This window comes from Tachysurus fulvidraco, chromosome 20, assembly GCF_022655615.1.
Source record: "Tachysurus fulvidraco isolate hzauxx_2018 chromosome 20, HZAU_PFXX_2.0, whole genome shotgun sequence".
Lineage (NCBI taxonomy): Eukaryota > Metazoa > Chordata > Actinopteri > Siluriformes > Bagridae > Tachysurus > Tachysurus fulvidraco.
In genome coordinates, this window is record NC_062537.1 from 6,760,329 (window position 1) to 6,821,276 (window position 60,948).

The window sequence follows — 60,948 nt, forward strand, 5'->3', positions numbered from 1 at the left end:
AATATGTTTTCACACTGGATTGTTATAATAAAGCAAACAAAATATATTTGGTATGGTTAAACTAAAGCTATGGGGATACAACAAGGTCTATACATTCTTGAACAGTGACACTGACTTTTCAACCTACACTAGACTCATATTCCTTAGATTTGAAATGAATGAATGTGTATAACTTATGTGGAAAATGTTATTTTTATTTACTGGCTGTTTACATATCTCTCAGTTTAGTTGTAGAGGTATTGCTATACAAAATACAGTAGTTCTAGCAGATCGAGCAGATAGAATTACAGCTTCTATGTCAACACAGGTATAGTTTTATATTCATGCAGACCAAACTTTCTTATGTGCAAGTACTTACTGAGCAGGTCTTGTAGAATTCACTGGAGTCGTCACCGAGTAAAATGGGAATGCCTTTGAGGACAACAGAGCGAAGTACTCTCATGTCTGGTGTCTAATGATACACAGAGAGAGAAAAGACCAGTTAAGAGAGTAATTTGCAATGCACAAGCAGACAGGAAATAAAATCGGTTGGTCTGGATCGGCTCGTTTAGAACTTGATTGATGAACCATCATACAGATTAGGGCTGCACGATTTGGGGAAATGTCATATTGCGATTATTGAGATATATTTTTTGTGATTATATTTATTGCGATATAATAAACAAATGGTATCATGAGTCAACTTGCTTGGTTCTCAAGGAAAATGCACACAGATTACTGATAATGCTGAAACTTGTATTTCTAAACTCAAACTAGCAACAACAACAAACAAATGCAAAATGTTTTCAAATTAAAATATAAAATAACACATTAATGCTGATTAATGAAAAGCCTAAGATCAAAACTGTAGGTGTACAGTATGTGTGTGTATGTATACTGTATATATAAAGTAAATTGCCAACTTAATGCAAGTTATACATGATATTGCACACACCATTATTGATAATATTTGGAGCAATATTACATGTAATTATTAAACTTGATTCCCATACATATACATTTGCTTTTAAGCCTAATTATTAATTTTGATTATGATGCGATTGTGATAGGGGAGGAGGTTTCAGGTTGGGGGTAAAGAGTTTCTGTCACCACTTTTGAATAAGAAAATATCAAGGCTATAAAACTTGTCAAAACTCCGCGAATCACAAAAGTATCAGTGAGAAGTTGAGAACACTCGTTTAAACAGTACATACACTTGAACTTGATGCACAACACATGTTTTTACTTCACTGATACTGCTTTTAATCGTAATGTAAAGACCGGTCATCGGGACATAAGCTGTCATGTACAATAAAAGCACCTGCGCAGCGACAGGAAATATCATTTAACACAAAAAGCCGCCTAGACGGTGGACTTGCGCTCAGGACTTTTTTTTTTTTAGCGGCGTGTGGACAAATTTTTCCTACGCACACACTATTTTATTTCTTGATAACAGACCGCTGCTAACTAACACACCGTTGAAATGTAAAACAGAGGGTTGCCATGGACACACAGGGTTCAAACAGTAGAGACGGAGCGCACTATGTTCTTTAGCGGAAGCAATACAATTAGGTGTATACAAACAGGCGTATGAGACCTGTAACGAGCAACAGCATGAAGCCGCGAACTCGTTCTGAATATTTTAAAGGCGTAACAGCAACAATTGTATGCAACAATAAAAACAGAAACAATTGTAGACGAAAATGAAGAGATTTTATCTTAGTTTGTATTTTATACAAAACATTTTCGTCTCGTCTTTTTTCGTCAACAATAATGCATGTTAATTTAGTCTTAGTCAGCGTTTTTGGACAGTGGTGCAGTCTTGTCATCGTCTCGTCTTAGTCATGAAAAAAAAGGTTATTGAACATATTTCGTCTCATCTGATTAAATTAACACTACATTATAACAGAGGTAGCATTTTTTCTGACCACCAGTTCAGTGTCCGTCTGCTCGACATCCATCTTCACCCGTTCTGCGCTGCACCCCGGAAAAAGTCACATGACCATACGCGCCACACGTGCCACTGCCTAAACTGAAACTCACTAGTTTAGCGGATTAGCAGTGTAGCGGATAGCGGTGTAGTGGATGAAATAGGCAAACAGCTTTCAGAGAGAATGGGTTGTCATGTCCACACATGACAACCCATTTATTTCATAAAATCACAGCATTTTGCGTCATATAATCGCACAGGCTTGATATCGCGATTGCGGTTGCGATATGATATGCAGCACTAATACAGATCAAAAGCAGAATGAACCTACTTACCATCCAGCTCATGTGCTGCATCAGCTCCCTGAGTTTCTGGCCAACAGTTCCCTTTTTAGTTTTGAAAAGTTAGACGAAACGTGGGGCATACTGTTCCAGAGCCTCAAAGAAGTCTCCCTCAAGATTCTTACTGGATTCTATTAAACTCAGCAAACACCTGAAAAAGTAGGGAGGGGTGAGTAAGGATGGAGAGGTGGCAGAGGTATTAACATTCCAACAAGTGTTTGGATTTCTAGCCACACACCTTGAATTTATTTTTGATTTGCATTATTTTATTGGTTGAGAATCAAAATAGCTTACCTGTCTCTCTGTAAAGAGTGCTGGCCATCGTTCAACCATGGTCTGTACAGCAGGCTCCTTTTTTACAATTTCTTGTCTGCGTAGTGGGAATGATTGGTCCATCATTTGTGAAATGAGAGTACCATTTGGTTGTTTTTTCTTCATTGCTTTTGCAACACTGCTGAAGTCATCATCTTCAGGGTAAGCCTTGAAACGGTACATCGTCTCATGAAGCATGACATAATAGAAAAGCTTGCTATCTCGTGGTAGAGTCATACGTGTTTCATCTTTCATAAAGGCAAGATCTGCTTGTCTGAGCCTATACTCAACATCTACTGAGAAATTGGGTATGTCAAATAAGTCTGGCCACTGTTGTCTTAGCGATGGTGATGCTTCTACAGTCGACAGGATCTCAGTGTCTGCTGTGCTGCACTCAGTGTCTGATGTGGTGGGTGATGACAATGCTGTTAAATGGAGACTCACAAGAGGGATGATATTGACTGTAGCTCTTTCAGGTAAATCAGTTATTTCAATCAAATTGCAGAGGGCATTATTGAAGTCTTGATCTTCATACTGCAGTGACAGTTTATCCACATGTTGCACACTGAATTCTTCAATGGACTGTGGTCTCTTATTTAAAGTCAACTTCCTTATATCATCTTCAGCGATGATGACTCTCAGCAACAACCTCTGGTCCATTTTGATAACTGTTGACTCACTCAGCATAATATGTGCCTTTTAAGTGTGACTAGCTGCTTGTCTCCAACTCTGTAAAGTGAAATCGGGAAAACATCATTTAGTTCAGACAACCGAGTGACAGAACGTGGACAAATGGCTACTACAGAGCTCGTATGCTCCAAGATGCTCATTATACCATGATGTCATGAGTCTGCTGACAAATATTATGTATGTATTGATCACCACAATCTTTGCTATTTGTCTGAAATCTGGGAGCCCTGAGCAAGATCCAACGGAAATAACCATATTAGCACTATACTTAATGCCATCTATGCAAACAGAAGCTGCTACAAGGAATGTGTTCTGTTAGTTATTCATGAGATAGAGACAGTTCTTCACATTTTCAGGAAATGAAGCAACAATTACAGACTTCACTTTGTTAATTTCAACAGATGGCTTGAAAAAGGAGGTAGCAGCTAAATGGAAGGCTATCATATGCTGGTGTCTGACAGCTAAAGTAAGGGGTATGTTCTTGAAGTTGTGAATGTGATGCACAACTTTCTTGAAGAACTTGTGTCTGCCTTCAAAACGCATTGTCCACACATCACACAATGGTCCAAAAGTTTGAATTAGTTGAGTGTAGTGCTCTATGTAGTGGTGCTTCGGTCGTAGCTTCTCATTCAGGAAAACCTTCTGAAATATATCTCTATGTTCTGAAATCTTGCAGTCAAGAAAGCACACTGACTCCTCTGAGAAGTTTGCAGACACTGACAATTCCACTACATCTTTTAAGTTCATTAAAACCTCCCAGGTTTCATCCCCCTCAGGAATGTGATGACCTATCAGTAGTGGCAGAAGGCGAAGGAGTGTCCAATTTTCATGACCATTTCCTCCAATTGTTGCTTTGGAAGCGAAGTTCTTTGCGATGAGCTGGGGTTGGTTTGTTCTGTCTGAAAATGTATATGGAAACTTTTTAATAGCCACATTCAGGATTTCAAGTGAGAAGTATCCCTTTGATATTAGTGCCTTCAAGCACAATGCCAGTTCAGCCGGAACAACACCCTCCAGAAGATCATGCAAAAGATCTGGAGGATAACCTTTGACAACATGATAATGTTCCAAGCTTTCACCAAGTGGGCAGCTTCTTTTCACACCATATTGTTGAGCCATGGTAGGATCCTGCAATACATCTTGCACCTGTCCATCATGATTTTCTTTTGTTCTTGGTTAAAATGAGCCTGTCCGCACTTCCTTGTGTTGTATTTCCTCCCGTGTGGCCATACAGAATCGGCACATCTGACTTACTGTGAAGCTTTCAAAGAACCCTCCCAAAGAATGGGCAGCTAAATTATCTGCTGCAACAAATAATACTGTGCCTTTTATGCTGGCTCCTAACTGTTCAACATATACACCATGTTGCTCAAGAAAAACAAGGTCTTGAATGAGTGGGCGGAGAATTTCACCATAACCATGGTCTTTGAGACTGCTGACCTTAAAAAGTACAGCAAGCTGGATGGTAATGGCAATTCCCCCCCCCGTGAAGTGAATTTCAGGAATAAATTATTCTCAGTAAATACTTTAGCCATCTCACTCACTAAAGAGTCCTCAACATCTCCACAATGTTGATTTAGTATTTTTCCAACAGATGTATGTAACAATGGCTGTGAAAACACATGAATTTGGTTTTCTCTGCTCTATAACTTCTTGCAGGGCATTTTCAGAGATGTTAAGAATTGATGACATTTTCAGAAAAAGAGCAGCTACGTTATGTTCCAACTGACTCTCCAAGTTCTCCACATCTTCACTGAGCTCAGTAACCTCAACCTCACCAGTTTCATGGGCACTATCCTCAGGTTGAATATTTATATGAGGTTCCTCAAGTTCATAATGTGACACAATTTCAGGTTTGAATGCCATCTTATTGTGGTCTTGATGTTCTTTGCTTTTATGTGCATTAAAAGTTGAATAAACATTGCTCTGAAAGTTACAACCTTGATACGGACAAGAAACCTTTTGCTTCAGCTTCAAATGTATTCGTAAATGGGTAAAAAAAGTAAGCTTCAGTGCAAGGCTCCTCGAAGTCACACAGCTGACAATGTAAAGCAGTTTCACCCACGTCCCCTAGGTCCTTTTGAGTGTGCCATGTTGATAAATGGACTTTGAGTGCATTGAAAGATTTAAATGTGCACAGGCATTCCTTATGAAGGCATGGTAGTGGTGATATTTGAGTGTGGCACCGATGTTTTAAGCGGTAATGCTTAAGTAAGTAGCCCCTCTTTTCAGCACAAAATGTGCAGTACTTACACGTCCACTGCATATGAAACGGTTTGTCTCTTTGAGAAATCTGAAAAGAAAGAAAAGATCATTTTAGCATCAAGCCTAGCAACATAAAAAGACAAAAACACTAACATGCAGTATCAGACTTGAAATACCTTAGCTATAGGAAAAACTAAAACCTTGCAAAAATCTAATTATCAAGCTTTTAATAATTGAACTTCTTCAAGACAAGTGAACACAGCAGTACAAAAGGTAAATGATAAATGGTAAATGACTCACTTATGTGATTAGGCATCAAGGGAACTGTAGTCCTGGGTATGATGGACACACAGTATCTATACAGACAGTCCAGAAATACTAATTACATAAAATATGACATTCAAAATATGCACAAAATATTCTGTATGATGAAATATACTATAATGATGAATTAATTTTAACACACAAGAAAGATTTAATTTGCTCTGATGTAGGCATAACTTTTACTTTAGCATGCAATAATAATAACAGTTATTATTTGAAAATACCTTTTATTGCTGGGACAATGAAATGTGTGCATTGATCACCATCTGCTTGAGCCTGGAAGGGGACAGTTAAAAAATACAACAATTTAACAACAGTTATAAAGCTCAGGAAACTCACAAACCGCCGGGATCAGTCTGCCATCATGCTAGTCAGTACTCGACAAAAGTTACTGGCATGGCAGGTGGGCGTGGGCACGTTTGCATGACGAGCACTCCCGCGACCGTTACACTAGAGTTTTTCCTCAATTTTAACGTGACAAGTCTTTAAAGTTACCTATTTTCAACACCGAGGGAGTTACGTATTGAAATAATATTGACCAAGTTTCATCAAAATACGTTATGTCCACAAAACACTGGCGCTGACTTAACGTACAGAAACAAAACGGTCTGCACAAGGGTAAAATATTTACTTACCAAATGAGTGTGCCAAGCACAAGAATCGATGTTATGATGATGATAAACACAAGTGCCGTTGAAGAGATGTTTAGGTCCAGCTCCACCTGGTCAGCGGGCATGATGTAACGTCTGCAAATTTACGAATTACGCCGACCCGCCCTACGAAGCAGCTTGATTGGTTGGGGTTAAGCATTTCACCTGGAGTGGTTAAGGGTATCAGGAGATATGATCTGTACAAATCAGTTTACGTTGACTCGTGTAAGCAATAGGCCAATAGTAGCTATTGAAGGGCGGGGCCATAGTGGGGAACAAAATATCGCCGTCTAGGGTAGAGAGGACTGATCTGCGCATGCCCACAGGTCATAAACTTACTTTTTCTAAATTAATCCAACTCAAGTAGACTGAGCTGGTAAGATTTTTCAACCTCAAAGTACAAGTAACTTACTAAAAGCGAGTGTTAATAGCAGGTTGATAAAAACTGATTAAGGTCAAATTAATAGTTTTGATTAAATACCATGTTTGCATTTACAGTGTAGGTATATAGAACGGCTTTTTAAAGAGACACGTATAATTAAACAAGCAAGGCTCAATTAATAGCCAACACATATTTTATAAGGAGCTCCTACATGCATTTACAGTGTATAAATAATTATGAGATTAATTTAAAAAATTACAGAAATATGAAACTATAAAAAAAATTAATTACACTTTTTAAAAAAGTTCCTAATAGAAGGCCGCAATGTACTGTTTTTTTTTTTTAGTTTATTAAATCTGTTCAAAACAGCTGATTCGTTCATTCAGAACGAAATAAACCGTTTTTATGAATGAGTCATTGAATCACAAATAGAACCGGGTTGTCGTCCAAATCGCCTTAACCCAGTGCTATTTGTTTGTGCTGTATAACACCATATATAACTTATTTATTCCCTTCATAAGGAAATTATAAAATGTCTGGAGGAGACGTGACCCCACGCAAGCCGTTCTATATACCTTTTGTTTAAATATGGTCACGCATTTTTTGTGCTTGCGCGATACTGTTTGCCGTGTTTTTCCCCATTTTAACTGTGGAGTTTAGCATTTTAGATCTGTGCTTGAAATTGTCAGATAATGTATTTCGTAATGTTTTCTTTCTTAGATAATCTCCAATGCACTGTGATCTTACATCTTACCTGGATTGTACTGTAACTTCTCTGTCTGTACTAATATTGTAAGAGGACTGATGGATTTTGTCCAATAAAAACGCGGAAAAATATAATTGTGTATTGTCTTAAGTTTTCTGAATGCTTTTAACAGTCAATAGACATTTAACATGTTTCTGGCCCCTTAAAAACATTTATTTACCTTAAGCACTGCATAGTGGGAAAACAAAACAGGGAAAAAAAACTTCTGGCAGAGGAACAAGGTAAGCATGTGCTCTTAGATTTTTATTTTATGTAAAATGTACTTCAAAGCATGTGTGCACATGGGCGTACATTTCATTTAACAGTAGGGCGGGGCAATAAATATAAAATTTCTCATGAGCAATTTTTGAAGGGGGGGGGGACACAAATAATAGTCTAATTGTACTTATAAAGATCACTGTGTCCCCACAGTGAAAAACTTTGCTTTTATCATTATTATTGTAGCATGGAGACTGTCATTATGGTTATTTTCAAAGTTTTTCTTCAATGAAAGTAAAACTATCATAAAAAATAATCACAACAATAAAAACAATGAATAAAAAAAAGGTTTAAAGTTTTATTTAAAATTAAGACACTTAACAACAGAAATTGATTATACAAAAAAATACCGTGGGGTCAGTTCGGACGTAGCACAGTGCTCATTTATTAAAAGCACAGCTAAACAATATGCTAATTGTGGCCGTGTGTTACGTTAACAAAGTCGTCCCAAATGAAACAATGCATGGGAAACGCATTGGCGTGTTAGTTACAGTGTACTATGCAACAAGGTATTTTTAAACAAGCTAACGTTAACCAAATAAGTAATATTTTAATCGCTTATATAGCAGATTCATGGAAAATTACATCGGTAATCAGCATTTTTGCCGCAACTAATTTATGAATGAATCTGCATCAACTACATTAAAGAGAATCGCTTTATTTAAAGTAAATAAAATCTCCTACTTAATGGAGTTCAGCATTAATTCAGCCGCAGCCATACACCTGACTCTTGTGTGCAGAGTAGGTAGGAAAGCAGACAGTCGGTCAAACCACTGTGAGGAGGGTGAGGGGGAATTCAACTGTTTCTAAATGCATTTTTTGCGGTTTTTTCTCCTACTTACATAATTATTTAGGTATACATACATATATTTTTCACAATAGAGAGTGCGATATTTTGAAAATAATTTTTTTGGGTGGACAACACTCGGATGGGGGGTGGGGGAGGGGTAGACATGTCTCCTCCCCCGGGATTTATGCCCATGTGTGTGCAGCACAATATAATGTTTATTTTAGTGGCGCGAACCGGCACAAATCGAGCACAAACGAATGCCACCGGTTTGGAGAGATTTGGACGGCACGGGGTGGAGAGTGACGTCACAGCTCCAAATTGTTTTTGTTATTTCTAAGAAGGGGAAATATACTTGACGTTCATTTCAACGGCACAAATCGAGCACAAACAAATGACCCCAGTTTTGTGTGATTTAGACGAACTGGGGTGGAGAGTGACGTCACAGTTCCCGTAAATATTTTGGTTATATCTCGGGAAGGAAAACAGATACAGTGTTTGTTTTAACGGCACAAATGGGCACAAATCGAGCACAAACGAACTAAGCCGGTTTTGAGCGATTTGGGCGATGTGGGGTGGAAAGTGACGTCACACGGTCAAAAAAATAATGTTTAATACCTCAAATACGAAACAAGCACAAACATTCGATTTTGCGGCACAAATCAGCACAAACGTAGCACAAACGAATGTCATACTTTTGGTGATTATTTCTTACTTCTTACTTCACAGAGGTGTCACCTGGCCATTTCAGACCTGCAGCAATGTTTCTGGTGGGTTCCAGGGCCCCTACTGCTGGTTACCTTCATTCCCCACCAGTTTCTCACCAACCATGGATGCACATTTCCCTAAACTTTATTAGAGGTGTACCTCCTCAGCCAGAAGCACCCCCATACTCAGAAGTACCCCCCAACAGTTCTCCAGGATGGTTCACTATGCCTCTACCTAAGTTAACATCTGCCAAGGATAGTCTTGCTCCAGCAGGTTCTTTGGCTAAATGGGATTCCTCACAACATAGTTTCAGACCGTGGCCCCCATATCACCTCTTTTGGCAACAAGTTCTGTCAGCTCTTGGGTGTCTCCATCAACCTATCGCCTGGTTTCATCCCCAGTCCAATGGCCAAACCAAGCAGTTAAACCAGAAGCTCGAGACTAGCCTCCCTATTCTGTGAGCCGATAACCGTCCAATCTGGAAGACAGTGGCAGTGTGTACACTAAAGTGCTTTGGATCCACCCCACCTTCTATCTTTTTAGGACTCAAGCACATTTAAGCTTGCTCAATAGTCAGCTGTCAGCTCATGCTGTCAGCTCGCACTAGTCATGCTTTCATGTCTGTGATGTCAGTTACAGGTGTATGACATCAATTCCAGGTCAGTGATCATCTTGGGAGGACCATCGTCCTAGACTTTTAAAGGTGGGAATCGTGGTGACAGAGGCTGCAATTGTCGTGGCTCCGATGCGGAAGGAGGGGGGCGTGTAGAGCTCCAGTGAGAGGCTGCCGGATTAGCTGGCCGTACGTAGACGTCCGGCAAACCAGGATCTTGATGTGGCTTTGCTCTCCTCGGTTAAGAACAGCGGTTCGTCAGGGCGTGCGTGAGGACAAAGGCCCAGATACTGGGAAGTGGAAAAGAAAGGGCAGAAATCAGTATTAGTGCAAGCGATTGTGACAGGAATACCTTTAAAATCTTTGGACTTTGAGTGCTTTAGAAAAATGGAAAAATCATCGAGGGTGATATCAGACACCGTGAGGTCACGGGTGTCGTCGAATGTATTGTTGCATGTCTTACCCGCCTAGGGAAAACATAAAAGCACACAGAAACACCACTTCCGGGAGAAGATCCTGATAAGAGCTAAAGCACCCCTGTCTCGGTTTAGTAACCAGTTTTTTGGTGAGAGGAAGTCGCTTGTCTGCGCCTTTTGATGTTCCTTTCCTGATGCCAACGAGGAGCAGGTGGATAGATGGATGTCCCAGCAGACTGCAGACAGGCAGGTCCAAGCATCTTAGGTGGAATTTGATGCCTGAGACTTGGCTTTTAATGGAGGAGAGTTGCATTTTTTGAGCTTGGAGATATATGTATATGTATGATATAGCGCTCACGAAAGCGGCAAAACGGGGGCTGAAAAGATAGCGCTAAGCTGTCAAAGTGAACCGTACGGAGTCGTAGGCCTTTTAAAATCGATTTGGCTATACTTGATCTCACGTACTGTGAAGCCGCAGAAAGGTAGGATTGCAGAGTGGAGCTTCGTCGAGGATGGTCGGGGCAAATGCTGGGCAAGGCAGGCCTGGAGGAGAGGCATCTGGGCTTTTATATATATATATATATATATATATATATATATATATATATATATATATATATATAGTGCAGCAGGGGAAGCTTCGCCCTGAGCTGAGCGGATGGCGGCATATTTGCAACGAGCATGTTGTACATCCACTCGGGTATAGAGTAGCAGGGGAAGCATCACCCTGAGCTGAGCGGATGGTGGCATATATATTCGACGCATGTTGCTGTAGTAAGTTGAGAAGCTATCCCTCATTCGGCTAGTGCGGGATCGGACGCTGCGGAGACGTCATCCTGAGGGAGTAGAGAGAGCAGTCTGTGGGACGGGTGGCTGGAGTCATTGATGATCCTCCGGCTTTCCTTATACATTGCCTGGTGCAGATGTCCTGGAGGGAGGGAAGCTCACCTCCGACGATGAGGCCAGCGGTTCACCCAACCCTACCAGAGCTTTACGTTTGCCAGCGTTCTGTTTCCAAACCGGGCAGTGGTGCAGCCCCTCAGGATGCGCTTTATAGTGCAGGTATAGAATGTTCTGGGGATGCGAGGGCTCATTCCTTTCTACCTCGCCGTCTTGGGAGAAAGAGGCATTGATGTGCCTTCTTCGGCGCTGCGTCAGTGTGTAGGGTCCAGGTGAGATCCTAGCTGATGTAGACACAGGGAACTTAAAAGCTGCTCCTCGCTTCGCAGGTATCTTGTCGATGGTGGTGGGTTTGTGTCTCTGCTCTGTCTCCTGAAGCTCCTTTTGGCGACAATTTTTTTATTTTTTTTTTTTAAGGCATCTGCAAGTCGGCCTTGCTCATCCATGCCGCTTTTCGACTGTTTTAATGAACGGTAGCACATCGACCGAAGCATAAAACAGGAAAATTGTGGAGATGAGGTAACTTAGTATGATATAGCATAACATGACGTAACATACGTGCCTAACATGATGTAACTTAACGTAACAGAACATAGCGTAACGTAACGTGAAGGTGACGTAACATACGGCCAAGTATGGGAGCCATACTCAGAATTAGTTCTCTGCAGTTAACCCGTCCAAAGTGCACGTATCCTAGCAGGACATGGCATAACCTAACATCGGGCCTAGCGAGGCATGGCGTAACGTAACGTAACAGCCTAGCGAGGCATAGCATAACATAACATGGCCTAGCAGGCATAGAATAATGTAGCATAATATAGCCTAACATGACGTGGCGTAACATAGCATAGCGAGGCGTGGCATAAAGCTAGAGTGACATGACATGACCTAGCAAGGCATAACCTGGCGTAGCAAGGAACAGTGAGGCATAGCATTACCTAGCATAACGTGACATAGCAAGGCAAGCATTGTATGGCATGACCCATCGTGACATGTATGGCAAAACGTAGCATGACATAGCATGACGTGGCTTGACGGCACGAGGCATACCATAGCCTAGCATGACGTAGCATGCCTAGCATAAAATTGCGTAGCCTATCATGACATAACAGCGTAAAATAAAGTGATGTAACCTAGCATGCATGATAGCATAGCATGGCGAAGCATAGCATAACGTGGCGTGGCATTAACAGACTGTACAACACGCCAGCCCTAAGGTCGCTTCCGGTTCAAAAACGCGCCATGAAAACACAAACAAGTGCGCCGTATCGATTAACCGTAAGATTAAAGCATATTCAAACTTTCCTTTCGGCTCGGGTATCCGGTGGTAAACGCGACCGCTTATAGTTCTATATCGAGAACAAGAAGGGAGACGGCTTGCGGTTGAGACTCTGAAGGGCCGCCGAGTTTAAGTCGCGGCAGCAGTGAAGCGCCGTTTAAATCGCGGCAGCAGTGAAGCGCCGTTTAAATCGCAGCAGCAGCGAAGCGCCGTTTAAATAGCAGCAGCAGCAAAGCGACGTTTAAATCGCAGCAGCAGCGAAGCGACGTTTAAATCGTGGCAACAGTGAAGCCGGTTGGATCGCAGCAGCGGCGATGCATAGGTGCGCTCGAAGGCGAGGATTTAAAGGAGGGAAGTCGTGCTGGATTGGTGCGCCTTGTGGACAGCTGAATAGCAGCTGATGCAGCTTACTGCGTGGCCTGCCTGAACTAATGCGATGCTTGATTAGTGCAGTTTCTGTGCTGTGTAGTGCTTTAAAACCAGACTGAAATACTTCATGAATACTATGTACATCTTAGTTTGGATAGAAATGGGAGTTTTGAGATAGGTTTATAATGAGCAAAAACTGATGGATCCAAATTAGGTTTCTTGACTACTGGAGAAAACACAACGAAAAAAACACAACGAACATCCAAACAACCAGGAGCAGTAGACGGCCGGCCAAATACTGGCACCATCTTGGACCCAAACTCATGACTGTGCAGCAATGCACAGATCAAACCATATCATCAAGTTTGTCGATGACACGACCGTGGTGGTTCACATCAGCAAGAACGACAATTCAGCATACAGAGAGGAGGTGCAACAGCTAACCTACTGATGTACAGTAGAGCCAACAACCTGTCTCTGAATGTTGATAAAACTAAAGAGATGGTTGTTGACTTCAGGAGAGCACAGAGCGACCACTATCCGCTGAACATTGATAGATCATCTGTAGAGATCGTCAAGAGCACCAAATTTCAAAGTTCATCCAGTGGAGAACTTCACCTGGTCACTCAACACCAGCTCCAACAGCATTGTGGATGATCCCACACACCCCTCACACACTCCACCCTCCTGCCGACTGGAAAAAGGTACCGAAGCATTCGGGCCCTCATGACCAGACTGTGTAACAATTTTTTTCCACAAGCCATCAGACTCCTTAATATCTGAACTGAACTGTGCTGGGCACAACATTCACACACACACACACACACACACACACACACACATCAACTGTATGGACTGCACAGACCTACACCAAATAAACACTCTTCCAATATACATCCATCAAACTGTTTTGCACACTGTTTTTGCTCTTTGGACATGCTGTCTCACATATCAGTTGATTACTGTTTTGCACAATACTTTACAATACTTTATGTAAGTGCTGCTATAATACTGTGTTCATTCCAGTATTTCTGCACATGCAATATTGATTGAACATACAGTATTTAAACTGGTCGGTGCTGTTGTTTTTTGTCTTTTGTGTATTGTCTTTTGTGTAATGTCTTGTATTTTTTTATTTGCACTGTCTTTTGTCCTGCACTGTCTTATTGACTCGTCTTGTTTGCACCAGGTAGCACAGATGCACTTTATATGGCTAGGACTACTTAAGTCGTTAACTCAAGTCAAGTCAAGTCAAGTCAAGTCAAGTCACCTTTATTGTCACATCACCACGGCACATGTGCCTTGGTGAGTGAAATTCTTGGGAGCGAGCTCCAGACATTGCAGAACCATTTACATACAGTAGTAACATAACATAAACATAAATAGAACAGTTTACAGACAGGTTAGAAAAAATGTGCAAAATGCTCATCATCATTGAAATGTGCAAATGTGGAAAATGTGGAAAGGGTGCAATGTGTTCATACATAGTCAGTACACACAGTGTACTGCTAGACATATATATAACCATACATATATGTATGTATAAGTATAAATATAAATATATATATATATATATATATATATATATATATATATATATATATATATATATATATATATATAAAGTATTATATACATGTAATATTATGTAACATGTTAAGGTGCAATGGACTGTACAGATACAGAAATGTCCTGTGGTACCGATAGCTTATTGTCAGATAGATTGTTATTTTAGATTAGATGCAGTGTGTGTGTATGGACCCATGTGTATTGATGCAGTACGAATACCGTGTGCGTGTGTGCATGTGTGTATAGTCCGGTGTTGAACTGTTGAATATGCTGTGTGCTGTGTTATTTATGGCTGTTAATTAGTCTAATGGCCTGAGGGAAAAAGCTATCCCTCAGTCGACTAGTGCGGGATCGGATGCTGCGGAGACGTCTTCCTGAGGGGAGCAGAGAGAGCAGTCTGTGGGATGGGTGGCTGGAGTCATTAATGATCCTCCGAGCTTTCCTTATGCACCGCCTGTTGTAGATGTCCTGGAGGGAGGGAAGCTCACCTCCAACAATGTGGCTGGCAGTTCGCACGACCCTTTCCAGAGGCTTACGGTTGCCAACGGTGCTGTTTCCAAACCAAGCGGTGATGCAGCCCATTAGGATGCTCTCTATAGTGCAGGTGTAGAATGTTCTGAGGATGCAGGGGCTCATTCCAAACTTCCTCAGCCGTCTCAGGAAGAAGAGGCGTTGATGTGCCTTCTTCAGCACTGTGTCGGTGTGTGTGGACCAGGTGAGATCCTCACTGATGTTGACACCCAGAAACTTAAAGCTGCTCACACGCTCCACAGGTGTCTTGTCGATGGAGATGGGTCTGTGTTCTCTGCTCTGTCTCCTGAAATCCACCACCAGCTCCTTGGTCTTGTCAATGTTTAGTGAGAGGTGGTTCTTCTGACACCATTTGGTCAGAGTGCTCACCTCTTCTCTGTAGGCCGTCTCATCGTTGTCGGTGATCAGGCCTATCACCGTTGTATCATCAGCAAATTTGACGATGACGTTGGAGCTGTGTGTAGCTGTACAGTCGTGTGTATACAGGGAATACAGGAGTGGGCTGAGGACACAGCCCTGAGGAGCACCGGTGTTGAGGATCAGAGGGGATGAAATATTGCTGCCCATTCTCACCACCTGACTTCTGCCTGTCAGGAAGTCCAGAATCCAGTTGCACAGAGATCTGTTTAGTCCCAGAGTCTGAAGCTTCGCTACAAGTGTGGCAGGCACTATTGTGTTAAATGCTGAGCTGTAGTCCACAAACAGCATTCTCACATAGGTGTTCTTATTTTCCAGGTGGGAGAGAGCAGTGTGTAGGGTGAAAGCAATAGCATCATCTGTGGAACGGTTGCTGCGGTATGCGAACTGTAGCGGATCAAGTGAGGCAGGCAGCACAGAGCAGATGTATTCTCTGATGAGTCTCTCAAAGCACTTACTGAAGATGGGTGTGAGAGCAACTGGCCTCCAGTCATTTAGGAATGTGATTTTATTTTTCTTTGGTATGGGTACTATGGTGGATTTTTTGAAACATGATGGAACCACAGACAGACACAGGGAGAGGTTGAAAATGTCTGTGAACACACCGGCCAGTTGGGATGCGCATGCTCGGAGCACACGACCTGGGATGCCATCAGGACCCGCAGCCTTGCGGATGTTTACTCGTCGGAAGGATCGGGTTACATCCGCGACAGAGACGGAGAGCGCACTCAAATCTTCTGCAGCAGCCGCAGGAGCGCTCTCTGTGTGGGCGGGGTTGTGAGCCTCGAAACGAGCATAAAAGTTATTTAGCTCGTCCGGTACAGAGGCGGCAATGTTCACAGTCGCTGGTTTGTTCCCTTTAAAGTCTGTGATGTTGTTGATGCCCTGCCACATGCTTCTTGCGTTGTTGGTGTTGAAATGTTCTTCAGCTTTGTTTTTGTATTGTCTTTTTGCGGCTTTGATGGTTTTCCTGAGATCGTAGCTGGCTTGTTTGCGATCGTCAGGATTCCCGGATTTAAAAGCAGACGTCCGCGCTGACAAGGCCGCTCAAACATCGCTATTAATCCACGGTTTTTGGTTGGGGTAGACGCGGATTGTTTTTGTCGGCACAACATCTTCTACACATGAAGATGAAACACGTGACAGAATCTGAGTACGCCTCTATGTCGTCATCAGACGCTGCCCGGAACATGTCCCAGTCCACGTGATCAAAACAGTCCTGTAGTATAGCATCTGATTGGTCCGACCAGCATTGGATTGTCCTGAGGGCGGGTGCTTCCCGTTTCAGTTTCTGCCTATAAGCAGGCAGGAGCAGAATGGACGAGTGGTCCGATTTGCCGAGAGGTGGGCGGGGGAGGGATTTGTAAGCATCCCGGAAGGGAGAGTAGCTGTGGTCCAGTATACGGTCACCATGCGTGTTGATGGTGATGTGTTGGAGGTATTTTGGAGCTATTGTTCTGAAGTTGGCTTTGTTAAAGTCCCCTGTTACAATAAACGCTGCATCTGGGTGAGCGGTTTCCTGCTCACTTATATACCCATACAGTTCCTTGAGTGCCTGGTCTGTGTTAGCTTGAGGAGGAATATAAACAGCTGTGCTAATGACCGCTGTAAATTCCCTCGGTAGCCAGAATGGTCGACACAGAAGCATAAGAAATTCCAGATCAGGGGAGTAGAAGGATTTAATAGAGTGTAGATTCCTTTCATCACACCACGAGTTGTTGATAAAGAAACAAACACCTCCGCCTCTGCTTTTCCCTGTGAGCTCTTTCATCCTGTCCGAGCGGTGCACGGAGAACCCCGTGAGCTCGCTGGCTGAGTCTGGAACCTCCGCAGACATCCAGGTTTCTGTGAGGCAAATAATGCAGCAGTCCCTCGTTTCTCGTTGGTAGGAGATACGTGCCCGTAGTTCACAGAGTTTGTTGTCTAGTGACTGAACATTAGCCAGCAAAATGGTTGGGAGAGGAGGTCGGAGGGGACGACGTCTGAGTCTAACAAGTACACCGGCTCTCTTCCCTCTTTTCCGTCGGCGTTTCCTCGGTCACGTTTGTGCGGCCCAGACAAAGGGCTCCGATGCGGTGTTGGTAAACAAACCGCCAGCGTTCAGGAACTCAAAGTCCGGTTTGCGTTTCGCGACATAGGAACCTATATTTAGAAGCGTGTGTCTGTCATAGGCAGTTATGCAGACAACTTCCAACACGCAGGACAGCAGGATAACTAGTAAGATAAATGAAAAACTGCAAAGTTTCCTCGGAGCTCGCAACACGGCTGCCATGCTCGGCGCCATCTTGCATTGCCTGTCTTTGTTTTATGTAGCACCATGGTCCCGGAGAAATGTTGTCTCATTTCACTGTGTGCTGCAACAGCTATATATGGTTGAAAGGACAATAAAAGCTTCTTGACTTGACTTGACTTGACTTAAGATGGTCTTCTTAGTTTGCCTTGCACTCCTGTTAAGTCATCTGGGATCCGTTCCTGTTTCTGTTCTGCTTGGATTGACTGTTTGAGGTTCTGGACTTTGTTTACACTGTCACGTTTCTGCCTGTTTTTGACTCTGCCTGCTCCCCTCCTGCATGCCTGGTTTGACCCTGCCTGTTTCTACACTTATTATCTCTGCTTGCCCTACTGCACATTGCTCTGCCTGCCTCTGATTAACATTAATTGACCTTGAATTCTGCCTGCCCTGTGTTGCTCTGTCTGCCTGTGATTTTGATTATTGGACTTTGTATGACTTTGATTTCTGTCTTCTCTGCATTGCCCTACCTGTGATTTGGATTATTTGACTGTTTGCTATATTGGTCTCTGCCTTCCCTGTACTTTGCCTGTGCCCATTAAAGACTTTGAACATCTGTCTGAGTTCTGCATTTGGTTCCTCACCTGCCAGTTCTGACACAGAGTGCGCAATATGGAATCCATATTCAGAGTTTAATAAAGATAAGCAAACACTCCAAAGTGGTTATGGAAAGGGAAACGAAGAGGAAAAATGGCCAGGGGCACAGTTACAAATATAAAACTGGTTTTATATAGTGCATCTCTCAGAGTACGTCTTTTTATTAACTTTTTTATAAATATTTTTCCAAGAAAGATCAACTTTGGAATATTTGCACAAAAAGAAGGAAAGCAGTAATAATATATAACAATAATATAGCAGATAACCTGCACAATTTCTATTATGCCAAATTAATATTCATAATGTGTTTCTCAGATATGGCAAGGATAAAAGCAGACCAAAACGCACAGGTTATTAACAAAAACAAAGAAACAGACAGGGAAAATAAATACACGATCACTAGAAACAAGAACCGGCAAACCATGAAACAAAAAACAACACACAAAAGACCAGGACTCAATGCCAAATCTTGTGGCAATTAGGGAAAAGTCAAACATCCAGTGTTATGTTAAAATTTAAACATGTTTTGCTTTGTCAAATGACAGATGTAACAAAATACAAAAATCCAATAAGCCATTTGATGTTTAACAAAAGACTTTAGTTATGTTATAAGTATTTATATTCATAAATCCAGATGAAAATATAATAAAAGGATCAGCTATATAAACAGTAATATCATTGACACTTGAGAGTATTTAACATTATTGGATGATAGATGCAAATGTAATCAATACTTCAAAACAGGAATGATATTTGCTTGGATTTTATCTAAATGACAAGTTACTTTGTGGCGTAAAGCAGTAGTTTGACTCTGTCATTATTTTGCACCTCTAGAGGGAGCTCTCTCTCTCTATTGAGGAAGTAGTTGAAACATTGAAACCTCCATTTGAATCAGTAAAAAATAAGTGAACTTCTTTATTTCATTACTTTCCTTTTCCTTTGTTTTATTTAATTACTTTCATTACATCCTATTTATACACATCTATTTTCTGCCTACAGTGTCTCCTTTTTAAGAAAAACAGTGAGGGGGAGCAATTAATCTTAGCGATACACCAATATAGGATTTTAATATCAGTAGATCAACTAAATTGTTACGTTGTTATGTTTGTTCACTAAATAAATACCAGGATACTTAGAAATATACTTAGAAGTATACTTTAATGTATTTTAAGTGCACAGATTAATTTTAATTTTATTTTACTTACAATGATTTTAAAATTGCCATTTTACCATAGTGTTTATTACCAAAAATGTTGTAACAAAATTTATGGAACACAAAATCTATTACATAAGTGCTTCTGTTATAGCTTTCAACTCCTTATCTGGTGTCTCCCCACTCTCACTGTGTTGTTTGGGAAATATAGCATTCTGTCCTTAAATTTCTATTATCTTGATCTACCCTCATTTCACATAAAGAAGGTGCTGTTCTTTGGGGTGAAATTTTATTTTCCATTTTGCTCCTTTCAGCATGCTGTAAGCCTTAAAATGTGTTAACTTTAAATTGTTTTTACATTCAGCTTGTTTAACTGGTTTAATGTGTTGAGTACAGGATATTTAGTCATTCTATCTGTCAATAGTCATTAGTACTTTTATTTGTGAGTATTTTAGTCCTCTGTCAGAGCAGATCTTTGATATCCAAACATTAGAGGGGATAGTGATAGTGATAGCAGTGTAGTTTATATAGGGGAAAGTCTGTGTCAAAAAATTGTGCATTAGACCAAACCACTACAGAGTGTATGAATGTACGTGATGGCGTTATACAGTATGGAGGCTTAATTAGAAATACACACATGCAAGGGCCTCTGTTTAAGCTTCTGTTAATTAAATGAGTTAGAGATTCACTACCTGCCTGTTTTCACGGTCCACTGTACATACTACTGTAAAATAAAATGGCATAGACATGGGACTTGGCACAGGAGCCAAGCGGTTTAATTAAAACAAGTGCTTATGACCTCACAGGTCCGTAGCCAGCCTATTGAAAGGCGGGTTCTTTTATCAAAAAAGTGTAACTTTTTACAGTTTTTCTTCTCCTTTTGTATTTAATTATGAGTGTTACGTCCCATATTATTATTTGTTTCTGGGAATGGTATTTTGTTTTTCTTCCCTTTGCTCTTTCTGTGTCGGCTTTGTTTTAAGATGCCCTGCAACACTTCATTACTTTTGTGGTAATGTCTGAAGTTTATCATGGACTCTAACATTTTTTGTGGAAAAAACGTCTTGGTTACCTTGTTTCAAGCCATTCTAGTGTGGTATAGAAAGCCTGCAGGAAGACGATTTGCGCCAGTTCTCATTAATATTCAATGAGCTATGCTGCTTGGCACCGATTGGCTAACCGCTAGGATATGAGAGCATGACTATTCATTCAGCCAGTGCAATAAGTAGTCTAGGCTAGAGGAACTTTGTTTACAATCACCTGGAATTGCGGCAGAATGGCTTCTTCAGGTATATTGACGTTCAGCCATCCTTGCTGTATAGGAAATTCACTGAGGTACACGAATTCTGTGGGCGCGGTCTCACGTGGGAGAGCTCATGAATAGTAATGAGCTCAATCAATTCCACTGCACACTGAGCAGCTTTTCTTATTGATCTGATTTCTCCACTTATTTCTTTTCAGTGGCTAGAATTGACAGGGGAGGTAGCAGTTCATTTTCACATTCCCGACACAACACAAACACATAGGACCTAACACATATCAAAAAATACAAGTACAACGGTTTTGTATGGAAGGGCACCTTTTAGCAGGGTGATGCGGGTACCCGCGTAGTCAATTTGTGTCTGCCAATCATCAATCAGTGTCGCGTGGTGACGACATCGCGCGGATTCACCAATAAGGGCACCCTGCTGGTGATTAAAGGGCGCACCTGTGCAGGAGGCGGAAGCTCTCTGGCACGCCACATTAATTTGTTGTTTGGTGGTTGACTCGCGTGTTTGTTTTGCCTTGTACCATCCTTGTGTTAATTTTCGTTAGTCAAGTCTGTGTGAATCATCCCTGATGAATCATTGTTAATGGCCCAGTTGATCTCTCTGGTGTTTCCTGTAGTGATGGCGAAGTGAAGCAGTGAAGCTTTCAACGCAATTGTATCGGAAAAAGGTTCATTACTCGAATCTTTTCAAATCAGAGCTCGATGAGGACCTCTGCTGGTGAAAGCGCTATCACTGAATGTTCCACAACCAAACAACGTATTAATTTTAGAAGCAAAAATTAATGGATTGACAAATTAAGGATAGATTAATACATAAATGAATCAATATTAAATACAAGAATGTACGTTCTTATTGTATTTCTATAATTTACTATTTTACTTTTAATTATGAACAATGTACTTTGAATGTAACTTTTTGTACTATTTGTATGCAGCACAGCTGCAAATGCTTTGGTAATACAAACGTACAGTTTTTGTCATGCCAATAAAGCACACTTAAATTGGGAGGGGGAGAGAGAGAAAGATAGAGAGACTATTTTGACAATAATAAAATAACAGCAGCACTTTTAAAGCACTTAATTATTCAAATAATTAAAACTGAAACAAGTGAATAAAATTAAAAGTAGGCTTTAACCTTCCTGCAGACCTCGTCTGAATTCCTATACAAATTAGGAACACCGAGCCCCTCTCTCTCTCTCTCTCTCTCACACACACACACACGGCATAATTTCTTGTGAATAAAACTTCCTTTACACATCTTATGCTTTTTATTATATTTAATTTATAAACCATAAACCTCATGAAATTTTGCCATGTTTTTGAGTAAAATAAGCATAAATTATTAAATATTATAAACATCCCCAGATCAAAGCTGACTGATGCAACTAAATTCATAAATAAGAGAGAGGAAACAAATATGATTTGAATATGAAAACACAACATATTTGTGTGTGTGTGTGTGTGTGTGTGTTTGTGTGTGTAAAGCTTGTTGGTAGAAGAAGATATTGTCCCCAGCTGGAAATATGTGAAAAGTGTGAAATATTTACAAATGAGTAGCTTTTGTTTTTTTGGAGGCCTGATGAATTGCAATTCCCAATGCTTGTGTGTGTGTATGTGTGTGGGTGTGTAATTGTGTGTGTGAGTGTAGCATCATTTCGGTATATCATATTCTGCCCTCTGTTAGGCAAAGGCATATCAAAAGTGTGAAATATTTACAAATGTGTAGCCTTTTATTTCCTGGAGGCCTAATGAAATGCAATGCCCAATTTGTGTGTGTGTTTGTGTGTGCATGTGTGTGTGTGTGGACATTTTATGTGTGCATTTTTGTGTCTGTATGTATGTTCATTGCGCTGAAAAGGACAAAAGAGCTATTGCCCCACTACATGTGGCAGAGTCAAAATGACTCGGGAGGACTTGAGGAGGAATGTGTGTTTTTTAGGAACACATAGAACAAAATTAATTTTACTTGCAAAGTTCATAATTTGGAACAATCCTGATAAATTTCAGGTAAATATGCGGAAGAAAACCCAGGTTATGACACATTAAACTTTCCAGATGAGTCAAATAGACCCCAGGTCTGCACAAGGGTTAACCTTGGCTGTTGGCTACATCTTGGCCAGAGGACCTGGCTCTGTCATGCTTTGCACGAAAATGCCTCAACATGGATGATGTATTATTATTATTATTATTATTATTATTATTATAGACCAGCTGCTGGGAGCAAATCAAACATTGGATCTAAAAACTGATTAAGGATAGACCTTGTCTCAAAAGTATAAAGTGTGAACCATTTAAAAAAAGATCATGCTATTAATCGGTGCACAAAAGGCTTTTCTTGCATTCCTTTTCACTTATTACTACTATCCAATAAATATATATATGACAAAATATACAACATGAAATGTTACATTGAATCGTATAATTGCCCAATGATGAATGAGATTTAAGTTACAAATATAGGCTTCACAACAAAACCATATATATCCACCTTATTGGGCAAAATCAAATGAAAGTGTTCCCACATTTCAGAACGCGATCTTTTTGTAACAGGCTCCACTGACAACTCGCAACAATTAGCTCTCCTAAATCCGTTACAAAGTAATAGATTCCATGTAATACCACCTATCACCATCTGGCCCCTGATCAGGTGACTAAATATTCAGAGTTTACATTCCGCTACATTTTATATGTAGCTCCTTTTACAGTAAAATAATTAGTGACCTTGCACCCTAGCACCCTGATATAACATTCACACATGCACATTAAAACTGATCACAACACAGCCATCTTTTGCTCAGGTTCTGTCTGAGGAGTCTTTGCAGGTATTGCTACTGTTCAAACCAAAATGCTAAACATTTGAACAATATGCTAAACAACCCAAGGGCTATTTTTGAGCATATTGCTTGAAAATTGAAAGCTCAATATAAAATAAGTATATATCAAAAACTACAAGATGTATTTGAATTATTCTTAAGAGTAAGAGAAAACTGAATAATTGCCATGCTTGGTGTTGGAATTAAGTTTTGTTTCTGTCTAAAACTATAGCTGAGCTTCTTCCCATACTTCTGGTTTGCTTCATGTGTAGATACATTCAGGCTTTGTATGCTTAAGAAAGGACTTTGTTGCTGGTATGCAAATGCGAGTTTTGACATAACAAACCCTATTCATTTGAAATAAGCAGGAGAATGCGTATAATAACAGACCTCCTGCACATTCTTATACAATTCCATCAAGAAATTTGAGTGTTTGTATTCTCATTCTGTAACAAGGAACGGAGCACTCAAAATATATTGAATATTTGAAAAATAGACAAAAGCATACATACAACACACCTTTATTTTGTTTATGTCAAATAGGAATGCTAAAATGTCATCAGATGTTTCACATCTAGGCCATATATGTAAATGTCCTGCTTTAATCTACAAATTGATTTTTAAATAATGTCTCAGAAACATGAAGGAAATTAGATGTCATCAAACAGGTCATCGGGATCTGGACTTCCTTGTGTAGGCTGTTGAAATGGAACTTTACTCACTTCTGCATTGGTTTCTTCAAGCACATCATTCCTATAATTAGAATTAATAAGTACAGTCACAATACTAATTTTAACATTTGCCTTAATTCTTATTAATTATTAATTAATAATAATTAATTCTACAATTAATACTGTGACACAGAGGTTTTGGACAACTTGTAGAATCTTTATTTTTACAACTAAATTTTTCCTTCAATTTTCAGCACATGGTTCTGTACTGCTCAACACTCTCTTACACTGTGTGTTTCTCTCCACTTTATCACAATTCTGTGCACAATTCTGTGCACAATTCTGTGCACAATCATTAGTTTTTATTATATTTTTCACTGTGCTACTGCCACATGATTTGATGAACAGATAGCTGCATTCCTGCCTAAAGTGGACAGCGAATTCTTTTCCAGTACATATACCCACTTTAAATTTACACACACCTTTTGACTTTCTACTTAAAATCTAAATATAAGTATTTTTTTTCTTTATTTATACAATCTTTCTAAATAATCTTTATACACACACACACACACACACACACACACACACACGGTTGAGCCAACATGTACTTAATGGAAAAGGACTGAGCACTCCCCACTGTTTACATATGAAAAAAAGAAGAATACAAAGAAAAGTTGAAAAGAAAACATTGGTTTTTCATCTCATTTGTTTTGTTTTCTGCAAAACTAATTTATGGGTTCTGGTAATATTCTTGTTCCAAATAAATAAGGAATTAAATTTTTCAAGGCTGTGGAAGAAAGATTTTTGGAAGAAAATCTGTTTGGAAGATAAGAATATATTGGAAGAGCCAAACATAAATTAGGAAAGGCATACATATTTTTCTACAATTGATCCTATCTGCAACATGGTGGAAACAGCTGTAGAAATCTTGTGAAATAAAATGAAGTCTGAAATGGGTATGTATAATTTTTAGTCACACAGACACCCAGATATCTGAAAATTCTAAGGCAGATTTGCTACTAGATAAGTGATGGCAGCGTCATCAAATAGCATAATTGTGTTTTTGTGTAGATTTATTATTTAATTTAGAAATTTGACTAAACTCCTCAAGCAAAGTCAGCACTAGTGAATAGATTGATCTGAGTGGTAGATCATCACCATGAAGATGCAGCCAATGTTCCAGTGTTCCTCTGCAGATGCCAGAAAGTGCAATTAACTTAATGGCCACTGACAAAGCCTCCATGGCAAGGACAGTCAAAATTAGGATAAAAAGTTAGAAGCCCTATATTTTGTAGCCTGGTGGTACAGAAAATAGTGTTATTCTCTGGTTTTGAAAGCCATGTGATGTTGGAAATGATTAATAAAACTGGGTAGAGGGTTCATTACCCTCCTGCCTACAAAGAAGAATGTTCCCCAGCAGGGTGCCCACCGGGTGACAAGACTCCAACCAAGACGTCAGGATTGACAAAGTCGCTCATAAGAAGAGATGATCAAACTAGGAACTCAGAATATGCGAGAGGCATATATATACGTTCATCTGCCTGAAGAATGTTCAAGTCTAATCTGGCCTTTAGGTTCACTTAAGTGTTACTAATTCTTTGCATCTTCAGGCAAACATTACCTTAGAATTTACATTCCTATTGGTCTTTCTTGCTTGTAGACTTCAACAATAAATATCTACCTCCTTTGTTCTTGACTTGGAAAGATGGCTGATGTTGACAAAATGGATCAGCAAGGCCTTTTTTAAAAAAAAAACTGTATGTGACTACTTTGTTCATTAGGAATCTAAATCTATATTTGTTATTTCTGTGAAGTTGCTTTTTTATTTTTTATTGCTTCATGGCAAACAAGTTACCAATAGGTGCAGTAGATTCTCAGAAAACAAACAAGACCCAGCATTCATGATATGATTCGTAAGGCTGTGCAATTGGGCAATTAGTTGAAAGGGGTGTGTTCAAAAAAATAGCAGTGTGGCATTCAATCACTGAGGTCAGCAATTTTGTGAAAAAACAGGTGTGAAATCAGGTGGCCCCTATTTAAGGATGAAGCCAGCACTTGTTGAACATGCATTTAAAAGCCTGATGAAAACGTTCAAGACATTGTTCAAAAGAACAGCGTACTTTGATTAAAAAGTTGATTGGAGAGGGGAAAACCTATAAAGAGGTGCAAAAAATTATAGGCTGTTCAGGTAAAATGATCTCCAATGCCTTAAAATGGAGAGCAAAACCAGAGAGACGTGAAAGAAAATGGAAGACAACCATCAAAATGGATCAAAGAATAACCAGAATGCCAAACGCTCAGCCAATAATCAGCTCCAGGATGAGCAAAGACAATCTGGAGTTACCTGTAAGTACTGTGACAGTTAGAAGACGTCTGCGTGAAGCTAAACTATTTTCAAGAATCGCCCGCAAAGTCCCTCTGTTAAAAAAAGGCATGTGCAGAAGAGGTTACAATTAGCCAAAGAACACAACTGGCCTAAAGAGAAATGGAGGAACATTTTGTGGACTGATGAGTAAAATTGTTCTTTTTGGGTCCAAGGGACACAGACAGTTTGTGAGATGACCCCCAATCTCCGAATTCAAGCCACAGTACACAGTGAAGACAGTGAAGCATGGTGGTGCAAGCATCATGATATGGGCATGTTTCTCCTACTATGGTGGCCTATTTATCGCATACCAGGCATCATGGATCAGTTTGCATATGTCAAAATACTTGAAGAGGTCATGTTGCCTTATGCTGAAGAGGACATGCCCTTGAAATGGTTGTTTCAAGACAATGACCCCAAACACACTAGTAAACGAGCAAAGTTTGGTTCCAAACCAACAAAATTAATGTTATGGAGTGGCCACCCCAATCCCCAATCCTTAATCCAATCGAGAACTTGTGGGGTGATATCAAAAATGCTGTTTCTGAAGCAAAACCAAGAAATGTAAATGAATTGTGGAATGTCGTTAAAGAATCATGGAGTGGAATAACAGCTGAGAGGTGCCACACGTTGGTTGACTCAATGCCACACAGATGTGAAACAGTTTTAAAAAACTGTGGTCATACAACTAAATATTAGTTTAGTGGTTCACAGGAGTGCTAAATCCTATAAACAAAAACGTTTGTACAAAAAACAGTTTAGAGTTTGTACAGTCAATGGCAGACATCGATATTTTTATGAACACACCGCTTTCAATTGCCCAATTGTACAACCTTACGAGCATGCATATCATGAATGCTGGGTCTTGTTTTCTGAGAATCTACTGTACCTACTGGTTTGCCACACAGCATGTTTGCCACACAGCAATAAAAAATATACTAAAAACCTGGATTATTCCGGGTAGTCACATTGTACTGCTATTATTTTGAACAATACTGTAGGTGGCATAAAGAGTCTAGATTCAAAATTCATCTTATCCTGGGTAACTTCTGGTTAAGTTATTACCCATCCACAACCGTATGTTATAAGGCACAATTATACAGTACTTTGTGTTATGAAAGAATTTTAAATAAAAGTGAAGCTTTCAACCAAACAATGAGTGAAACTTAGGAAAAGTTTGTTTTCAAAAGTGAACAATCTTCAATTGGAACAGTCCAAAGCAATTCTCAGGGCATGACCAGGGATTCCTTTGTAGCCAAATTAAAAGGAGAAAAAAGGCATTCTCCACAACATTTGAGAGGAGCTCATTAACATGGCACACATTCCCCTTTTTCTATTAATGAGCTGTCTGCCTTTCTCTTTCTAGAACAATGAGTTGACTTGTGTGTGTGTTATCTTGCAGATATAAAATACAGAGCAACTGGAAAGCAAACCAAACTCATTGATCCAAGTGGCCATTTTTTCCTTTTGATAAAAAATGTGTTATATCGAAACCATCAATAAAGTTCACGCACAATCTTACCCTGACTGCTGTGTTCCTGAGCTCACAAGAGCGTTAAGAAAAGAGAGTTAAGATTTTCTACTTTAACAAATCTTAGATAAAGACTTAAAAACAATAAATGCTAAACCTTTACAACTTATAAAAACAGGTATGTCTAATCAGAGCAGATATTTCATGTACATAATTATATTACATAAGGGTTTTCTTTGTTATGATTGATATCTGACTGACAACACTACAAATAGCTGCAAATCTATGACTGCTAACTTGTTTAATGTCTAGGTTAGAAAGGGAGCTCATATTTAGTTAAGTCTGGGATTTGGAAATGTGAAAAAAAAAAATTACCCAAGAAATTATTGTAATCTGTAAACAAACCTTTTATTTACAGTCTAATTAGCACTACCCAAATTGGAAGGATACTTTTGCATGCTTTTAAAATATATTCTTAAAAAAAACCAGCAAAGCTAAAAGTTTTATGTATGACAATCAGAAGTGCATTTTATATTCTAGGTTAAAAAAGTGAGGATATTACCTTAAGGTCTGTCTCTGTCCCAGAGCTGGTCTTTTTGCCTGAGATTTTGAGGGCTGAATGCCTCGTTGACGCCTTTTTCTACTTGGGGCCACATCCGCAATGTCATTTAGACTGTCATCCATGGGGCTGTTTGATAGGACTTTGAATAGAAGAATCAAGCATGTGTGAAATATAAATTTATTAAGCTTCTTTTTTTTTCATAATTACCTAGTAGTTAGTAGTGCAAGCTCCACATAGGGAACTGACCCCCCGCTGACCCCTGCTGCTAACTATAACACACCGTTGCCATGAAAAACAGAGCGTTGGAATGGACACACAGGATTCTAACTGTATAGACGGAGCGCACAATTTTCTTTAGCGGAAGCAATACAATTGTTAAGCAGTTTCGTGTTGCAGCCACAGGCGTATGAGACCTGTCTCTTCATCGTAACTGTCTCTTCATCGTCTCGTCTTAGTCATGAATAAAGGTTGTTGAACATATTTCGACTCGTCTCCTCTGACGAAATTACCACTACATATAACAGAGGTAGAATTTTTTCTGGCCACCAGTATAGTGTCCGTCTGCTCAGCATCCATCTTCACCCGTTCCGTGCTGCAGACCGGAAAAAGTCACGACATGACCATACACGCCACACGTGCCACTGCCTAAACTGAAACTTTTTTTTTTGGTCTTTTTTTTTTTTATTAGCGGATAGCGGTGTAGTGTATGAAATAGGCAAACAGCTTTCGGAGAGAATGGGTTGTCATGTCCACACATGCATTATTTATTTCATAAAATCGCAGCATTTTGCGTCATATAATCGCACAGGCTTGATATCGCGATTGCGCCAAAACAAATACAGTATTTTCCGCACTATAAGGCACACCTAAATATTTAAAAATATTTATTAAATTTTCTCAAAAATTGGCCTTGCGTCTAATAATTGTGTGCGCACCGAATTCCAAAAATCTGTAAAAATGTTGTTGTGCGACTTTGGTAAGCGCTCCGCTTGATTGACTGTCCGACCTTTTCCCGCTGACACAGGGACGTAATACTGTACATACACTACGTACGCTGGCAGCGATAAACCAATCAGAGAACATTACGTAATACGTACGGTACATATGCTTACCTTTGCCACGCCTCCGGTAGGTATAACTGCCGGTATGTTACAAAACGACATTTGTTTCTTCCTAACCATCATGTGCTCCACAATCCAGTCCAGTAGGTGTCAGTAAACGCACCTTAAGTTGGTTTGCCATCCGCAAATAAAAATCAGGTGCTTACGAGGCACAATTCAAACTACAGGCTATCAGTTACCCAGTTGTAAAAGGGAATAGAGCAGTTGCGAAAGAATTCAACATCAATGAATCTATGGTTCGGAAGTGGAGGAAGCAAGACAATGAACTGCGCCAAGTTAAGAAAACACAGTAGATGAGGACTTTGATGGATTTGTGGGAGAAGATTGATTAAAAAATAATGTTTGTGTATTGTTAAATAGAAAACTAAACTCAATGTTTTGCTTCTGTTACCTTTTTTTGTAGGCCGTATGTTTTAGCATGCGCCTTATAATACGGTGCGCCTTATGTATGGGTTAAGTACAGAAATAGACTCCGTAATTGAGACTGCGCCTTATAATCCGGTGCGCCTTATGGTGCGGAAAATACTGTAACTAAAATGAAACCTCTATAATTCTTTACATTTGTGTGCTTCCAACTTTGTGGCAACTGTTTGTGGAAGGCTCATTTATGGGCATGTCAGAATCAGTAGAAATGTTAAAGGCTAAAGAATGCTGGTGGATTCTGGTGTCACACTGGCAAGTGGAATATATATCCCTCCACAATTATTGGCACCCCCATTTAAGATGATGTGTTAAGAGGTCAAATATTCTTTTTTTTTGCAAAATATATAGTTAGGGGTGCCAATAATATATATATCACCTGTTCCACAATTATTGGCACCCCTAACTATTATTATAGTGATTTTATATATTATAAAATCACCTGTTCCACAATTATTGGCACCCCTAACAATTCCTCTGAAAAATGTAATTGATTTTTTAAGGTTTTTTTTTTTTTTATAGTTGCTAAAGTTGTTCAGGGTATGTAGGAACTTTTAATTAGTAATTCATGACTTCCTGTTTCCCTGGGATATAAATATGATGTGAATAGAATTAGAGGCCTAATTCTCTTACCCATTTGTCAACATGGCAAAGACAAGAGAACACACCATTCAAGAAAGGCAGATGTGTGCCGGGGTCACAAAGTCTCCATAACAACCATCAGAAGCTCTCTACTGTACATGCAAGGAAAAAGCCTTTTCTCACTAACACTCACAAATGTAAACGTCTGGAGCAACGGTACTGGGACTTCGACTGGGATCGTGTGCTTTGGTCAGATGAGACTAAGATTGAGCTTTTTGGCAACAAACACTAAGTGGGTCTGGCGTAAAACAAAAGATGACTATGCCGAAAAGCACCTCATGCCTACCGTGAAGTATGGTGGAGGATCTGTGATGCTGTGGGCCTGTTTCTCTTCCAATGGCCCTGGGAACCTTGTTAGGGTGCATGGCATTATGAACGCTTTGAACTACCAGGACATTTTAAATAAAAACCTGATGGCCTCTGCCAGAAAGCTGAAGATGGGTTACCATTGGGCCTTTCAGCAGGATAATGGTCCAAAACATGTGGCAAAATCTACACAAAAATGGTTCAGCAGTCACAAACTCAAGGTCCTCCCATGGCCATCTCAGTCCCCAGACCTCAACCCAATCGAAAATCTGTGGGGCGAGCTAAAGAAGAGAGTGCATAAGAGAGGACCCAGGACACTGGATGATCTAGAAAGATTGTGCAAAGAAGAATGGTCAAAGATCAGAGGAATCTCTGTGTTCTCCAATCTTGTGAAATGTTATAGGAGAAGATTAAGTGCTGTCTTGTTGGCAAAAAGGGGGTTGTACAAAGTATTAACATCAGGGGTGCCAATAATTGTGGGACACATGATTTCAAGTTGTTTTTTTCTAAATGTGTGATTTTTTTTTTTTACCACCAAAGTAATGTACTTAAATGAAAGGGTGGATTTTTCTCTTTTTTGAATTTGGGTTCTATGTTGTTTAAAAAAAGGAGAATTTTTAGAATTCCACGACCACATCTTAAACAGGGGTGTGTATGTATATACACACACACACACACACACACACACACACACACACACACTGTATATACATACAAATATATACAGGCATCACTGTATGTCTGTATATATTTGTATATACATACAAATATATACAGACATACAGTGATGCCTCAAGATACAAGTGCATTGACATACGAGAAAATGTTTGAGATACGAGCATCTGAACTGCCGCCGCCGAAACAAAGATCCCCAACAACCACGTGTGCTCTGTTTCCCCCGCCTCAGCTTCCAGCGTCTCACTCGGTTAAAGCCGCCTTTCCACTGCACACGACAAACGACGGTCGATAAAACGGAAGTCATTCATTTCCTATGGAGAGTCGCAAAGGGGCTACGTGAGGTGCCGACCATCTGCGGATCAATAATTTTCGGATCCATTTTGAGCATCGGATCCGTTAAAAATTTTAATTTGTGCAACTAAACCGCATCCGATATGTGGACCGGACAGGTTTTTATCAAAACGACCGGCAGATCGTAGTGAGGAAAGAGTGACAAAAAAGGCAAAAACAAGTGAAGAGAAAAGCGATGAAGAAAATTAAGCAAAATTAATGTAAAGAAAACAGAAATTGTAGCAATTAAGTTCAGTTAAGAGAATTTCAGTTCTGTCAGGACCACTTTGTCAATTTATTATTTTATTAATTTATTAGACGATATGCAAACAGTTAGTGTTCGCGGTATGGTTCTGTTCTGGTCCAGTCAGAGCGTGGGGAGCAGCGACTAGAAAATAAAATAGACCTCCCGTATAACAGAACCACTAATCATGCGTAGTATTAGATATGCTTGCTTACGTGTTTTTGGAAAGTAATAAATGAATGAATGGATAAATAAATAAATAGATAATTAGAGAGAGAGGGGGAGAGAGAGAGAAAAATATGTGGAGATTTATGACGTAAACTGGTACAAGGAACGCGAGTTCCGGCATGGTGGAGTCGGGGTTGGAGGAGGGAGTTTAGATCACGGCAGCAGCGAAGCGCTAGAGTGGCTCTGTGAATGGGAATTTAAATTGTCGGGTAATGTGGATGTCGTAACCAGATTGGTGAGCGTTGTGGACAGCTGATTAACAGCTGATGTACGCTTGACGATGTGGGGTGCCAGAACTAATGCGATGCTTGATTTAAGTTCGTTCATTTTAGTGAAGTTTAGTTAAGTTCCATTGAAGTGTAAAGTAGCATTAAGAGTGTACAGTAGCGAGTAAGTGAACGAAAGCGAAAGTGTGAATACGAATACGAGACAAAATTCCTCCTAACTCCTCTGCCTGTTTACTCCTCCCTCAACCTCCGTGCACATCTTCCGTAAAGTAAAACCAGTTTATTACACTTTCTCTTTTATTACTGTATGTTTTTATACAATATTTGTCATTTACAAATATAGGTACTGTACATTTTTCATATTCAAAACACAAACAAAACAACTGGAGTGGAATTTTGCGAGCTGGAACGGATTAATGGGATTTGAATTCATTTAAACGGGGAAAATTGTTTTGAGATACGAGCAATGTCACGGAACGAATTAAACTCGTATCTCGAGGCATCACTGTGTGTGTATATATATATATATATATATATATATATATATACATATAAATATACATAAATATACATATATATATATATATATATATATATATACACACACACACACACACACACACACACACACACACACACACTATATATATATATATATGTATATATATATAAACACATATTATATATATATATATATATATATATATATATATATATATATATATATATATATATACACACACACACACACACACACACACACATATACACACACACACACACATGTATATATAAATATAAAACTTAGTTTAAGCACTTTTCGATTTTGTTACAGCATTCAATCTTATTTGGGTAAAAGTCGATCAGTTTGACACATCTTGACTTATCAATATTTTGCCATTCTTCCCCCCCAAAAGCATGTCAACTCAGGACATGTCCTGTCAAGGCCCTCTTAAGGTCACCCCACAAATTTGTGACTGGATTTAGAACTGTACGCTGGCTGGGCCATTCGAAACCTTGATCTTTTTTGGTGAAGCAATTATTATTATCTTTTTTATTTGTGGGTGTGCTTTGGAACATTGTCATGCTGAAGGGCAAAATTCCTCTTTATCTTTAGTGTTTTTCCTGTAAAATGGTTCTTTGTGTTTTTCACTTTAATATATTGGTTACGATTTCACATAAACATAGGCTCTGACAGGATTTATCTTGATTTAATTTTTTTACACAACAAAAACCTGCCATTTTAATATGGGTGTGTATAGTTTTTTTAATCCTACACTGAGGATAAACTGCAATGTAATGTAATATACTCATATAATACTGATATAATGTAATGCTACTCAACCTTGATTGCTTGGTTTCAGATTCTGAGTTTTTGGATCCCCATTCTCTTCCTCATCTGTGGTGTTTCCATAGTCACTGTTTTCAAGTTTCTCATCTACATGCTCTTTTTCTCCATGACCGGCATCCCCTTTCTTCCAGCTGGGAGGTGCATCATAGAAAGTGTACATTAGTGCACCATTTAAATTGAGACTACAGTGTATTTCTCAAAATCTCTATGGATAAGAGTGTTGGTGAAATACTCTAAATGTACTTTATAGAGCTGGGTCAGACACAATATTAAAGTAGAACACAGACCCCTGAACATTTTGTAAAATACTTATATAAATAAATTAGCAAAATGCTAGTATTAGTAAATGTATATGCCCTTTTTTTGCAGGATGCTATACATTCAACGTACATTTACATCTGCTACTGCAGAGATATTTACCAACAGTCTCCCAGAATTATCATACATGATTGGATCACCATCTGACCCCACAGAACTTGGTCAGGTGACTGACTATTTAGAGTCAGTGTTTCGCTACACCTAGATATTGTAGCTCTACTTAAATATAAACTAATTAGAGAGAAAAAACTTGCACCCTGGTACAATGACAACACACAAATGTTAAAACAATCAACTAGGAAATTAGAACATATATGGTGTAGCGTCTGGTACAGGTCATTTAGATTTCATGTCCAAGGCACCCTAAACTTCGGCATCTAATCTTCAATCAACCGATGAGCGACCCATTTTTACACACACAACTGGCTCCAGAATGACTGGAGACTACACAAAGACCAGATAACCCCATGCCGTTGTTTAGTATCCAAATGACCACAAAATTATCGGTTACTCATTTTTCAAACGATGGTGTATTTTATTTGAGCACGAAAAGCACCATACCGTCTTAATACACCTTGGATAAAACTTGTAGTGTAAAACTCATCTAAAAGTTTGATAGCTAAACCATGCCCACAGACACCTGAAACAAAGGGAGTTTTTACCTCCAAAATCTAAGGCCATAGCATTGGCCATTTCCCCAAAGATCCCCCAAGTCAGGCAAGCCTTAAAAGAAGAATGAGATAACCTGAGAACCTTAGAGTACCTTATCTTCGGGTTTTATTAGTAAAAGGAATGTCTCATTGTGTGAGTGTGTGTGTGTGTGTGTGTGTGTGTGTGTGTGTGTGTGTTCTGGTTTACCGCTCCTATGAGTTGTTTAGGGCCGCATGGGGTTATCTGGTCTTTGTGTAGGTTCCAGACATTCTGGAGCCAGGTGTGTGTGTAAAACTGGGTTGCTCATCGGTTAATTGAGGAGTAGATGTTGAAATTTAGGGTGCTACAGACGCTACAATGCCATATTTTTGTGCCACAAGTGATTGTCTCGGAGTATCGCTCACAAACTTATGGTACCTGCAACATCTGGTCTGAACTACATGCTCTATTAAGTTAATTTAATTCAAATTACGGTGTAAAGTAAAAGGGGAGTGAACCTTCCTTGGCCGGGAAGATACCTCCTTCATAGAATTAATAAAGGTTACATGGCCTGTTCGGCGGACGAACAGACCAAATAAATGTAACGTTAATTCCATTACCGTTAATTTCAACTTAGGTTAAAATATTTAGGAGTCACTATAACATATAATTACTTATAAACATTTACCTTGCTTCGCGAGCCAAAATCGCTACAATGGCGTCAAACTAAATTATCAGTATTTTGATTAGCATGAAAGGAAAGCCTTCATACAGGTCATTATTATTATTATTATTATTATTATTATTATTATTATTATTATGATGTTGGCTTTGTAGAAGCCAACATTCTGATTTCCGTTGTAAGCTTATTGGGGCCCGATGGTGCGAAGCCCTATTGTTTTTGCTCTGGTTTTTTATTATTATTATTTATTTTTATTTTTTTTTTGCACACATTGGCCAATTGGGGTCCCTTAACATGCTCGAAAACTCTTGAAATTTGGCACACACGTCAGAGTCGTATGACGCTAGGCTTGGGCAAAGACTGGAATATGGGCGTGGCAGGGGGGCTCTGTAGCGCCCCCTGTAATGAAAAAACAAACATCTGTGCATAGATCAGGCAATTATGTACGCACATGTACGAGAGTTGGTACGCATATAGATGTCATCGACCCGAACAACTTTCGCGCTCTAAACTTTGAGCTCCGCCCAACAGGAAGTCGCCCATTTTGGATTATTTCATAATTGCATGCGATGAACTTTTAAGTAGTCCTCCTAGGGAATTCAGGCGATTGACATCAAACGAGGTGAACATGATGCCGAGTAATTGCACTTGCTAAATTCCAAAGGGGTTATTCATATCTCGAACGGTGCTGCCATGGCGAGGCGACTAAGTTATGGCGAATTCAGAGAAACAGGAAATACCTAATATCTAAAGCAAAAAATGTCTTATTGGGATGACACGCGGTGTGTATGTTCGGCCAAGGATTCTGATTGCTTCGATGTGCCCATTGTGAATCTCGGTCATAGCGCCACCAACAGGCACCAGGAAGTGTGTAAGTCACAACAGTTGCATGTGGTGAACTTTTAAATACTCCTCCTAGGGAATTCATGCGATTGACATCAAAAGTGGTCAACATGATGCCGAGACATTGCACTTGCTAAATTGTGAAGGGATTTTTGATATCTTGAACGGTGCTGCCATGGCGAGGCGACTAAGTTATGGCGAATTCAGAGAAACAGGAAATATCTAATATCTAAAGCAAAAAATGTCTTATTGGGATGACACGCGGTGTGTATGTTCGGCCAAGGATTCCGATTGCATCGATGTGCTTATTGTGAATCTCGGACATAGCGCCACCAACAGGCAACAGAAAGTGGATTTTTTCACACTTGCATGCAATGAACTTTTAAAATACTCCTCCTAGAGGATTCCTAGGAATCTAATGCGAAATTGCGAACGTTTTTTTTTTATCTCAAACACTGTTGCCATGGCATCGTGTCAAAGTTTACTTTTATTTCAGGCATATTTAAGGTTTTTGGCGTGCTTAGATTAACTTGAAATTTGACACATGCATCAAATTTGTCGGCTGTTATGTGTGGACAAAAAGGTCAAACAAAGGTGTGTCTCTTAAGTGGCTCAATAGCGCCCCCATTTTTCTAAAATGTGGGGTTTCATTTACCTACAGTCCCCAAATGGGTCAGTAACAACATAAAATAGTCCACTGATATTTACCCACTTCATGCACTTGCCCACCGTGCATTGTTTTCTGGGAGGCACCGTATAGCGATAAAAAAACGTGCGAGGGCCCGTCATCGCTGCTTGCAGCTATATTTAATATTATTATTATTATTATTATGTTGGCTTTGTAGAAGCCAACATTCTGATTTCTGTTATAAGCTTATTATTATTATGTTGGCTTTGTAAAAGCCAACATACTGATTTCTGTTACAATCTTATTATTATTATTATTATTATTATTATTATTATTATTTATTATTATGTTGGCTTTGTAGAAGCCAACATTCTGATTTCCGTTATAAGATTATTATTATTATTATTATTGTTATTATTATTATTATTATTATGTTGGCTTTGTAGAAGCCAACATTCTGATTTCTGTTGTAAGCTTATTATTATTATTATTATTATTATTATTATTATTATTATTATTAGACAAAAATTTATTCAAAAAAATGCGGCCTAGGGAGTTCGAGCCACATGCACCAAATTCGGATTTGTCGTAGACCCTGGTCTGAAGTTTGTTGCTTCTATTTTTCTAAGCGGTCGGAATTCCGGCATTCCCGGTACGGAAGCTCAAAGTGGCCTTATTTCCCATAGACTTCCATTATAAACTTTTGAGGTTTATAACGCGGCAAGTTTTCGAGCAATTTACACCGTACTCGGACAGGTTCTTTAGGACCTTACTCCGGACGAAGTTTTTATTTCGGAGTCTTGACAGAATTTTCGTCACGTGTAGCCCCACCCCCAAAGCAAGCGAAATCAAAAATTTGCACAATATGGACATGTGACATATCAAAACACTCAGCACAATGAGGGGAACTGCCCCACGGGTATTCTGGTCACGTCACGTGACGTCACGTGTAGCCCCGCCCTCAAAACAAGCGAAATCGAAAATCTGCACAACATGGACATGTGACATATCAAAACACTCAGCACAATGAGGGGAACTGCTCCACGGGTGTTATGGTCACGTCACGTAAAAATATATACATTCTATCATATATAAAAATATATACATTCTATCAATTAAAGAGACTGTGATTGTGGTTAAACACAAATAAAAGCACAGCTGTTCCTATATGATCATTTTGATATCTTTTGGAAATATCCAACTGGAAAAGCTACCCAAGAGTTACCTAAAAATTGTAACATTAAATATACCATGGATCACTGTAAAGACAATAATCAACATGTGGAAAAATATGGATTTTGGCAAGTTCTGGTTGCTCTACATGTGACAATCTACCAAATACTTCATGTCTGGGATACAGGGGATGGTGGCAATACAAAAACCTGTATACCAAATATTTGGCAATACCAAAAAACACCCCACCCAAGACTTTCATTTTGGTGCAAAACCTTTAAAGCTTCTGAAATTCTAAAATGATTCTAGTTGTTTTTCACTTTCACAATAAAGGATTAAAAGTTTTTGAAAGGATTTATCTTCTCTTTTTCACATCACAAAAACCATTGCAATTTTAACAGGGTTGTCTAGACAATATCCACTGTAATCTATAAGTGGATACACAAGAATTGTATAAAATAGGTCATCCAGTAGTTTTCTTTACCTGTGCTTTTTATCTTGTATAGTGTTCTCTAGCTGTTTTATCCTTTCCTGTAAAGTGCGAATCTTGTCCTTCTTCCCATTAAGGATCAGAACAAAGCGGTTGTACAGCTCGCTCTCCAAAGTCTCCTTTTCTTTGATATATCTCTCCATTCTACAGAAACAAAAATGTCAGTGACAGTCAAGTTTATATGAACAATAAAATAAATATATAAATAAATAAACAAACAAACAAACATCTAATCATTAGAGCCCAAGATGTAAAATTAAATTAAATAAATCTTATTTATGCATATTTAAAAACAGAACATCTAGAATGCATCCTAATGTTTTTAGTAATAGGTATAATACAATAGGTATATACAATTGGTATAAATGTGTGGGGACCAACACAATATTAGGACAGGGACCCTGACTGGTCTGCGGCTGCGCAGCCCCATACTCAACAAACTGCGATGCACTGTGTATTCTGACACCTTTCCATCACAACCGGCATTTAACATCTTCAGCAATTTGAGCTACAGTAGCTCATCTGTTGGATCAGATCACACGGGACAGTCTTTGCTTCACGCATGTATCAATGTGCCTTGGCTGCCCATAGCCCTGTCGCCGGTTCACCACTGTACCTTCCTTGGACTGATCACTGACCAGGAACATCCCACAAAACCTGCAGATTTGGAGATGCTCTGAGCCAGCTATCAAAATTTGGCCCTGATCAAACTCAAATAGGTGCCGTAATGAAGAGATAATCAGTATTATTCACTTCATCCATCACTGGTCATAATGTTATGCATGTATGCATAATGTATGCATGCACACACACTGATAATAAGATATTTATTTCTCTTTTATATGAATCATTTGGGTTTGAAACTAAAAGATTAATATAAGATGTTGAATCAGATTTACAGCTTTCATTTTCTGATATGTGGTACTGACGATAGCAGATGACATTAAATAGCACTTAATATTTGGCTGCATGTCCATTGCTTGTAATAACAAAATCCAGTCAGCAAAATGTTTCTTCAGCATTCTTCTTTTGTACTACTTCTCCAAGCTTGTACTGCTTCTTCCAGGTGGCGTTCTCTCTTCAGTCTCCTCTTTAGAAGTTAAATTCATGCTCACTTGGGTTAAGATCTGGTAATTAATTTCCAATATTCCTGTCATGAAGTTCTCTGTTGTGTTGGAAGTCTGCTTGGGGTATTGTCTTCTTGCATGAAGTACTTTTTCCTAATTAGTTTTAATTTAAATGCATTTCTCTGAGAATTGGCAGACAGAATGTTTCTTTAGACTACTATGTTCATTCTGTTGCTACTGAAGGAATGAGTTACATCAACAATGATGAGTGGGCATGTTCCAGAAGCAACCATGTAAGCCCAAACCATGACGCTACCATACTTGTATCAATGAGCCTGTATGTTCTGGTTTATGAGTAAATCCTTAAATCCTTTCTTTCTCCACACTTTGTATTTCGGTGCAGACTCCATACTACTTATTGCTGAGGAGTGATATGCAACTACTGGTATGAACTCTATATTTTTATATTTATAATTGTGATCTCTATAAATTATGGTACCTTATGCACTATGTGGTTGTTGGCGAGGTCACTGACTAATTTGGCATTTAAAGCTCTTATAATGTTTGTAATCAAGTACAATTGTTTTCCTTTGCCACAACACTTTTGGGTTTTTTTTCTTCAGGATATTTAAAATCATTGTATTGACTGTGCCAATCTTTAAGAATAAGGGTGATGTGCAGAGTTGCAGCAACTATAGGGGGATAAAGTTGATGAGCCATACAATGAAGCTGTGGGAAAGAGTAGTGGAAGCTAGGTTAAGGAAGGTGGTGGAAATTTGTGAACGGCAGTATGGCTTCATGCCCAGAAAGAGCACAACAGAATGAATTTTTGCTCTGAGAATGTTGATGGAGAAGTACAGGGATGGTCAGAGGGAGTTGCACTGTGTGTTTGTAGACTTGGAGAAAGCGTATGACATGGTGCTAAGAGAAGAGCTGTGGTATGAGGAAGTCAGGTGTAGCAGAGAAGTATGTCAGAGTGGTGCAGGACATGTATGAAAGGAGCAGGACAGTGGTGGGGTGTGCTGTAGGTCAGACAGAGGAGTTCAAAGTGGAGGTGGGCCTGCATCAGGGATCGGCTCTGAGCCCCTTCCTATTTGCTATAGTGATGGACCAGTTGTCAGAGGAGGTCAGACAGGAGTCTCCTTGGACGATGATGTTTGCAGATGACATTGTGATCTGTAGTGAGAGCAGGGAGCAGATGGAGGAAAACCTGGAGAGCTGGAGGTTTGCGCTGGAGAGAAGACGAATGAAAGTCAGTCGTAGTAAGACTGAGTACATGTGTGTGAATGAGAGGGAGGGAAGTGGAACAGTAAGGTTACAGGGTGAAGAGGTGAAGAAGGTACAGGAGTTTAAGTACTTGGGTTCAACAGTCCAGAGTAATGAAGAGAGTGGGAAAGAAGTAAAGAAGCGAGTGCAAGCAGGTTGGAGTGGGTGGAGAAAGGTGTCAGGAGTTCTGTGTGATAGGAAAATATCAGCAAGAATCAAAGAGAAGGTGTACAGGACAGTGGTGAGACCGGCCATGCTGTATGGTTTAGAGACAGTGTCACTGAAGAAGAGACAGGAGTCAGAGCTAGAGGTAGCCGAACTGAAGATGTTGAGGTTCTCTTTGGGAGTGACAAGATTGGACAGGATTAGGAACGAGTACATCAGAGGGACAGCTCATGTTGGACGTTTGGGGGAAAAAGATAGGGAGGCCAGATTAAGATGGTTTGGACATGTTCAGAGGAGGGAGAGTAAGTATATTGGTAGGAGAATGTTGGACATGGAGCTGCCAGGCAGGAGGCAAAGAGGAAGGCAAAAGAGGAGGTATATGGATGTAATTAATGAGGATTTGAAGCTAGTGGTTGCAAGTGTTGAGGATGCAGAACATAGGGATAGGTGGAGAGAGAGATGATTCGCTGTGACGACCCCTGAAGGAAAAAGCCGAAAGAAGAAGTAGTATTGACTGTGCCAATATTTTCCCCTTTTCTCATTCAAAATAGCCTGCTTTTATCTCAATCTCTGGGCTTTGTCATAATTTGTCATTTTTAACAACAACTACAGTATTTAAAAGTTGAAACCTAAACCAAGAGAATACATTCAGATCTACCAACTGTTCTAATAGAATATTTGAAAATCCAAAATTGCAAAAGTTACTTGGTTGTTTAACACATCTAAATGTATATATCAAAAGCAGAGTGATATTTAATAACTGCAAAATCAAACAAAGTCTTCAGTAAAAAGAGAACTACATGTATTGTTATTTACTCTGCAGTGATGTGCTCCTGCTTATTCCTTAGTGTCTCGTTCTCCTGTTGCATGTGGTGTTTCTTGGCTTCCAGGCGAGCACTTCGCTCTAAGCCATAACTAATAAGTTCCTTTATGACTTTAATTGGCTCTTGCACAGGTAGCAGTTCCACCATGCCAAACCTGAACTGAGATATAAAAAGGAAAGAAATGTAATGCTTTATAATTGCAGTGAAGCTCATAGTGGGGGCTTATTTTATGGCGATGTATTGCAGATAAAATACAGATACAAAATGTGTTACTTTTTTAATTAGCTTGCCAATATAAGATCTACACAACTGTACAATTTCTTGTGGATTTTTTTGCCAGCAAATCTAGACTCTTTAGCATATGAAAAGAGTTTTTTTTTTTTACACAGTAAAGGGAAGACAATACTGCAATACTGCAACTGCTTTTGCTGAATAATGCACTTAAGAAATAACTTACATTTTACTCTTATTCTATACACTGAACATTTTACGAATTTAAAAGAAAGGCATAAACCATTCCACAATTGGCCATAACAGCAATTGAGTCATTAACTTTAAAAACCCAAGTATGTGCATGTCAAACAGAGGACAAAAGAATGAGTGCAATAAGTTTGATCAATTTATATTTTACTGTCTTTTCATTATATTTTTTAATGTGCTTTAAAATTATATTAATAATTATGATATATTTTTTTTATTTAAATTAAGCTATAAAGTTACTGAGAGCATCATATAATCATGATAAAATCATATTTTTAGCCTACAATTTGGGGTGAAAGACAAAACCAGTAAATATGTTAGATGTTGAAATATTTGGACAGTGTTGTGCTAGTTACTAAGAAATAGTAACTAGTTACCGTTACTAGTTACTTAATTCAAAAAGTAACTCAATTACTTTGTTGATTACTTACACCAAAAAGTTAAAAGTAACTTTTTAGTTACTTTTTTAAAGAACGTCCTTTAATGTTCCCATTAATGCCCTTTTATGCGTTATGGTCTATACTCTATACAAACACAAAACTGTTTGTTGATCTGTCCCTGGCTAACAGTCCGGTTAAAATCTAGTCACTGTTGTTTGGCTGGAGGAGCTTGACTCACTTCGAGTGTGTCCACAGACACAGGTTTAACTTCTAGCTTCGTCTAGGCATGTAGTTTCTACCTCCAGATTGGAGTTGCTGTTTATCACAGTAGATAGGACCTTTGAACCAGAAAGACACAGCTTACATTTGATTAAAAGGTGTTTGTCTTTTTGCTCAACTAAAGTGAAATAATGAGCATATTTCCACTTTGAGAAACTCGTCTTGATCTCGCCTTGACTTGACATTACTGCCGCACATACTTGAATAAACGGACACACACCCACAGTGCGGCATCTTCGTGTTTACAGTGGTTGGCATCCACCAATCCTACAAGGCGACACTGCTGTAAAAAGGTTAGGCTGTAGGCTACACTTCAGCCAAAATGAATTAATTTAAAAAAGGAATGGATAAACGCACCATATGGCAACGGTAACAGAGTTATTTTATTTAAGTAGTAATGTGTTACAGTATTAGTTACTGCCAAAAGTGACTGCGATACAGTAACACGTTACTGCCCAACACTGTATTTGGATTCATTTTGTAGCTTGTCAGCTAAAATGTTATTTTCTACTAAAATAAATGCCATTTTAGTCAGAGTATAATTTTAGGAAAATTATTCAGTATGGCCTGAAATAATAACTAAATTGAAAATATATTTTCATTAAAAGGCAAAAAGTATGACTAAATCAAAACTGTCAAAATGCAATAAAATTGAGTGCCACAGTAATGATCTTTCTCAAACTTTCAATGTAAAATAAATTAATGTAAACCAAACTGATAAACATCTACATATACTATTAATAAATAAGACAATGCAGTTCATGTTATCGGCATGTGCACAATACAAGTTCTGTACAATCACCTTAAATTAGGCTTGAAATTTAATGCACAATGCTGACCAAATGGTTCCAAGTCTTTCATCAACAATACTTTTGGTTGGAAAAGGAATAACTGCTATAACAAAATGGTGCTGGTGAAGTCAGCTGCTCTGACCATGCTTTGTTTATTTCATTCTTTGCTTTTTTACTTATTTTCACTAAATGTCATTCAAAAGGCCTGACAAGGGCCACTCACTAAAAAGGGTCAACATTTCCTACCAAAATTTAAAAACTGCTTCAACCCTTAAAAATTGTCATAATATTGCACAAGGCAATATATTTGTAAATAACTTTGCAAACTGTATAGATTTCCACTTTAGTTATAAGCCTATTTGGTGTAAATTCTTGACACATAAGCAAATTTCTAAGGACTGTAGAACTTGTACATCAGTACAGCAAAACAGTAAAACAAAAATACTCAACAATAGAAATTCAACTCTAATCCCAAGAGAGTTAAAGGTGAATGATATCAGCAAACCATAACAAGCCACTCACCGACATGTTACTTTGAACTTTCTCATAGGATAGCTCCAAAATGTGGCTTCCAGATTGCCCAGAAGCCAGATGAAAGCTGTAGCTCTGGTTTGCCTGCACCTCTCCAGTCAGTATCAGTTGCAGGTCATTAACATACCGCTCTCTTTGCATCTCCATCTCCTGGGCCTCCCTGCTGACATCCTCCTCTGATACTAATGACAGAACAAAAATTATGGATGCATGTGTTTGATGTGAGGAATGACATCATGTTAAGAAATCATGTGATATTCCATAAAATTATATACCTTCACCACTCCATGCAGAGACACCATCACAGAGAACAACAACAAAACCAGCTCCCAGGTCTTTGTCCCATTCTAACTTGAGGTAGAACGTGCAGTCAGGTTTAGACGCTATAGTTATTTCACATACATTGACCTTCATCGCAAATGCAGATGCTCTATTCAAAAAAAAAAAAAAAAACTGACTGCAAAAAGAGAAAAAGAAGCTTTTATTATTCTTTAACATTTTCAAATGGCACCCCTGGAGCAGAGGGGACTAAGAGCCATACACAAGGGCCCAACATTTGTAGCCTGACAATGCTGGGGCTTGAAGCCTGATCTTTGGATCACCAACACAGTATTAACCACTTGAGCTAAAGGCAAAATGATTACAACAAACACAAAACACAGGCACACCACAACATTCTTAATTATGCAACCTTCTGGGGCAATTAATTTGCACTCCTCTCTAAACGTATTGCAATAGGTAAGCAAATTATTCTCATTCTTTTTTGCCTGGATGTGAGATTGAATCAAAATTTCACTTTTCATATCACGATATAAGCAGTAGAAAATGGATGGATGGATGGATGGATATTTAAACAACTAAAAATTTAAGAAATTAGAATTGTTGAGACTTGTGATGAGAAAAGCAATTTTTAAAAAGAATAACTGCAAAAAAATAGTTTTAAAGCAAATTAAACACAAATATTCTTTGCTTGCAATAACTGCATCAAGGCACCCCTTCAGGTGATAAAATGCATGCGCAATTGCATAAGGTCTGGTGTTTGACTTATCCAATCTACAATTTACCCAAACTGGTGAAGTCCTTTGTTGCATTAGCCTTAAGCAGTTTAAAAAAAATTCCTCCTGAAAGACCATGCACTTGAGTGCAAAACCACATCCATGATCTCTAATTTGTACAATCCAGAGAGCCCATGTGTCTCCAGGTTGTCCATTTTGGGCCATCCTCGGCAATTGTAGTTGGAGACTTCAACCGGAAGGCCAGGCAGGTCCAGAGAGGAAAGGTGGTTAGGAACAATGGTATCTCAGGAAAAAAGCATGTGCAATTCGACAGTGACAGACAATTATAAAAACAGCTTTCTCGACACCATTTAGCTTTCACCAATTCATCACATTCCCATTGAGGCTTTTGAGCCTCACAGTGCATATGACACAGCCCATATAGATGATATATTGGGAGAGGCAAAACATACAGGCTTTGAGGGTCTCATGGCAAACCAGCAAAGTGTGCAATTGATTGGGCACTGAGTTACAGTACCTTGACTTGGGTCATTTCAGGCGCATCCCTAAAATTAAGACTGCTGCAGTTGTGGGCAGTATCAGAGACCAAAATCCTGTCCCAGGTGTTCTAAGACCCCAAAACTGATCATTGGACTAATAGACTGAAAATAGATTGGGCAGAATTTAGAAAAGAAAAATATGAAGAAAAATAAGTTTGGTATGTACTTCTATTGCCCCTGATAACTGCTATACTGCAGCCTAAGAATAAACTTTTGTCCTTTTTACCTTTAAGATTGCCTGCTGGTTTTATTTGGAGAACAAAGAAAAGGAAAATTCAACTAATGTGTAGAATGGGTCAGCCTGGGAGGAGAGGGCAGCAGAGGAGGTTAGTCTAGAGAAGGAAATTTAGCATGCTGCATGTGACATATTGCTTGAGACGGTAATCAGACACAGCCACTGCACCATAAGCAACAGGGTTTTTTTTCCACCTTTTTTTCTGTAACAAGATAACATTTAGAATAAGGTAAGACATATGGTTAAAACTATCTTTTCACTTGCCACACAATTCAACAATTGCCATGTTGAGGTTTCAGTTATTGCTAAGCTAAGTGATTGTGCATATGTTTTCTAAATATACCGTTTGTTGCCCTTGCACTCAAGATCAAAACCATCACAAAATGCCTACTGAGAGAACTAAACCCAAGGTAGCACAATGGATCCTACTTAGTAAACAGACTAAATACAATCTAAAGTAAATATATATATGCCACAGCATTTGAGATTAACTTGTACAAAAATTATAGCTGAAACAGGGTTAAGAAACCTTTATTATTGTCACATATACATTGCTTGCTTAGGGGTCCAACAGCTTGACAGAGCTGGGGCTTGAACCCCAATTTCCAGAACAACCCAGATCCTGAACCAATTGAGCTAACACTACCTTAGGTCCAGGCTCTCATTCTGGTACTGAAGTAGCTATGTGGCACAGCAAACAGACAAACTGATTTAAGTCTGCATTAAGTGCATTAAGTCTTCCAGTGAAGGTCCATGAAATGATCTCCCCCTCTGCTCTTCTCCATCTGCACAAATGGCTACAAATGGTACTAATCTGTCAAGACACTGAAATCTAGTCCATATTATGCTCATTAGTAAATGTACGAAAACTCAACTGTACATAAATAGACTTCACATAGTAGTAAAGTCAGCAAAGAGCATTGTCAGGACCAACCTGACCTCTCTCCAGGACATGTTCATGTCTTCTGTCAGGAAACTGTCCAAGAGAACTATAAAACCACCTCACAACCCACACACAGCCTTTTCAGATTCTGAAACACTGGCAGGCACTTCACTTCAAAATGTTTTGGCTGGTATCTGGCATCTCATGATAGTGTTTGAATAAGACTTTATTGCACATTGGAGTGTTGTTGTGCTCCAGCTTGTTCCTAATGCTGCCTGCAAATTCCTGGCCCGCTAGCAGGCCCTGTTAATGGTCCTCAAGAAAATGGAACCAGTTAACTATCACCTAGCCCGGAATGTGCTAACAGCCAACTTTTCATATCAATAATTGGTCAAGGTTTTTATTTCCAAAACCAAAAACGTTCGGTGAGTGGAGTATGAAACTATGTTCAGTGGTGTCAAAGGCTATACAAAAATCTAGAAACAGAATAAGAGCCCCTGAATCTACCCGATCAGAATGATCTAGGTCACAATTATAGCAAATAATATTACTAATGTCTTGAATGTCATAGGTAAACAACATACAGATGTCATTATTAAAGTCTCATCAAATATAATTTTTTATAAAAGGCACTAACAAAATACCTGAAGTTACCTGAAGTTGTTTTTATATATATATATATATATATATATATATATATATGACTTTAATGACTTTCTTTTAAAATTCCTTTTTTCAAAACCAAAAATAAGCTGTATTCTTCACCCTTTCTTCACTCTAGAGCTTGAACAGACAAAAACAAGTCATCAAGTTTTAATTGTAATTTAGTTTCTATGCTACATCTACACTCTAGATTTGAAATTAAATAAATCCCATTTAGAAACACAGTCTGACATCTTAGAGTTAAAAATGTCGGATAAAATGTCTATATTTTTGTGAAAATTGTATCTTTCAAGAGAGAGTTAAAGTTGTCAATATCACTAAATGTAGTTAGATTTGCAAACAGTTTGCAAGAACATCTCAATCAGTAAATGATCTGAGAAGAGAGCATAATGATTTGCAATATTTTTAAAAAACTTTTATGCATAAATACATGTGTATTGTGCTGCTACTAATGTAGTTCACTTAATCAACTAAAGTTTTTTTTTTTACAAAATAATTACAAAATATTAGGGCTTTGAGAATGAAATTGTATTTTTTGTGGTAATCAGTCAATTGAAGGATCAAGTAGTTAGTAAGAATTGTGTGTTTATAAACAAATTACATTAGTTTTTCTTCAGTCCGGATGTGCGTCTTGGCCGGAGACATGTTAGGAAGTGCACTTTTAAAAGATTATATCTGAGCACAAAGCCCAAACCCAATTTAAATTCAAAGTTTGGGCTGTGAAAAAGCAGGAGATTGGTTGGACACAGTGGTGTAGTCTAGTTTTTTGTAGTGAGTATACTGTGATTTTTTCCCCCCTCTCAGCCTCATATGCACCCATCCTAGAGCGACACCCCATAGGCACCACCACACTCACTAATGCATAAAATATGCATCTACATGCAATTTAGGGCATTATTAAAAGACTGCTTATGTGTTATCAACATTCCAATTTATTAGAAGCAACAAAAGACAGTCAGCTGATAAAACCTGTGCTCCAGGTCCCATATTCATATAACATTTAAGGCAAAATGTTGGTAATCAGACAGTTGGCAGCACCCATTGACTTTCAAAGTAGGAAAAAATATAGACTATGAAAGTCAATGGGTGAATACCAACAATTTTCAAAATATCATCGTTTGTGTTAAACCGAAGAAAGAAACTCATACAGTTTTGGAACAAATTGAGGGTGAGGAAAAACACAATTTTCATTTTTGGGTGACCTTTAAGAGCTACATTTAGCCTTAAATGTTATATGAATATGGGACCTGGAGCACAGGTTTTTAGTGATGAGAAGTTCGGTTCTTTTCCGCGAACCGGTTCTTTCGGACAGTTCGATTTAATGAACCAGTTCCAAAATCCAGTTCACCAGTTCTTTTACGTCCTGACGTAATTACGTCATTCACAATGACGTAATGTAGCAAATTCCATCATCCTGCTGCCGGCAGATATTAATACAAGCAATTTAACACATTCTAAAAGTTCTTTGTAATCATAACTTTAGTTGAATATGTTTCTTACATTTAAACTAAAACTACTAAAACACCAAGTACAGGCATTGATGTGCAAACGTGGATGTTTTACGTGTCTTAAAGATATAAAAGTTAATAAACTACTCTTCATCAACTTACAAAAAACGGCATATAAAAATACAGACTATCCTGCACAATAGTCAATAGTAAAATTAACTGACATATATTGAGTGACATATATTGATTTTTTTTAATAAAAATGTTTAATAGCCTATGACTAGTTACTATGCATATCCCAATATGTATAATTTGCTCTGAAGGTTCACGCATGCGCAGCATCAACAGTATGTCGGACACATCCGAAACAGTTCGTTCAGTGTACTGATGATTCGCTGTACCAGTTCATCGGTTCTCGGACCCGTCCGAAAGAAACAGTTTTCAGTTCAGTGTACTGGTGATTCGCTGTATCGGTTCAGTAATTCTCGCATGCACAGTATCAACAGCTCATTGGTTCCCGGACGTGTCCGAAACAAACAGTTCTCAGTTCAGTGTACTGATGATTCGCTGTACCAGTTCATCAGTTCTTGGACGCGTCCGAAACAAGCAGTTCTCAGTTCAGTGTACTGATGATTCGCTGTATCGGTTCAGTAATTCTCGCATGCGCAGTATCAACAGCTCGCGCTCACAGTTCTCTCAGCACAACGTTTCTCATTTCAGTGTACAGGAGTTACATATACTCCGGGATATTAGTTTATTTAGAGTCGGACCGACTGTCAGGCGTGACCGAAAGTGAGTAACTTTAGTAACTTGTGGATCAGCGCTGACTCAAGACGCGAACTGTTTAGAACGAATCAGTCCGATTTGGTGAACCGGTTCAACCAGTTCACTAAAAAGAACTGGTTCAAAAGAACGATTCGTTCACGGACTGGCCATCACTACAGGTTTTATCAGCTGTCAATTCTCAATGTACATTTAAGAATGAACAATAAACATTTGTTCAGTTCTATCACCAACACTTTCATTGCAGAATATTATGAACTGAATGAACTGGTAGTTTACAAAGCTTTCCAAATACATTTGTACTTGGGCATCTGAGGAGTGCATTGCCTCCTTGCTTGTGTGGCAGAGCGATGGCTTCTCAACCACGATGTAACATACTTCCTTGGCTCAAAAAGTCTTACAGGGGGCCCATTGACTGGTAAGTTACCAGGTAACGTCACGATAGCATCAGCCTCATTTTCTGGATTTTCTGTAACATCCGTGTCATCTGCTGCAACTGAAATGTCACCCGAAGCTGCTATAAGCTTTAGGCGCAGGCTTCCGAAAACACTAAAAGAGTGTAGTTTGAGTCTGCTTTCATTTCATATCTTCTTTTACATTAGTTAGTTAATTTCAAATTTGTGCCAACAAAGACTGCCAAGCAACTGATTTTCCTCCTTGGTAGGTGACATCAGATCAGGTAACAGGCCATGGAAGCCCCAATGGTCCAAAAATGTTAGTGATTCGCAATCGTAGATTACATAGACTACACCAGTGGTCGGACATATTAAATGAAGCTACCCCTTAATTTAACTTTAAACAAGAGTGGTAGACCTACTGATTCTGAACAAACAGGTAACTGTGTTTCAGAAATGAAATAGGATCTTCTGACTCAATGATGTCATTCCTTTAGTTGGGTAGAAGACAGAGGACATGAGTTTGAAAAGTGTTGAGAACAAAAAAAAAGCCCTGTGTTGTGTTGGTCATAGCATAAGTCAAGTCAAGAAGCTTTTATTGTCATTTCAACCATACTGTATATAGCTGTTGCAGTAAAGCAGTAATGAGACACCGTTTCTCCAGGGCAATGGTGCTACATAACACAAAGACAGAACTAAGGACTTAGTAAGTTTGTCCTAGATACATAAAGTGCATCTGTGCAACCTGGTGCAAACAGTTCAGGACAAAAAATTACAAGACAATACACAAAAGTCATTACACAAAAACAGCACAGACCAGTGTAAATACTGTATGTTCAATCAATATTGCGTGTGCAGAAATACTGGAATGAAGACAGTATTATAGCAGCAGTTACATGAGGTATTGTAAAGTATTGTGCAAAACAGCAATCAACTGACAAACGAGACAGCATGTGCAAAGAGCAAAAACAGTGTGCAAAACAGCATGTAAAGAGTTTGATGGATATATATTGGAAGAATGTTTATTCGGTATAGGTCTGTGCAGTTTACAGTTTACTAGGTACAGTTCAGTTATTGAGGAGACTGATGGCTTGTGGAAAAAAAACTGTTACACAGTCTGGTTGTGAGGGCCTGAATGCTTCTGTACCTTTTTCCAGATGGCAGGAGGGTGAAGAGTGTGTTTGAGGGGTGTGTGGGGTCATCCACATTGCTGTTGGCTTTGCGAATGCAGCGTATGGTGTAAATGTCCATGATGGACAAGATAATCCGATACCTTGGCACAAGGTCATTGGTGGCACTCAGTGCAGAGAGTTTTACTCAGAGAGTTGTGACTGGTGTGTGGGGTGTCGAACTGCTCAGTCCAGTGGCTCGCCCCCACTCCATCACTTCCTGTGTTTGAATTGTTTGTCGCGCGCCGGTCCCATTTATTTGCTTGGCTAAGTATTTTAATTCATTTTTGAGTTATTCTGAGTTTATACTTTAACTTCTTACTTTTTACAAAGGGCGAACACCCCGGCAATAGCATCTAAGAGTAGAATAATCGCTCAGAATACTGTTGATATCACTAACATTTTATTTGTTTTCCTGAAAATGTCCGCTTCTAGCTAGTTAGCATCACTAGCCTGTTAGCCCGGTTACCACTAGTACAACTTCTTCACACCAATTATCTCTGTTGTACTTGCCCGATAACACCATGTCGTTTGTGTGTCTGCCTTTGAGTGCAGGTGAGGACTCGAGCTGGAGGCCGTGGGGAAGCTGATCTTGACCTACAGGTGAAGCAGGCCGAGCTACGGGAGCGGAAAGCCACGCTGGAAGCTTCATGTATCTAACTAGTCTTCTAACACGTTACAATCCTTCACGCTCTCTGAGATTACAAAACTCAGGACTTCTGGTAGTTCCCAGAATATCAAAGTCTACTAAAGGTGGTAGAGCGTTTTCATATTTAGCTCCCAAACTTTGGAATAGTCTTCCTGTTAGTGTTCAGGGCTCCGACACACTTTCCCAGTTTAAATGTAGATTAAAAACTCATCTCTTTAGTCAGGCGTACACATAATACATCCTATAGTATCAAGCACTAGTACATCAGTCCTCCACATTTTTATGAACAGCAGATATGTTAATCCCTTTCCACTGTTTCTCTCTTTGTACCCATCCCGTGGCATCCAGACACTGTACCAGCTCCCAACGTCCTCTGGGGACAAAGCCTTTGGACGTCCACTGAGCCGAGGCAGACTCTAAGAATCCTGAGACATCTCCAGTTAGACTCTGTGATCCTAAGGAGATCCGAAGTCCATGATCCTTACACCAATACAACATTTAACTGACTGTATATTACAATCACACCCCCAGTGTCACCCATATGAGGATGAGTTCCCTCTTGAGTCCGGGTTCCTCTCAAGGTTTCTTCCTTTACCATCTAAGGGAGTTTTTCCTTGCCACTGCTGCCTGAGTCACCCCAGACTTGCTCATTGGGGATAAATACATACACATTGTGAACTAAATCTATCTAATATTAATCTTGAATTTTGTATTCTATTAATCTTTATATTATTCTTATAATAACCTTTTGTTCTATGTTTATGTTCTGTAAAGCTGCTTTGAGACAATGTCAATTGTAAAAAGCGCTATACAAATAAACTTGAATTGAAAACTTGAATTGATACATGTGAATGTGTAAAAAAATCTGATGCCTTTTTTATTTTAATTATTGTACCATTGAAACTTACTTCACATATGTAAAGTTTATATATTTAAAGGTATATTAATACTCTTTCATGATCACTCTCTCAAAACTAAACAGAACTGAACATTTTTTATTGTAAATAAACTTCTCTTTGTGGTCCAGACATGCCGATTTTAATAAACCCTCATACTAACACATGTCTTAAAAGCTTAACGTTTATAAATAAATGAAACAAAACTTACTCATAGTATCTAAACAGACACTGATGCGGTGTAATGTTAGACGTTATGTAAAGGGTTAGTCAACTAATCACTGAATTAATCTTTTTCGTAAACGGAATCAAGTGATTCGAGTCACTTGGATTATATTTTATTTTTATTTTAATTAAATTGCCGTCTCTAATAAAGAAGAAGTTCGACTAGGTTTTTAATTGGGGAAGATACTGGATTAGTCTTTGCCTTTTTCCTTGTAAAATTGGTAAAATGTTCAAAATTAAATGATTGCATAAAACAACCAACTGCATAAAAGTAATTCTCAGGAAATGCGAACATGCTACTTATGAATCAGCAACAATTTCGTTTGGGAACGGATCGTTTTGCATGTTTGTTAAATAAGCTGTAGATAAACTTTCTATGTTGAACAGAAACAGTAAAGACTTACCTTCCGAATGCCTCGATGGCGAAGTGATTCTAATTAATGTTACAATTAGTTGCTAGTTTTGCATTGGGTCAAATGTAAGTTTACTGGTTAAATAGCCACACTTAAATTGTGTCTTTTGTGAAATTTGTATGCGCCCAACGGGCACCGGTAGTTTCGTCATTTCCTCCGTACTCAGGAAGTGTGAGGTGGCTGGGTAACGCTATCAAAATGGTAAGATGTTTGTTGTTTCTTTCTACTTAAAGTATTAATAGGGACAATGTGTTTCCTTTACAATTCTTAAAGAACTAATTTAAATCATAGTTCAGTTAATATAGCTGATGGCAAAATAAACTTATTTGTTTTAATTGCGTTTGTCAGCCCAGTTTGGCTAAATATATTACCAATATAATACAGGTTATCATCAACACTTAAGTCATGAATAATTTTCGCTGACGAATTATAAATTAATTCGAATGTACCCCACTGAATTCTGTACCACAAAGCTTGTGTACACGTTTTAATGACCGTATAAACGCAATATTGGTGCGACTGTAAACTACATCATTAGATATGGACATTAGAATTGCATTTTTTTAATGAAATATACATTGCTTGAAAAGAACAGAAATTAAGTTGAAAATGGTGCTGGTTAAACAAACAAAAAAAAGGTTGGAGAAATGACTAAAATAAACAGTATTGTTAATGGAGTGTGTGTATATCTCTGTTTGGGGAAATTCAGGTTCACATGGTTCGGTATATTTCGGGTGGGTTTTGATTTTCTGGTTATGGTACATATTCACATTTATATTTTTTTCTATATTCACACACTTATAATTGATGTTTATAGTTTAGAAATGCACACGTGTCAATGTTAGTAATCAGCGTTATTGGCTATCTTAGCTTTTCTTGTTCACATTAGGTAGTATTTTACTACTGTTATGTTAGCTTGCTATTCATTTGTCTCTTGCTAGACAGCAAATAATGTGTTCATGTAATTGTTTAGTACTTGGGTACATTGTGTGCACAGTGTAACTAAAAGAAAAATGGTGACAAAGGAAGGTGCATGTAATCTAATACAGACAACCAACACAGTGCTTTATTTAAGCACCGAGCTAACTTTTCTCCTTTTATTTTGTATTGTGGTGTATACATACAACAGTAGAAGAACAAACTAGGATGGGCAGAGTGTTTCTTTAAGGCATTGTTTTTAAATTTTTCTTAGTGGTGCTGTCATTACAACAATACACTATATCTCCCTTTGTCAGCAAAAGACAACTCAGCATAACTACTTTGTTCATATATACAGCTATTAAAGATGTTAATCATTAAATTGCTCACTTTCTTTTTTAATAGAAATGTAAATCTTGTACATTTTTGTAGTATATTAATCTTTGTATAATATTAAACCTTTTTATATTATGTTAATCGTTGTACAAATATTTTATGTATTATGTTTGTGGTCAAAAAACTTGAACACAGGAGACTGGATGCATAAGTCTTTTAGTTTGTCTTAGCCTTGTTGTGCTGGTTGGCATGTATACTCTAAATCAGCATTAAGGAGCTGTCAACTTTTTTGTTTGCATTTTGGTAATTTGTCATTACTGTAAATCTTCTCCTTCCAATAATCTTTATTGAACATGCTTCTGGGGTTGACAACAACTAAACTGTATTCTGCAAGTAGTTAATTGAACAGAATAGAAGGATAGAATAGATCTTTATTTTCATTGTTTAAAACAATGAAAAACCGTTTAGCAGCTCTGCAACTAAGATGATGAAATGCAAAGCATTGTTGGGTAGTGGAAAAATAGCTTAATATTTAACTTTGTTTTTGGGCATCCAAGCGCAAAGTGCTTTTATGCTATTGAAATTGGAACTTCTGTGATAAAACGTGCTGGAGATTGTAACACAGAATCAACTAATTTTCTCACATGGTGCAGAATTGCCCCCACTACTCAGTAAATTTATAGCACATGCACTGGCCTCATGGTGGCACTGTAGTGCAGCATTTTATCTTTTTAGCCCTAAATCTTTTTGTAAATCCTACAACAACTTTTTGTCTCCCTCTGATTCCTTAGGTTCTGCAAAAAGGAATAATATTACTCTTGCTGAGTAGTTCTACAATTATATCAAAAGAAAAAATCTATTAAATCATGCTGACATTTGTAAATAGTATAGCTTCCACGAGCCAATCCGTTATAGAGGGTGTTGACTAAATTACCCAAAAAATACCCAAAAAGATGTAAGTCAAACTAGATTTGTAAAGTTCCTCGCGACAAACTTTTGATGTTGGCTTTGGTGGTGCAAGTATTCACAAAGGCCGGTGCATTTTGGAGGCGAGTGGACAGAAAGATTATGAAAGCTACTGGACCGCTAGGGTGCCAATACTTTTGGAGCGGACATGAGCAGGTGACGTGATCCGAATACCCGTAGGGCAGTTCCCCTCATTGTGCTGAGTGTTTTGATATGTCACATGTCCATGTTGTGCAAATTTTTAATTTTCATGTGACATTGTGGGGGCGGGGCTACACGTGACGTCACGTGACGTGACCAGAATACCTTGACATAGACACATGTCCATGTTGTGCAAATTTTTGATTTCACTTGTTTTGGGGGCGGGGCTACATGTGACATCACGTAACGTGACGTGACCAGAATACCCGTGGGGCAGTTCCCCTCATTGTGCTGAGTGTTTTGATATGTCACATGTCCATGTTGTGCAAATTTTTAATTTTCACGTGACGAACGTGACCTCACGTGACATGACCATAATACCCATGGGGCAGTTCCCCTCATTGTGCTGAGTGTTTTAATATGTCACATGTCCATATTGTGCAAATTTTTGATTTCACTTGTTTTGGGGGCGAGGCTACACGTGACGTCATGTGGTGTCGAGTGACGTCATCAGAGTACCCGGTGGGGTGCCAATACTTTTGGCAAAAAGTGGCTACTGAGGGTTTGGACATTTCATGTCAATATTGCAGTCATTATGGGATTCTACTTATTATACTGCATAGAACAGTACATGCAATTCTTAATGTTGGATGTATTGTGTGTGAGACTTAGTGGACTTTTCGGAATTCCCTATTCAAGTCTATGGGATGTTCGATCTTCGACTACGGGAAAACCGAAAATTCCGTCGGAACTCCGAAATAAAAACTTCGTCCAGAGTAAGGTCCTAAAGAAACTGTCCGAGTTCGGTGTAAATCGCTCAAAAACTTGCCGAGTTATAAACCTCAAAAGTTTATAATTGAAGTCTATGGGGAAAAGGCCACTTTGAGCTTCTGTACCGGGAATTCCGGAATACAGGGTAAGGAAGGGTAACTTCTAAGCAACTAAAGGCCTTTTTTACTTTGGCTAATGTTAATGTTTGTGAGTCTGCCATCAGGTGAACACTGAACAACCTTGGTGTGCATGGCAGTGTGGCAAGGAGAAAGTCACTTCTCTCCAAAAAGAGCATTGCTGCCCATGAAGTTCGCTGAAGATCATGTGGACAAGCAAGAGAATTATTGGAAAAGTAATTTGTGGATGAATGAGACCAAGATAAAACTTTTTGGTTTAATTCGATTTATTTGTATAGCACTTTTAAAAATTCCCATTGTCTCAAAGCAGCTTTACAGAAGCATGGAAACAGAAGAGAGAGAGAAAATTAATAAATATGTAATAATAAGAAGAAGAAAAAATAAGGATAAAAATAAATTAATTCATATATACAATTAAAGTATAAAATTCATTTAGAAAAGATTAACTTAGTATCTTAAATTTAATCTACCTATCCCTAATGAGCAAGCCGGAGGTGATGGCTGCAAGGAAAATCTCCCTGAGATGATATGAAGAAGAAACCTTGAGAGGAACCAGGCTCGGAAGGGAAACCATCCATATTTGGGTGATGCTCTACAGTAAATAATGTAATTTCAACAACAGTTTATAATAGTAGAAATGAGAGCTCCCGAGAAACTAATGGGTCATCGTAAACTCTCGAGTTCAGTGCAAACCTGATTGCTGATAAAGACCAGACCATACAGCTGACTGACACAACATTGGTTGACAGAAGGCATGACAGTCTCTGGGCGGCTCCATCCACGATAATTCCATGAGACACTGGCTGGCCATGCAGATTACCCTGGCAAGTGCAAACTACCATACGACAAGACTCCAACCAGCTGTAGAACATCGGGATTAAAGAAGTAGCTCCGTAAGAAGAGACGATCAGGCTAAGAACACGGAACACCGGGACCTCGGGAGAAAAATTGTTCGGTATGACTGTAATCAGGTGATGGACAATGTAAATTATGTGCAAAGTGTAGACAGGGACTCCTGCAAGGCTAGCTATGACAGCATAACTAAAAGGCTAGAGACAGAAGTGCTCAAACAGGCAGAAGGGCTTCCTGGGATGTAAAGGATCCCACCACTGCTCTGTCTGCAAACTTTGCGACTTGCGAGGGTGGTAAGCCGACAGCATCCAGACATCCCTGTTCACCAAACACTCTATGCCCATGAACCCCTTAAGATCTGCTCCTTTACCTAAGAAAAGTTATTCATAAAAAGCTAGACAAAAAAAATGTGGTTTTAGCCTGGACTTAAATACGGAGACTGTGTCAGTCCCGAAAACCAATTGGAAGTCTGTTCCATAACTGTGGGGCTCTGTGAGAAAAAGCTCTGCCCCCTGCTGTAGCCTTTTCTACTCGAGATACTACCAAATACCCTGCACCTATTGATTGAAGTAGGTGTGACGGATCATAAAAAAAAAAAGATCACTCAGGTACTGTGGTGCGTGACCATTAAGTGCTTTATAGGTTAATAATAGTATTTTATAATCAATGCAAAACTTGCCTGGGAGCCAATGCAATGTGGATAAGATAGGGGTGATGTGTTCATATCTTCTGGTTCTAGTTAAGACTCTAGCTGCAGCATTCTGAACATCAAGCCAGTAAAGCATTAAAATAATCCAACCTAGAGGTAACAAATGCACGAACTAGTGTTTCTGCATCATGTAATGACATCATATTTCTGAGATGAAAGGCTACCCATGTGATATTAATTATGTGCGCTTCAAATGAGAGACCGGTATCAATAATCACATCATGGTCCTTTACTGCTGCACATGATGTAATAGAATGACCATCGAGAGTTACTCTGTAATCAGAAAGATTACTTCTGGCTGCCTGTGGACCAAATAAAGGTGCTTCTGTATGTCATTCACACAATCTTCAATCTTATTAAGCTGGTGACTCACATCTGACTTATCTGAAACATATAGCTTTGTGTCATCGGCATAACAGTGGAAGCCAATACCATGTTTACGAATAATTGCACAAGGAGAAGGCTTTATTTTAGAGACAGGAAAATACTGAATTCCACCATAAGAACCGTATACTGTCTGTGAAACATGGTGGTGTTAGCAAAATGCTTTTGGAAGGACCTTGTGGAATCAGTTCATGTGAGGAAAACCTGAAGCAAGCATTTCATGTGAGGAAACCCAACAAAATCTCAGTGTTGAAGCTGTTCTGTACAAAGGAATGAAATAAACTTCTTCCAAGACATTGTGCAGGACTGATCAACGGTTACAGGACACTTTACTTGCAGTTATTGCTGCACAAGGGCTCACAACAGATAATGAAATCTAAGGTTCATATACTTTTGCAAGTCACATGTATGTAATGCTGGATCATTTTTCTCAATACTTAAACAAATTAGTATAATATTGTTCGTTCATTTGTTTGATTGTATTCCCTTCGTTCATTTTTAGGACTTAAATGTGTTAAAATCTGATTTATTAGAAATATAGGAATTTCTAAAGGGTTCACAAACTTTCATGGGACAATTGTGTGTGTGTACCTTTCTTAAATGCCACAGATTATATTTATTATTCTGTGTTTGTTAATTAAGAATTATTGCTTGCCTTCTGTTTCATGAGAAACATAGTTTTCTCTTTATTAAACATATCAATTTAAACTCATGATGTTTCTCTTATTTCTTGCAGTCTGCCATATTCAATTTCCAGAGTTTACTCACAGTTATATTGTTGCTCATCTGCACCTGTGCATATATAAGAGCCCTAGCACCAAGTCTGCTTGATAAGAACAAAACTGGGTATGTATCTGAAGTCTTTAGTCCAAGGCTATCATCAATTGCTCAGTAAGCATGCTCAATTCTGTCATTATCTGTTTTGCAGATAATGTTTTAAATATTTTGCCTTTTAAAACAAGTAGTTAATGCAGAGAGCAGCATTTGTTTGTTTCATTCTCTAACAATCTAAAAAAAAATGTATTCACAGGTTTCTTGGAATATTCTGGAAATGTGCAAGAATAGGTATGTTTTTGCTGTATGACAGAAAGAACATTGCCTATGATAAATAAGAATTGTGATTGAACTGGATATTATACTTTCTTCATTTTTTATCTTCCATTATGTTTCAGGTGAACGGAAAAGTCCTTATGTGGCCTGTTGCTGTATCATCATGGCTTTTACCATTTTATTTTCAGTCTAAATAAAAAAAGCCTCAACACCAGCATATTTGTAACTTGTCAGATGTTTTTAGGCTAACTGTCCTCTTTAGCACAGTATTTATGCAAACTGATATAAAATGCACGTTTTCCTGCCACCATGCTTAAAAAAATATGTACCTGATTGCTAATGTGAAATATGTGAACGTTTCTGCAGCTTTTCAGGTAAATGTGGTCTTGTTTGAATCATTTCAGCTGTTTAACAAACAGTTATATCATTAAAAAACCTACTCATCTGAACCTTTGTGAAGTGAAGAAGTACTCAGTGTTGTTTGAAGGAATGATAAGGTCCTTCAAACAATGATAAGTAAGTTTAAAAAGCAATGCATATGATGAATAAATAAATTGTCACCCATCTCTAGCCTGCAGCTTTTAATATAAGACTTTCAAATGGGATCGCAGCCATAACCAAAAATACACTTACAATTCTTCTATGAAATTTGCTA

General features: G+C 38.8%; 2 protein-coding genes across 4 annotated transcripts; one reads left to right on the plus strand and one right to left on the minus strand.

Moving 5' to 3' along the window:
• Positions 1-24,054: 24,054 nt before the first annotated feature.
• Positions 24,055-54,160, minus strand: xrcc4 (X-ray repair complementing defective repair in Chinese hamster cells 4). 3 transcript variants are annotated; one of them, XM_027139451.2, is made up of 8 exons: positions 54,021-54,160; positions 44,991-45,145; positions 44,707-44,897; positions 42,247-42,413; positions 38,927-39,076; positions 34,163-34,299; positions 28,622-28,760; positions 24,055-24,302 (listed from the first exon to the last, which is right to left on the minus strand). In XM_027139451.2, the coding sequence occupies exons 2-8, from the start codon at positions 45,127-45,129 to the stop codon at positions 24,200-24,202; spliced, it is 1,026 nt and encodes a 341-aa protein (XP_026995252.1). In that variant the 5' UTR covers positions 45,130-45,145; positions 54,021-54,160; the 3' UTR covers positions 24,055-24,199. The 3 variants fall into 3 exon arrangements, with proteins under 3 accessions (XP_026995252.1, XP_047660581.1, XP_047660580.1); XM_047804625.1 differs by having other exon boundaries at positions 44,991-45,062; positions 54,021-54,157; XM_047804624.1 differs by having other exon boundaries at positions 44,991-45,172; positions 54,021-54,138.
• tmem167a (transmembrane protein 167A) lies at positions 54,093-60,742 on the plus strand. Its single transcript, XM_027139453.2, has 4 exons — positions 54,093-54,230; positions 59,980-60,089; positions 60,274-60,308; positions 60,416-60,742. The coding sequence occupies exons 1-4, from the start codon at positions 54,228-54,230 to the stop codon at positions 60,484-60,486; spliced, it is 219 nt and encodes a 72-aa protein (XP_026995254.1). The 5' UTR covers positions 54,093-54,227; the 3' UTR covers positions 60,487-60,742.
• The last annotated feature ends 206 nt before the right edge of the window (positions 60,743-60,948 follow it).

What these genes read in the sequence shown, in the direction of transcription:
- tmem167a (XM_027139453.2), top strand. An exon ending in CTTGATAAGAACAAAACTGG is followed by an intron (nt 60,090 to 60,273) that starts GTATGTATCTGA and finishes ATGTATTCACAG; the next exon opens with GTTTCTTGGAATATTCTGGA. An exon ending in CTGGAAATGTGCAAGAATAG is followed by an intron (nt 60,309 to 60,415) that starts GTATGTTTTTGC and finishes ATTATGTTTCAG; the next exon opens with GTGAACGGAAAAGTCCTTAT.
- xrcc4 (XM_027139451.2), bottom strand. Translation starts at nt 45,129, where the DNA reads ATGAAGGTCAATGTATGTGAAATAACTATAGCGTCTAAACCTGACTGC. An exon ending in CTCTGCATGGAGTGGTGAAG is followed by an intron (nt 44,898 to 44,990) that starts GTATATAATTTT and finishes TTCTGTCATTAG; the next exon opens with TATCAGAGGAGGATGTCAGC. An exon ending in CAGGAGCACATCACTGCAGA is followed by an intron (nt 39,077 to 42,246) that starts GTAAATAACAAT and finishes TTGTTTCTGTAG; the next exon opens with AATGGAGAGATATATCAAAG.